General features: G+C 45.7%; 1 protein-coding gene across 3 annotated transcripts; it reads left to right on the forward strand.

The window, feature by feature from the left end:
• The first annotated feature begins 17438 nt into the window (after positions 1 to 17438).
• Positions 17439 to 33306, forward strand: SLITRK3 (SLIT and NTRK like family member 3). 3 transcript variants are annotated; one of them, XM_088061235.1, is made up of 4 exons: positions 17439 to 17540; positions 20753 to 23812; positions 31059 to 31116; positions 31738 to 33306. In XM_088061235.1, exon 2 carries the CDS (start codon positions 20771 to 20773, stop codon positions 23603 to 23605), a length of 2835 nt encoding a protein of 944 aa, XP_087917361.1. In that variant the 5' UTR covers positions 17439 to 17540; positions 20753 to 20770; the 3' UTR covers positions 23606 to 23812; positions 31059 to 31116; positions 31738 to 33306. The 3 variants fall into 3 exon arrangements, with proteins under 3 accessions (XP_087917361.1, XP_087917359.1, XP_087917360.1); XM_088061233.1 differs by lacking the exon at positions 17439 to 17540 and adding an exon at positions 27262 to 27284 and having other exon boundaries at positions 18982 to 23812; XM_088061234.1 differs by lacking the exon at positions 17439 to 17540 and adding an exon at positions 18982 to 19814.
• The last annotated feature ends 26259 nt before the right edge of the window (positions 33307 to 59565 follow it).

A 59565-nucleotide genomic window follows, 5' to 3' on the forward strand; every position in this document is an offset into this window, starting at 1 on the left:
TCAGAGAGCTGCTGCCTTTCACAGGATCCCTGGGAATGAAGGCCCTTCACTGAGGACAGAACATTCCAGCTCTGCAGCATCCCTGCTCCGGCTTTTTCTCCATTTGAAACTTCCCATGGTGTCATCTGATCTAATCATGGCTTGGTAATGCTGGCTCCAGAAGAAATCTGCCATAGAAAATGAGAGTTCCTACATCTGGCTCCTGCTGGAAATGCTCATGAATTACAGCCCCAGCCAGCACCGAGCAGCTCTGGCTCTGAGGAAAGGCTCTGAAAGGAGAGAAATTCCATTTTTATTTTCATTTCATATCAGGGGGGTCCTCAGGATTGTCCCAAGTGCTTGAAGGAGTATTAAAGATAGCAGGGGGTCACAAAGAAATCTTCTTTTTTATCTTCTCAGAGCCACAGTCAGGCAGCACTGACACCTTCTGTGGCACAGTGAGCACAGGGACAGCCTTTCTTTCCTTACCTAATTCTTGAGGTAAACCCACCCCTGAGGTCAATTCTTGCAGTGAGAGCCCTGAGCATCCCCTGGTGCAGCTCTCTTGTGCAGGACACTCCTATTTCCCACTGCCACTCCCTTCAACTGAGTGCCACTGCCATTTACTGCTGTCATAACTGGATGATTATTTATTTCAAGTTCAACATTTTGATGCTAAATCAGATCCCACCCTTCATTCCTTATAAATATCATCCCCAGCTTCCTCCTGAAGGCAGCTCTGCTCCTTGGGAAGCCCTGGCAGACCACCCTGGCCATGGACCCTCCTCAGGTGCTTCTACTTGATGAAACAACTAATTTTTCTGAAGCCTCTTATTGGCATTGTGATCCCAAGAGCATAGTGGGAGTTAAATATTTAAATATTTCCATTTAATAATTGCACATTTCACACGCTGGAAGCGAATTCTGGATTCTATCCCCGCTACCATATTCTGCACCAGGAACTTTGTGATGGAAATATTCAGTAAGCCTGAATTACAGATGATCCAAAAAAAAACCAAACAAAACAGTTTAAGTGTGGTATTTGGAGAAAAAAAAAAAGAAAAGTGGTGCTGTGATCTCTTTTGTAAAATAATTTCATGTCACCATAAAAGTTTGTTCGCTGCCTAAAAGTCCTGCATGGCAAAACCATGGCTAGAAAATGTGGCCTTTCAAAGCAATGTTACATGAGATGAAAAATATCACATCAGCTTTCAGAAGAGAAATCTGAAAAGAACTTGGAGAAAATAAAAGCATTTCCAAGTCAAATATTTGAGATGAAGCGTTACCCATGGGAGCTTTCTTCATAAATACATGAAAGCAGCTTTTGGGGAATGCCCATAATTGCTGCATTACACATTCCTGCACTTGGCAAACTGATGCTTGAGTTTGAAAATAAATCAATTTGGGCTTTTGCAAGAGAGAGGGAGAGGCAGAAAATCTGTTTGTGTTGGGCTGCAGTAATTATTGGAGCACATCAACAACTTTGGGGGCTTTAATAAGTCCAGCGGGAAGGGCTTTTGTCCCCAAGCACAGCTGCACCCCAAAAGCAGGACAGAGGGGACACGGGGAGGGCAATTCCATGGGATGTGGATGTGCTGCTGAGCTCTGCCTTGCCCAGGGGTATGTATAGATCCATAGGGGATGCTCACAAGGTGAGCCAGGAGGGGAACTGGAGCTGGACACAGCCCAGAGAGAGCCTAAAGGGAGGGGAAGGGAATAAAGGGATGTCAGAGACAGAGGTCAGTCCCGTGGCCCTGAGGAGGAGCAGCTGAGGGCTGGGCAGCCCTGGAAGAGCAGCTGAATAAAGGACAGGGAGCACAGCACGCACAGAGCAGGAGTTACTTCAAAGGAAAGTCTCTCCTCTCATCCTGACAAAAGGTTCGACGTGGAAGGTTCCTTCCCTGCCAAGGGAAGCGCTGGGAGCTGATGGATGGGGCCCGGAGCTGGGCAGGAGGTCCTGCCCTGCCCCACTCCCCCTGCACAGCTCCATCCTGCTCCTGGAGCATCCCCAGGGCTGCTCCTCACTCACCTCACCTGGGCTGCCCCAATTCCACACTGGGCTGCTGAGAAGGGTCAGGGTCGTGTCGAGCCTCAGCAGCTACAACTGATGTGAGTCAGGTTTTGGGGGTTGTGAGCTAGTCCTGGTACCCTGGAAACACCCACTGGATTTATCAGAGGGATTCTGGCCTGGCCTGTGGAAGGCTCCTGGCGTGCTCAGCGTTCTCCCCGTTAATTCTGCACATCCGAGGCGTGGGGCCCCCTTTAAACTGGTTTGCAGACACAATTAATTGATCTCGCTGCTGTTGCTTCAGTGAGTCACTCGGGAAAATTCCAAACAGAAAGAAAAAAAAACAGTTCCCTGTTTTCATTGTAAGAGTTTCAAATCCAGTGCAATAGGCATTTTTGTTTTGTTTTGTTTTTTTTTATTTAAATGATGTCCTGCCAAACTTTGTAATAATTCTGCCCTCCTCCTTCTAAATCTCCCCAGTTTTGCTGATTCCCTTCCAGGCTGGTGCAGATACCAGGAGTCTCTGATCATGTGAAATGTTAAGGTTTCTTATTAAATCTTCCAAAAATGACATGCAGGGTCATACCTTATTGAGAATTCTGGGAATCTTAAGAAGAAATTTTAAAAGCTGCTGATAACAATAACTATTGACAACCAACACAATTCCTTGTGTATTTCTTTACTGTTTTATACATATATATATATATATATGTGTGTGTGTGTGTGTGAACTTTCAAACTCCATTATTGGCTTTAGTGACATGAATGACGAAGGACATGATTTATAATGATTTGTCATCTGGTATTAGATTAGAAAAAGTTTAATTAATTTTTCATTAGTCACAATTAATGATGGGCTTGTTAAGCATCTTGAGGTGAAGCCAAGAGCTATTATCTGTATTAAGGACCAGTTTCAAGAAAATGACTCCTTTTATAATCCCCCAAATGAGTTAAAATATTATTTTTCCCTTTCAGAAAACTGGTTTAAGCTATATAGATATATTAAAATCTATACAAAAGACAAACTTTGAGGCAAACTGATCATATAATAACAATTATTGACCAATTTTTCCACCAATAAAAATGAGCTCAAACTTCTTGGGGATACTTAAAAATCAACACATTGGTTTATCATGTAGCAAAAAACTGAACTAGAATGAGTGACTATTTGCAGGAATTTGCTGCCACAAGACTTCTGCTTATTGTGTTTATCAAGGGTTTATCTAATGAAAAGATAAATTAGGGTTTGAGAATTCATTTCAAAATAGAATTTGATTGAAAAACTCCTTTTTCAATGTTCTGTTCTGGAGCCTGTGCTGGGTGGGAAGGCTGAGCATGGCAGTGGTTGTTGGGGAAGGATTCATGACTCAGAGAACTTGCAGAAGAATTAGAGATACCTGTGAGTAATCAACATGCAAAAATGTGGGGGGAAAAAAGGGAAATTTAAATTATTTTCCCAGCAAGCTTTTTTTTTTTTTTTTCATTTCCAGAAAGAGGGAATACATTAAAAATGAAATAAAAGATCTTAAAAATAAGTGTCTAAACATAGAGTGCTGCAAGATGAATAGTCTTAAAGCTTATTTTAAAGAGGTGGGAGGACCAGGCCTGTGGAAATCACTGGGAAACGTGCACAGAAACTCCAAACCCTGTGGGTTTGAACAGGAGCTCTGAAACCTCCATTTTAGCCTCAATTTTAGCAACCTTTGACCATAACCTACATTTGATAGAAATGTATTTAACTGCTGCAAACAGCTGGCTGAGGGCACTGGGGTACGGCTGTGGCTGCCCCAGCCCTGGAAATGCTCAAGGCCAGGGGGGACAGGGCTTGGAGCAGCCTGGGATGGTGAAAGGTGGGTGATGGGATGGTGCTTCCCAATCCAAACCATTCTCTGACCTTGTTCTATGATTCTGTGATATTTCCTGGGATTTGGAGTCTCCTCTGCACGCAGCTGCGCCAGTACCCGGCAATGGAATTATTTCTTGTGCCCGGGGGGTGGAATTCGATGGGCTTTAAGGTCCCTTCCAAGCCAGGCCATTGTGGGGCTCCGTGACACAAAGCAGCAATATTGGGATGCTCGCTGATCCTGCTGGCTCCCCGAATTTCCCTGGGTGAGGATGAGCACGGGCAGCCCCGGCAGGTGCGCCCGGACCACAGTGCATCCCGCCCGGCTCCATCCCGGAGAGCCGGTGTTCCACAGCGAGAACTGGCACTCTGAAAGCACCAACACAAGTGTAAGACCCTCTAAAGGTCTTGCCCGAGGCAATCTGTTTCCTTTCACAGCAGTGCTCAGGAAACTGGGCTGCTCTCAGCGCTCCCCGCTGGATGAGGGCACCGTTCTCAGCCCAGACCCGTGCAGGGATCCCAGGAACTCCGGTGGCGGCTCCAGAGCCATCCCAGCCCTGTCTCCTGCGTGTTCCAGCCTCTCTGCCCTTCCCATGGGACCGTGCAGGCACACACCATGGTGGGGATGCTAAATGCAAAAAGAAGGGAACAGAGCCTGTGTGAAACCAAGTCACAGGCTTCTCATTCTGGCTTGAGAATGGATGAGGAAGAATCCAAACAGTCCTTGGTAAAGGACAACAATCTTTGCAGGTGTTTAGGGAAACAGTCAAGGGGTGATGTTCCAATTAACCAGTGATGGTGATGTGTTCCTTTAGTGAGCAATGAGAGTTTTACCTCTCAGGCTTTCTCAAACATGTCTATAAAAGAAGATCAAGAATAGTAAACTTTGCTCTCCTGTTCAACACACAGGAGAGTCTGTGTCGTTCTCCTCTCCGTTCCCAATAGAGCGACACCATGGGATCTGCCAGCCCCACCCCGAGCCCTTCTCCATGCTCAGTGCAGATCCTGCACCTCTCCAGCACCTGCATGACCAAATCCCACCCCAAAACCCAGGGCAGGAGCCACACCTGAGTCCCTGCAGGGGTAGAACTCGAGCTTGCAGGACCTTGGTCCCCTCTGTGGCAGAGCATCCCTGTGCCTTGATGTTTCCAGAAGCCTCCCTGCCAGGACACACCCCGCTTAGATTTGCTTCTGGAATAAGCACCTTCAAATTATTCTGAAGTGATTAAACACATTTCTCCCTCCCCCTCTGATTTTTTTTTTTTTTGAGCTAATGAAATCGATATATCTATGTTTGGCCAATACAAACGTGTAATCAGTGTAAATTATAAGGCACAAAGCATAGGAGTGGAAAATACAGAGTTTGTTCCTCACAGCTCTTCAGCACAAGGGTACCTTGGCACACGTGAGTGGAAGGAGAAGAAGCTGAGGTGCACAAATTACCCTGACCCTGGCCTGTCCCAGCATCTCAGTGCTCCACGACACAGCCTCAATAACCCTCCTTTACCTCAGGACTTTGCAGGAGTGGAGGTGTTGCTGAAACTCTGCAGGATTAGAGGAAAGTCTTGGTGACCTGTCTCATGAAAATTACAGGGTTTTATTGCTCCTGTTAGCAACAGTGGGTGTCTATCATTTGTTAATCAGTCTTTACTGAATACTACGGTGGAAGGAAAGAAACTGCAGATTTCACAGCTAAAAATAGGGAGAAATGTAGATGGAGCCTCCTGGGTCTGTAGTGAGCTCCTGTGGACCTGGAAAGGGGATGATGATCACACCACCTCTGCAAAAGCAGCAGATCTTCACCCTCCACATATCCTCTCCAAATTCCCTGTACCTCCTCACCCCACAGCTTCCATGGCCCAGCACAGTTTTTCTGGTGCAGATGAGTAAATTCCAACAACTCTGGCTGCTGCAAAGAGAAATTGCTGAAGCTCTGGTGGAAACAAGTTCCAGCTGGTTCTAATGAAGTGGTGTTCTGTCCAGCAACTCTGGGCAGGAGCTGTGCCCATGTGGCCATTCAGGGAACAGAAGGATGCTACACGACAGCTTAGGACTTACTGGATTGCACAGATGTCAGACACAAACTAGTACAATGTCCTCGGGGAGGGGGAAATCATTTTATGACCTATAAACCACATAAGAGAGCAAAATCAGAGGCCATTGCAGATGAAGATGGAGAAATTGTGTGCTGCTAAACCCCCAGCCTAATGTGCTGTCTGCATATTCCCAAGTGGAGGACTAAATTTAGCAGCCCTGCCAAAACGACAGCGAGGAGATTGGAAACGTGTCCCCCAGTGCTGGGGATGTGTTTGGCACTGTCCCTCTGCACCACCCATCAGCTGCCGTGCCCAGAGCCCCTGCTGGGGACAGGGCCAGGGTGGGCCATGGCCAGAGCTTCCCAGAACACATCAGGGAAGAGAGGAATGGGAGGAAAAATCCCAGGAGCAGCACCAGCGCTGCTGTGGGAATCTGTCACGGTGACACCGGCGGTACGGAGAGTCCTGCATGGTAATGATTGGTTTACAATAAAAATTACTTCAAATGCTGGATCAGAGAAAGGATGGTTCAGTCCATCAAATTGCTGTCAGCTGCAAATTAGGCTGCCCATCCCTAGGCAATGGAGAACATAATTGGCTTTGTCCATGGCTGGGTTTATTTTTATCTGTTCTGTTAAAGTCAGGCTCTCGCTTCACTCGCACAAACAGAAAAAAGGCCTTGGTGCAGAAAGGTTTTTTCGCTCCTTCCACCTGCAATAAATGGGGCAAGTTACCCTTGGATTGCTAAAATTAGCCAAGGATTCTTTGAGGGACTACTTTGTGTCAGAGCCAGGTTACCTGCAAGGGAGACAGCGGGAACAAATGGTGTTTTGGTGAGAATGAATGGACTCCCAGGAGCCTTAGACTGAAACCACCTTCCAAGCCAAGCAGCCAGGGCTCTAATCCAGTCCTCAGGGTTACACAAGAGAGGCTGGAGGAGGTGGGAACCTTCCCCAGTCCTGTGAGAATCACAGTAACTCCAGAACCTGCTATGATTTCCTGCAGACAGGATGGAAACGCACACACCTCCCGCCTCCCTTCCCGGGACTGATCATCCCCACGCCGCCAGGTGCTAATGTGAGACGAGGTTGGGACTGAAATAACCACCAGCACACTTCCCTGGGACTGGATGAGGAGTCCAAAGCCCTCACTATTCCCAAAGTGCCAGGGATTATGGCTTTTGCTGCTGGGAGCGCCTGTGCCACAGGCTGGGAGTGGAAGGAATCTCCATCCCAAGCACGGCTGCCAGACAGTCGAGACTTTCCAACTCTCCCTCCAATTCCTGGCTCTGTCTATAAACCCCAAATATCCCTCTCTGCTCCCCTCCCTGTGCACAAACTGAAGAGCATGCCCTTCCCTGGGTGGAAGAGCTCTGTTAACACATTTCCCTGACACTGCAGGGTACAGAGAGACTCCGAAAGGGAGAAAATCCACTGAAAAAAAATAAATATAGCTGACTAAGTAGGAGGGGGAACAAAGTCTGTCATCTTAACCTGTCTGTCATCCTAACCCAGAGAATCCTCTGCTCTACTTGCTTGGCTCTGCCTTTATCCCCCTCCAACTTTAGGGCATTTGAGCAGCACCTGGGTACCTGGGAAATCCTCTGCTGTGCTAAAGGCTTGTGAGAAATGAGGGAATGCAGGCAGAGGGAAGGTTTAGCTCAATTTCATGTTGCACCAAGTACAAAAGGTCTGTCTATGAGTAACTCCTAGGATTGTGTTCTCCAGCAAAGGCCAGTAATTCAGAGTGTCAACAAACTGGAGACCTCTATAAGGTACAAATAGCTGGAAAGAATTAATAATTATTTACTGTCCACCTACTCTAGGTTTGTGTCCTAGTTTGACCACCCTTGCCTTGCTGTGTGTGCATGGATGGCAGAAATTATGGAGCTGCCAGGAGCTGCTGCAACTTGAAGTGTGAAGCAAAGGATATAAAAAAAAAAAAAAGCTTAATAAGATGCATAAAATAATGATCAAGGCTTATGAGGAGCTAGTGAAAGGTAATATTGTTGTTATTGTAATTATTGTTGTTGTAGTTGTTCTTGGTGGTGGTGATGATGATTGTTGTTTTTATCATTATTATTACTAAGTAGGTGAAGATCACACTGAGCAAGAGGTTTGCATCCCATCCTGGGCTGGGAGGCAGCTCTGTCACTAACCTGGAGCCTCAATTCCCTCTCAAAAAATTAGAAATAATTCTGACACATCAAAAATCCCTCTCTAACCTGAGTAAATCCAGCATCCTGAGGTAGCCCAGGCCGGGGAGCTCTGTGCTCAGGGCTGCTGCAGATGGGCTCGGGGTGGGTTTGCCCTGATGTGGCTCTCACTTGACACCGCCTTTGGGTTGTCAGCAAAAGTCCTGCAGATCAGTGTCCCCTGAAATCTCCCTAAGCAGCTCTAATGCCCTCCAGTGTGCTTGCTGTGGCTCACTGGGAAGGCTGCACGAGACAAAACATTAATTATTAGTGTAAAAATAGAATTTCTTTCCATGATTGCCATTACCGTGCGCCGCTCCGCGTGGGATGCGCCGGTGAGAACTCCACTCATTTTTCTAAAGTCTGGAAAGAAACTCAGAATGTGACCCTGCTCAAAACTGCAAAATGAAAATCAGAAGGAAAAGATTTTTACCTTTCTCTGTAATTGAATCCAGCTGGCCTCCTTCTACCCTGCCTTGCAGTCATTTACAGATATGCAAATGGAGGGAAAGAAATGGTGCTGTTTGCATCTGCATTGCACACCAAAAACCCAGACAATGCCTCCCTTCTCACAGGTTTGCAGCAGTTTGGCCATTCTGCTGCTTTATTTTGATCCAGCTCAGCAGTACAAGGCATTTTAGTTGTATATTTAAAAAAAAAACATAAAGGAATCACTCTCTACCTGGGAAATCCTGGTGTTCCTTTGATGACCTGAAAGCTTTAACATCTACAGGGTTTTCAGGATGCAGAAGAGCCAGGAGAGGTAGGAATGGAGCCCTGGCAGGGAGTTCCAGAGGGAACTGGAAAATTGTTCAAGTCTGAGGGACTCTTCAATGGCCTTTAAGTAAGGCCATTGCTGGATTGGATCCATTCAGGAATGGATTCTCCCAAAAAAAACCTCTGGTGTTTAAATGGCAAAATAAAAGATTACATTTTAAACAGAGCGATTCCACAACTTAACAAAGCTACCTTCAAATATTAAATAAGCAAGAAAAAAGATTTTGCACTAAATCCCACCTAAAGTCGTGAAGAAGCTGCTGAAGCAAGGAGCTGGTTTAGCAGATGGGGTACAACCCTAAAATCAGTCAGGGGATTATTTGGGGCAAATATCAAGCATCAAATATTGGATCTGCCTATATGGCTTCTTCAGAAAAATAATGATAATGGCCTGTTAAAACTGGTAACCTCTGGGAGAACTGCACTAAGAATTGAGCTGAATTTATTAGACCCTGGCATGGAGCTGTAGATATGAAAAGGGAAGATCACAGGTGGATTCACACATTCTGGTCACTGATTGGAAGCTTTTCTGTGTTAAGTTTTTGTTTCTCTAGTACCCTGCATAGAGAGAATAATAATAATAATAATAATAATAATAATAATAATAATAATAATAATAATAATAATAATTGTTGTTGTTGTTGTTATTATTGTTATTGTTACTATTATTATCATTATTCCTTATATTAGAATATTTCCACCTTCAGAGTAACCTCTGTGGGAAAGTGCAGAAGCTCGCTGGGAGGTGAAAACAGCTGCTATAATCCTATTTTCATTGATTTTTGGGTTGTTTTTTTTCTTAAAAGAGTTAACACAATAAAGCACAATTAGCCTTGAATTATCCTGGATTTGTTGGCTATTTAGCTTGAAACATTAACATCACCTTGGCTGCACCCTTTGCCGTGGTACCATTTCACTTCACCCCTCGATATCACCCAGCAAGGAGGGAAGGACAAATCAGACAGCACCAACTTGAAAATATGCTCAGAATTTAGCAGCCTGATTGCTGCTGACCACCCAGAGGACAGGTGTGACACGTATTTATGGGCTTGATTTTAAACCAACATCATTTCATTTATGAGCCCATTACATGTTTTATTTTGACAGTTCCACCGCGGTGTTCCCGCAGTCTTCTGGCCATAAACTGCTCACAGTGGGATGTGGAGCTTATTATTTGGTGTGTAGGCACTGAGCACCTCACCAGCTGATGAACTATGGACAATTTATTCATTGGATTTTAAGCCCAGTTAAATCAACAGCTAAAAGGCAGCCTGGCTCACACTCCCTGGAACTACAAACATTTGATACCACGAAAGAGGGGAGGAAATTGTTACAGGTTTTACATTCCAACATTTCCCCTGTGCCTAAGATTTTTATCCCCATTCAGGAACCCCAGTGCTCAGGGCTTGTTGGAAATCTGCTTATTTGAGATTTTTTTTCCCCAAAGTTCTGGTTTCTGGAAGGTGGCTTCCCAAGGAGCTGGTATTTCCCAGCTATCCCACCAGCCAGAGATGGATGGATGGATGGATGGATGGTGCAGAAAGTCAGAAAATGAATGGAAAATAAAATCCCTAAACACAAGAACCTTGCCAAATTGAAGATGTGCAAAAATCATCCAAGAATGCAGGTGTGCAGGTATGTGGGTGTTTGTGTATCCCTATATCCATGTATATACTTCCAAGATGATGATTTTAACCAATTCCACAAATTCAGGGCCTGGATATAAAATGCCCAGTACATGACTTAGCCATGTTGATCTAGAAACCTTCAATTCTTTCACATTATATTTATGTCATTGTTTCTTTTGGAATCTGGTTCCAAACCTGTGTTTTACTGGATTTTCCTCCTGTGTTTACTGACAATATATAATTATTTTAAGGAGTGTAGTAGATGGTCACAAACAATTTGTCCCTCAACAAGAACAGCCATAGGATTGTGGGTTTGTGACCTCCTTAGCCAGTCTCTGCCATCCTCTCCATCACAAACATCTTTCTAATATTTGATATCAATCTTTCTAGTTCCAAATTAAGACAAATTTCTTGTTCTCTCTCTGATGTTATTTGTAAAGAGCAAAGTGTTCCCTTTATGTTTCAACATACTTTTGTATAATTCAAAAGTAATGCCATGTTCCTTCCATTCTTCCATTCTTCCATTCAGAGTTATCCTAATTTAGTCTTTCCTGGATAGGTCTGACTTCCCAGACCTCTGATTCTCTTTGTGCATCCACATGTAATGATTCCCTGGATGCAGTGACCAAAAATGGCAGATCCCAAAGTTCCTGGTGAACGAAATTTGGTCTTTTTGCAAAATTGCCAAAAAACCTCTGAGTTTGAAAAAGAAAACCAGCAATTTTCCTCTTCAACAAAATTATATCAGACAAGGAAACATGGAGCTCCTGCGTGTAAAGCAGCCACAATATTTGATTTCTGATGGCAATTTCCAGAAGGATTCCTGGCTGGTGGAAAGAGGGAGGGCAGTTCTCTTCTGGAGGTCACTTTGAGCTGGAGGCTGAGGAGGACACTTGGGTACCTCAGCTCGTTCTGGCTCTCACCATTTCATAATTTTAGCATAAGAAAAATTATACCTTAAGTGCCTGCTAATGAGTTAATGCACCACACACTGGAAACCCAAGAACTGCAATATTTGGTGTCAGGAGAGACCCACAAGCTCAGACCCCAAATCCCTTTGGCTGTTTTTACAGAGGTGCATTAGTCTACAGCTTCCATTAGGGATAAGTGGAATGGGAGTGAGTCAGCTCATCTGGAACTCCCCAGCTGAGCCCATTTCTGATGAAAGATCACCTCTGGTTCCCAGCTTGGGGCTGCTGCAAAACTTCTGTCATGGGGAGCAAAAACAAAACTGGGGCAAGACTTGTAAGAGCAGAGCAGACATCACTGTCACCATCCCCTCCACGACTGGTGAACTCCTTTTTTTATGACATTAAAATGACTTTATCTCACTGCCTCTGAACAATCAGCTCTGTCTCCATGTCCTAACTCAAAGAGGAGTCAGGGAATCTCAGGATGGTTTAGCTTGGAATGACCTTAAAGATCATCCCATTCTACCCCTGCCATGGCAGGGACACCTCCCACTGTCCCTGGTGACTCCAATCCCAATGTCCAACCTGGCCTTGGGCACTTCCAGGGATCCAGGGGCAGCCCCAGCCCTGCCCACCCTCCCAGGGAACAATTCCTGCCCAATATCCCATCTAACCCTACTCTGTGTCAGTGGGAAGCCATTCCCTGTGTCCTGTCCCTCCATCCCTTGGGAATTGTCTCTCTCCATGTTTCCTGCAGCTCCTCCAGGCCCTGCAGGGCCACCCTGAGCTCAGCCCAAAGCTTCTTCTGTCCAGGTGAACAATCCCAGCTATGCCAGCTTTTCCTCCCAGCAGAGCTGCTCCATCCCTGGGATCATCCTGGAGCCTCCTCTGAGCCATGCTAAGAGTGCTGCTGCCAGGGGTCTGAGGAAAAGGAAGAGAGAGGGAAGTGGAGAAGCAACAGCAGCAAACAGAAAATTCTGGCACCACTGGACTGAACGGAAGTGGCACCATTGACATCACTAAAAGTGGGCTCAAGTCAGATCTGAAAAGCAATTTAGAATATGAGCTTTTCTTTCTTACAAATTCTTACAAATTTTTTGCTCATTTCTTACAAATGAGCAGTAAGTGCCTTCCTTCACCCAGAACTCGGTGCTTTCTATTACATTTTAAATTGATTGGCTTTATGGCCCAGTCCTGGGGAATTGCCCTAGCATGATCTCGTCTGGCTCATGTTTCTAATTCTGGCAACTCTAAATCCAGATGCCCTGAAAATCCAGGCTGTTGCTTACAGCACATACTGGAAGCTAATCTCCATTTTTGTGTACCAAGGCAAAATCCAGGAATTGGGATGTATGGAAGATTAGCCCACAAGGTGAAAAGGAAAGAAAACCAAAGGATAAATTGCAATAGAAAACGTCCACATGCAAAGTGCAGAGGTGTCAAAGCAAACCACAGCCATTACTCCACAACAAGAATCCAAACAGTATTTTTGCATGATCTAAGGTTTTTCCAATGGGAGCAATGAATTTGCCATCTGAAGGTGTGTCCTGCCACCAGGCTCAATGGATGGAGAGATTCAGGAGACACAATTCCAAGTCCATGCTCTTCCTTTGTGTGCTCCATGTTCAGCCTCACTTAGGACATTGAAACCTCCACTTGGGCTGCCAGGTGACAAGAAGGCTCTCAACTGAATAAAAAGGGTTAAAAAGGATGCAGTACGTTGTTGTGATGGAGGAAAGGAGGGTGTGGACAGACTCTTCTCCCACATGCCAGGTGACAGAACAAGAAGAAACAGATTTTAGTTGTGCCAGGAGAGATTTAGATCAGGCATTATGGAAAATTTCTTCACCAAAAGGGTTGTAGAGCACTGGAAGACGCTGCTCAGGGAAGCCATGGCATCACCATCCCTGGAACTGGATTTAAAATGTCTTGATGTGCATTAGGGACATGGTTGAGTGCTGGGTTAATGGGTGGGCTTGATGATCTTGGAGATCTTTTCCAAGCTAAGTGGTTCCATGATTCCGGGCTGTGGCTGCAGAACTGCCTCTGGGAAGGATGGGAAGGGCTGGAGGAGACCTCTCAGGGCAGGAGGTACACTCTCAGGGCAGGAGGAACACTCTCAGGGCTGGAGGAACACTCTCAGGGCTGGAGGAACACTCTCAGGGCTGGAGGAACACTCTCAGGGCTGGAGGAACACTCTCAGGGCTGGAGGAACACTCTCAGGGCTGGAGGAACACTCTCAGGGCTGGAGGAACACTCTCAGGGCAGGAGGAACACTCTCAGGGCAGGAGGAACACTCTCAGGGCAGGAGGAACACTCAGGGCTGGAGGAACACTCTCAGGGCAGGAGGAACACTCTCAGGGCTGGAGGAACACTCTCAGGGCAGGAGGAACACTCTCAGGGCAGGAGGAACACTCTCAGGGCTGGAGGAACACTCTCAGGGCTGGAGGAACACTCTCAGGGCAGGAGGAACACTCTCAGGGCAGGAGGAACACTCTCAGGGCTGGAGGGTGGCTCACAGCTCTCAGCTTGGCTGGGAACACATCACCCTGAGGGCGTTATTTTGCCTTGGATCCGTGCATGAAATTCCAGCTGCTGCCAGAGGAAGCTGTGCATGCCAACCCAGGGCTGTGAATCATCCCAGGAAAGGCCAAGGAGAAGCTCAGATAGAAGTGGAGTGTGGAGTTGGGTTGTTTTTTTTTTTTGACACTGGCTATAATAAATATCAGCATATTTAGAAAAAAGCTGCAGCTGAGTGTGGTTCACTAGAAGGAAATAATCAAGGCTGTTGAAACATTAGATAAAAAACTGATCTTGAAATGTCAGGAATCAGTGAGGGTAACAACTGTCAATTTTGTCCAATAAAACCTCCCTTTTATTTTGCCTACTTTTCTCTTTTATTTTTAATAGCTATCCATTAAAAATGCTTCACTCACAATTTGCTGGTATTTGCTGTTCTGTTTTAATGCTGTCTATTAATTCTTCCCTCCTTTCCTTTTAATATTTACACATATCAAATGCTGGGCAAAATTTCTCTGCTGGAAAAAAAAAATCCCATGAGTGTAAACCAATTACAAATAACTTGCTACTGAGGGCATGGCTGGGCTTTCTGTGCTGCTCCAGTGTCCCACCGAGTTTCAAGTAGCTGAAGACAGTTTTATATTAGAAATAATCCATGTTAATAGAATTTGATGCGTTTTTGTTTCTTAACTTCATCAAAAAATAGCTCAACTGTCCTGAAAAAAAATTCAATAGTTATGGCTTAATAAATAACTGATAATGAGGGGGCTAAGAAAAAATTGTGGCCAGGAGCATCAGCTTGGCATAAGCTTCTCCAGCCTGAAGGATTGCAGCTGGAAAAGCCCGGTTTAAAATTCTTACACTTCCTCCATTCCGTGTGATCTCACCAGTGCCCATGGAGCTCCAATAATCCGTGCCTGTACTGTATATATGGCGTGGCAAATGCCAGCAGTGTATGGAAAACAGGATCCAGCCTTCAGCCAGAACGGGATGAAGGGACCTCAGCAGCACCTGAGCCTTGGGCTGAGCTCTCCCAGCACAAACAGGACCCTCCAGCAGGCAGGGAAACCTCGGCAGTGGCTCGAGGGGGACAGGACAAGCCCCTGAATCCAATGTGGGACCCTCTGTAGAGAGGCTGAGCTGTTGATACAACAGCAAGAGCTCCCTACAACACCACTGAGACAATGTGGCAGAGGTTTAACAGAAATAGTCTCTTCCAGAGAAGGGCTAGATGTAAATTCCAGCTGATTATTATGTTTCTCTGTCTGTGTTTGATAAATTAATTAGGGAACAGAGAGGGAATAAGAGAAGTGAAGCCTCATAAACTGCTTCACTAACTGCTGCACAGAGAAGACTCTCAATTCTGATTTTCCTCTATCAACATTTTCAAAAACACTGACATTTCTTCTTCTTCTTCTTAAATAATTTCTAATATAGAATCCCAAGAATATTTGAAAGGCTCCCTAAAAATAAAAGGGGAGGGGAAGCTCAATATTGAATACAAAGACACGGTGGAATATAGAAATCTCATGGGGACAAGGAGAGGGGTCATCAGAGCAGGGAAGGAGGTTAAGCTGAGCTTTGAGCCCAGACTAATGGCATGAGCAGACAGCTGGGAGTGTTTCTGCCCAGGGCCACTCTGTGCGTGCTCAGAGTTCAGCTCTGCGTTCTGCACAGCCCAGCGCCCTGCCCTTCCCTAAATCCCAGCATTCCCAGGTTCCACTGAGGAGGCTCCCAAGGCAGGGAGAGCCACGGGATATTCCTTCTGAGCCCTGGGCTTGCCCTGCTCCTGGAGCATCTCTCCCTGGAGCACAGGGCTGGCAGCTCCTCCGGCCAGGAGATCCCATCAGGGATCAAGGAGTGGGGCTCCCCGCTCCCCCTGCCACCCTGGGCTTCCCACAGCTCCTCCTGCCCCCAGAGCTGGCATCCCTGAATTCCCAGGGCTTTTGGGCAGAAATGCAGCTGGAGCTGCGTCCAAACGCTCCCAACACCCGGACCCAGCACCTCCGAACTGCTCCCGACCTTAACAGAGCACAGTGAGCCGGGAAGCAGCTGCCATTTGTAACAATTACAGCAGTTTCCCTCGCCCTTACACTATTTATTGCTTCTGCCCTTGCCATGGATTGCTGGAGACAGAGAGGCTGTTAAAGCTTGGAGTATTTCTTTCTGGACAGTCAGGGCGAGCTTTAGGAGAAAACCCCCTCTTTTCTCTCCAGCATTGCCACTTCTGCTGGGAAAGGAAGGGAAGGGGATGGTTCCCACTGCAGGCTGCCTGGAGCACTCGGTGCCTGCTGAGCAGTGACTGCAGCGGGGGAACGCTCTCCTCTGGTGGAAACAGAACCTTGTAAGGTTATTTCTGCAAGGTACAATAACTACCCAAGTATCCACCTCTAAGTTGGCTCTCCCTCCCTTATTCTCTCAAGGCTGTCAGGGGGGAAAGGTGCGTTTCAGAGATGACAACTGAGGCTGGCAAGAGGCAGCCGAAGGGCACCTGCCAGCTCCCACCCTGCTGACAGCATCCCCGCAGCTCCGGGATGGGCTTCGGCAAGGAGATAGCTCGCTTGCCAATAATAATAATTACCATTAATAACCGAGTGACGTCCTAATCTTGGTTACATCAGCCGTACCCTTCGCTGGAGCTGCTGCCACTCACACTCACAGCGGTCCTGTCCCCAGCGTGCGGAGCAGGGACACAAAGGCCGGGAGCTGCTGGGGCTGGAGGGAGATGCAGGGGATGGGATGGCCCGCGGTGACTTCTGCCTCCTGGCTGAGGGGACAAGGGGACACGGCCTGGCCAAACCCCGGGAGAGCAGCCTCTCTGTCCATCTGAGTCTCCTCAGCCCCCTGGGAAACTGCGGGGGCATTAAGGATGGAAAGGGAGGTACGGGGCCATCCTCCTCCTCCTCCTCCTCCCCCGGGGCATCCCCGGGACAGTCCCGTGTCACAGCGGGGCAGGGGGCACAGGGGTGTCCATGTGTGGCGGGGCCGGCCCTGCCTGCGGGGGGACCCGCCGGGATGTCCGTCCATCCCCGCAGCGCTCCCCGCTCCCCATTCCAGGGCCATCCCCCCCTCCCTCCCCCTGCCAGCCCCCCTGCACGACCCGACGGCAGGAGCCCAGGCAAGGAAAACGAGCGATATTCGGGGGCATTTGGGAAAGTTGCAAGGTCAGGGCTCCCTCCGCGCACCCCGACCCTGCCCCACGGGCGGCATCCGTGGGGACGGGGGGGCTGCCCCCCAAACCCAGCGGGGTCTAGCTCGCTTTCCCGAGTCGCTGCCAAACCCGCCGTGCGAGCTTGTTGCGAGAACAAACTGTTGTGATTCCCCCTTTCTCCCTTTTTCCCCGCCTCCCCCCCCGTTCCGAACGGGGGGTGTCAGTGCACGGAGCCTGCCGTACCCCATGTCGCTCCCGCGTCAGAAAATGAATGATGCAGCAATTTAATTAGGAGGGAGCGGTGCGTCCATATTGCACCGGCGGAGGAGAGCTCGGCAGCCGGGGGAAGATGGTGCGTGTCCGCGGGCGCGGAGGCTGCGCCCCTGGCCGCGCAGAGCGGCCCCGGGGCGGCGGGACCCCGCGGAGCCCCCGGCACCTCCCGCCCGCTCCCGCGCCTCTGCCCCGCAACTTTCTGCTAGCGAGCCGCGGTTCCAGTTAAGTGTCTCCCGGCCGAGCCCCCGCGGGGTGCGGGAGGGGGATTCGGGCTCGGCGCCGAGCGAGGGGTGCGGGACGCCCCGGGAGTTCCGCGGAGATGCGCGCAGGGATGCGCGGGGAGGTGCGCGGGTGCGGACAGCGGGGATGCGCGAAGCGGCGCGGGGCTCCCCTCCTGCCCTGTCCGCAGCCCTTCCCTCCCGGCTGGCCGAGCCCCGGGGCAGGCAGAGCCCGCAGCCCCCGGAGCCCCCCGGCGCATCTCATCCACCAACTTTCCCCCGCAGCCCTCCCGCCGCGGCCCCTCCGCGGATCCCGTTACCTGCGGCGGCTCCGGGGCAAGGCGGGCGCGGCCCCTCCGCCTCCGCGCACACGCCGGGAGGATGCGGGAGGTGCCGGGTGTCTCCCCGAGGTGTTGGGCTCTGCGGGAAGCTGCGGGATCCCGGCGAGGCTCAGGGCGGGAGCGGCCGCGGGACGGGCGGGCACACCGAGCGGAGGAGCCGGTGGGTGCGGGGGCAGCGGGGCGGCCGGAGCGGGACCCCCGGGCTGCTCCTCGCCGCAGCCCTCGGCTGGCACTCGCAGTCAGAGCAGCTTTGATTTCCTCCAGACTTGGGCTTTTTGTTCCCTTTTTTTCCCTCCTTTTTTTCTTTCCTTTTTTTTTTTTTTTTTTTTTTTATTTAGGGGAGGGCGGGGTGGGTGCAAATTCTGCCCCATCCCGGCGGCTTTTTTCCTCTCTGATTCTTCTCAGGTTTTTTCCTCCCCCCATCTGCTCGTTTCCCACTTCCCTTCCTCTCCGCCAACCAGCCCCCTCCATCCCTCTTTAAAAAAAAAAAAAAAAAAAAAAAAAAGAAGAAAAAAAAAAAAAGGCAAGGGAAAAAAAAAAAATGTGTAGTCAGGGCTTCCCAAATGCGCGCCCCCGACCTGGAGCCGAGCGCGCCCCCTCCGTTTGTTCCCCTTCTTGAAGCTGATTTTCATGACGTGGAGGAGCCTGATCCAGGGCAGGAGCGGCAGCGCGCACACACACACACAGACACACACACACACAGACACACACAGCACACACAGTGCACACACACACACACACACACACACACACACACACACACACGCACACACCGCCCCGCACCCCGCGCACGCCGCGCACCCGCGCCCGCCGCGCCCCAGCGCCCGCTCCGCGCTGCCGCTGCTGCCCGGAGAAGGCGGCGGCGGCGCTGGAGCCTGCAGCAGCCCCTCTCCTCCCTCCTCCATTGAGTGTGCCAAACAGCAGCTCTGCATCCTAAAGAAGATCATTGAGGGGCTCATTGCATTCCCAGCACGTTTCAGGCTTGCTTCTTTTTTTTTTTTTTTTTTTCTTTTTTTTTTCCTCCTTTTTTTTTTTTTTTTTTCCTTTTGCCTCAGCTTCAGCAGGAGTAGAGAGAGAGGGAGAGAGAGCCACAGAGAGGGAGAGGCAGAGAGAAACCAGCAATCTTTAAACTCGAGCTTTCTTTTTTTTTACCCCCTTCCTTTCTTTCGCCTTTTTTTTTATAATTTTTTTTTTTTTTTTTTTGCTAAAGATGTGCTAAAATCTCTCCTGCAAACCGGTAAGTACAACCTTTCTGGATCCTTTTGTTTCCGCCTAGGGTCAAAGACACCCCCCTCTTCCAAAAAGAAGATATAATAATCCTCTTTATTTATTTTTTTATTTTTATTACAGCCCTTGCAGAAGAGAAAGAACTTAAGTGGCTAATATTTTGCAAAGGAGACAGAGAGATTGATACTGCAATATAGCTCTCGTCTCTCTCCCTTCTCCCCAATTAGATGCTGGTTTTAATTGCAGAGGGTATTTCTCTTTTCGTGCTTTCAACCATCTCCTCTTTCCCACAGGGGAGGGTTTCATTTGCAAGTTGATCCTAAGGATTCCTGTTCCTCCGGCATTTCTCTCCCCTAAATGCATCTTTCTGCTCTTAAGTTTGCGGATGGGGGGCAATTTTTTCTAGTTCTTACACGAGGAAGGCAAAAAGGACCTTTTTATTGGGAGATTGAGACTAAAAGCAATGATCGCTCCGAATCATTCTAATGGGCATTTCAGGGATTCAAGGAAGGCTGCATCACCACCGCTATTATTCCCATCCTTAGCGTTTCCCTGTGCCCATACATTTAAAATATCTGGTGAAAGGAAGGGTGAAACCATATGTTGAAGGAGCTGCATCTCATTAGGGCAGTATTATTTTCATCTGATTGGAGAAGAATGGTGTCTTCATTCGGAATCGTGTGTAGTAGGATAGAGAATTTATCGGCTGGTAAGTGTCAAGGTATTTTTTTTCTTCCACTTTCAGCTTTTTAACCGGGTCTCCTGCTTGGTCCAGGGGGCACAAAATGCCCTAATCCAAGGCAGGCTGAGCGTTTCAATCCTAGGTGCCTCTTCAGCTGTCACTTCCCTTTAGATCTGCTGATCGCATGGGCATGTGCTTTAGAAAGATTAATCATCTCTAAATGCTTTAATCAGCTAAAATGACTAATATGTGGTGTGTATTTATCTGATAATATACCAGTTGCATTAATTCACCGGTGCATTTGCGAAGGGAAGATTTCCTTCCCAGTCAGGGTCGTTAACCATTTGCTCCGGTAAAGACACTGTGGGGATTTCTGGGGGGAACCGTTCTGCCAGGGACATCAGCAAACCCCGCACATTCCCTGGAACTCGCGTGTGGAACGTATCGAGCCGGGAGGGAGGGAGATTCGAGGGTGGAGGTTCAATAACTTTGGGAGTTTGCATGGATGAAGGATGTGGTGCGACACCGGAGAAATCTGCCCACACTTGGTGTGTTTCCCCCCCACCCCGGAGTGGAGGCAGGCTGTGATGGCTCCTGGGCTAAAATCGCACCCGGGGATGAGATCCGGGCGGTTCCGACGCCTGGGAAACGTGGAGAGACGCAACACGTTCGGTGTGCTCGTGGTGCTGTGTGGGGCTGCATGTGCTGTCCCCTTTATAGGTGGCATTTACCATGGGGAGGGGAGCAAGGCAGGCTGCTATCGCGTGATGGAGCCGTCTAACATCTCTGGAGTATAAATCAGGGCAAGGCTCGCCCAGCCGACACCCCTGGAGTTGGTTGGGAACGTCTGCCCAACAATTGCTGAACTTTCCAGGAGCCCGACATGAGTCCAGCAGGTAGGGGCTTAGGAAAAGGAGAGGGACGGGGCAGAAATACTGAAATCTGTGTTTCTCTTCCCGTTGCAGTTTTGTAAACATCAACAAATGATGAAACCTTCCACGGCAGAGACGCTTCATAAAGGAAGGATGTTGTGGATAATTCTTCTAAGCACAATTGCTCTAGCATGGACTACACCTATTCCCTTGATAGAGGACTCGGAGGAACTGGATGAGCCCTGCTTTGATCCATGTTACTGTGAAGTGAAGGAGAGCCTTTTCCATATACATTGTGACAACAAGGGATTTATAAATATTAGTCAGATAACAGAGTCGTGGTCGAGACCTTTTAAACTTTATCTGCAGAGGAATTCCATGAGGAAATTGTACACCAACAGTTTTCTTCACTTGAACAACGCTGTATCTATTAACCTTGGGAACAATGCACTGCAGGACATTCAGACGGGGGCTTTTAACGGGCTCCGAGTTCTGAAGAGGTTGTATTTGCACGAAAACAAATTGGACATTTTCAGGAACGACACTTTCCTGGGTTTGGAAAGTCTGGAATATCTGCAGGCAGATTACAATGTCATTAAACGGATTGAAAGCGGGGCATTTCGAAACCTAAGTAAATTGAGGGTCCTGATCCTAAATGACAATCTTATCCCCATGCTTCCCACCAATTTATTTAAGTCCGTGTCCTTAACCCACTTGGACTTGCGGGGGAACCGCCTCAAAGTCCTGTCGTACCGCGGGATGTTGGACCACATTGGCAGGAGCCTGATGGAGATCCAGCTGGAGGAGAACCCGTGGAACTGTACGTGCGAGATCGTGCAGCTCAAGAGCTGGCTGGAGCGCATCCCCTACACTGCTCTGGTGGGGGACATCACCTGCGAGACGCCCTTCCACTTCCACGGGAAGGACCTGCGGGAAATCAAAAGAAGCAAGCTCTGCCCCATGCTGTCCGACTCCGAGGTGGAAGCCAGCCTGGGCATCCCTCAGCTGTCCTCCAGCAAGGAGAACGCGTGGCCTACGAAGCCTTCCTCCATGCTGTCCTCCTTCCATTTCACCGCTTCCTCTGTTGAGTACAAAACGTCCAACAAGCAGCCCAAGCCCACCAAGCAGCCCCGGGCACCCCGGCCTCCCCCGACCCCCCGTGGCCTGTACCCCGGGCCCAACCAACCGCCCGTGGCTGCCTACCAGACCCGGCCCCCCATCCCCATCATCTGCCCCACCGGCTGCTCTTGCAGTTTGCACATCAACGACCTGGGCCTGACCGTCAACTGCAAGGAGCGGGGGTTCCACAACATCTCCGAGCTCCTGCCCAGGCCCTTGAACGCCAAGAAGCTGTACCTGAGCGGGAATTTGATCCAGAAGATCTACCGCTCCGATTTCTGGAATTTTTCCTCCTTGGATCTCTTACACCTGGGGAACAATCGGATCTCCTACGTGCAGGACGGGGCGTTCATCAACCTGCCGAACCTCAAGAGCCTGTACCTGAACGGGAACGACATCGAGCGGCTCACCCCGGGCATGTTCCGGGGCCTGCAGAGTTTGCATTACCTGTACTTCGAGTACAACCTGATCAGGGAAATCCAGCCGGCGGCCTTCAGCCTCATGCCCAACCTGAAGCTCCTCTTCCTCAACGACAACCTGCTCCGCACGCTGCCCACCGACGCCTTCGCCGGCACCTCCCTGGCGCGCCTCAACCTGCGCAACAACCACTTCCTGGCGCTGCCGGTGGCCGGGGTGCTGGAGCACCTGCACGCCATCGTGCAGATCGACCTGAAGCTCAACCCCTGGGACTGCACCTGCGAGCTGGTGCCGCTGAAGCAGTGGCTGGAGGCGCTCAGCTCCGTCAGCGTGGTGGGCGAGGTGCTGTGCGCCAGCCCGGAGCCGCTGGCCCGCCGCGACCTGCGCTCGCTGGAGCTGGCCGCGCTGTGCCCCGCCGCCCTGCGCCCCGCCGCCGCCGCCGCCGCCGCCTCGCCCCCCGCCGCCGCCCCGCCGCCGCCCGCCGCCACCGGCGCGGCCGCCTACGAGCTGCCCCCGGCCGCCGCGGCCGCGGCCGTGCCGCTCTCCGTGCTCATCCTCAGCCTCCTCGTCCTCTTCTTCTCCGCCGTGCTGGTGGCCGCCGGGCTCTTCGCCTTCGTGCTGCGCCGCCGGCGGCGGAAGCTGCCGTTCCGCGGCCCGCGGGCGGAGGCGGCGGACCTGGGCTCGGTGCCGCTGCGCTGCCCCCGCCTCTTCCCCGAGGGCGGCGGCGGCGGCGGCGGAGGGGGCGGCGGCGGGGGGGGCCCCGGGGAGCGGTCCCCGGAGAAGGCGCCCCCGGCGGGCCACGTCTACGACTACATCCCGCACCCGGTGACCCAGATGTGCAACAACCCCATCTACAAGCCGCGGGAGGAGGAGGAGGCTGCGGGCGGCGGCGGCGAGGCGGCCGAGCTGCTGGGGGGCGGCGGCGAGCGCGGCTCCGCTCCCCCCGCCGCCCCCGCCGCCGCCCCGGAGCCGGGCAGCAGCTACCGCACCTTGCTGGAGAAGGAACAGGAGTGGAGCCTGGCCGTGTCCAGCTCGCAGCTCAACACCATCGTGGCCGTGCACCCCCAGCACCCCGCGGGCGGAGGGCTGGCGGCGGGCGCGCTCGGGGCGGCGGCGGCGGCGGGGGGAGCCCCGCGGGACCGCGACCGCCCGCCGCCCTGCGCCGTGGGCTTCGTGGACTGCCTGTACGGCACCGTGCCCAAGCTGAAGGAACTGCACGTCCACCCCCCCGGCATGCAATACCCGGACCTGCAGCAGGACGCCAGGCTGAAGGAGACCCTGCTCTTCGCGGCCGGCAAGGGCTTCCCGGACCACCAAACCCCCACAAGCGAATACCTCGAGTTAAGGGCCAAACTCCAAACCAAGCCGGATTACCTCGAAGTCCTGGAGAAGACCACGTACCGGTTCTGACCGCCGCCCCGCCGCCCGCCCGGCCCCGCTGCCCGCGAGCAGAGGATACAGCTGTGCGCTCTGCCCCGCCAGATGTGCGCGCTGCGGGGCAGGGCCCTTCTCAGATCAGTAATCGACGAAGTGCCTTCGCAGACTTTTGCCAGCAGATGTTAATCAATCATTATTTTTTATACTGAAACTGAGACTTTGACTGTGCCATGTCTAAAGGTATATTATTATTATTATATTATATTATTATTATTATTATTATTATATTATTATTATGGGGGATCTTTGTATTGATCCTGATTAAGTAAATTCTATGTGTGTCTCTTTCTCTCTTTTTTATTTCCCCTTTTATTTTCTTTATTCTTGTTGTTTGTTTTGTTCGTTGGCTGTTTTTGTTTTTGCTTTTTTCCTCTTTTTTTTTCTTTTTTGTTTTTTTTTTTCGTTGTCAGTAAACTTCCTTGATATTTTCCCTTGGAGGGGAGGGGGAGGGAAGATGGCATTTTCTGGCTTGCTTTCCTCTTGCCCATCATGGCACAGATTCTGTACATTTATTTAAAAGAGAAAAAAAAAAAATAATGCAAAGAAGCAAACGAGCGCAGTTTGCTGCATGCCTGGAAACTGCAAGAGGGAAGGGAGGGGAGGGTCTTGCTCGAATGTCTCACTCTTGTCTCTCTCCCTCCCTCGCACGCACACTCCTCACCCTCACCCTCCGCGCACCCCCCGCCAGCCCAGCCTCTCCAGGGGCGCTCGGGGGTCGCGGGGGGAATCCCGGGGGCCGGGGGGAGGCACCCGGAGCCGAGCAGCCCAAAGGATGTCACCACGTGGCGCACACACCTAGGGGATGCTCAGTGACACTTCGTCATGACGCCATGGTTTTTTGGAGGACATCCGCACTTTCCTAATAAAAGCGCCATGCAAATATACAGAGAAAAAGAAAAAAAAAAAGGAAAAAAAGCAAAAGCTAATGGGCACCTCTCACTAACAGCTTTGTAGGAAGCACTTTTAATGTTTTCTCTCTCATGCACCCATACACGCACACACGCACACACACACAAAGGTACAACAATGTGCATATATTTATTCTGTAATTTCAAGTGAATATAAATTGTAAAGGTAATGTTTAATCATTGTACAGTGATGCGTCTGGTATAGCTTTCCTAATAAAACGTTTTGAAAAAAAATGCAGATATATAGATAGATATATATATATATATAAATCCCCAAATATATATATATATATAGGAATACAAAGCTTGAACCTGAAACTTCAGCTTCCCCCACAGAGATTTCCTTCCCCCCATAACCTTGAACGCGATTTTATTAATAACAGTTCGATGCACTGTGATGTTAACAGAGAAAAAAAAAAAACCCTGTACAGCGTCTCTTGCCAAGATACCACCCGAGACCGTCACAAATCCGATTTGCGATCTGCATCCCTGCCGCACTGTCCTGACAGTTAAAAATATCGGGAAATTTGGGAGCGCATCCCTCCGGAGCGCTGGTTCCCGGCCTGCCGGCGGCACTGGCAGGCATCGCGGGGATGTTGCCGGTGCTGGCAGCGGGGTGAGCACTCAGAGAGCTCCGGAGCGGGGATTTAAACCGCATTCCCAGTTTGGAATGGGGGGATGCGATCGGGGAAAGCAAAGCAAAGCATCCCCGCGGCCGCTCCGCCCTTCTCCCGCTCCCGCTGCACCCGGAGCCAGACCAAAGACCCTGGGATTTCCCTGCCCGGGCGGGTCCCGGTTGGTATCTTGTCCACGTTGGTGTCTTGTCGCCGGCGGTGTCCCCTTGTCCCGGCGGTGTCCCCTTGTCCCCTCATTGTCCCCTTGTCCCCTCATTGTCCCCTTGTCCCCGCGCTGTCCCCGCCGCTGTTGTGTCCCCGCGGGTCCCAGGCCGGGCTCGGAGCGCGGCCCCGCGCGGCCGCCAGGTGGCGCCACAGCCCCAGCGCTGAGGCGGCGGCGGGGCCGGAGCGGCCGGGCCCGATCCCGGACCCTATCCAGGGATTGATCCCGATTGATCCCGGGATTGATCCCGAGCCCGATCCTGGACTCGATCCTGGATACGATCCCGGCCTGCAGCCGCTCCCGACGCCGCTCCCTGCCCCCGTCCGCCCCGCCGAATGTACCCGCGGGCGCCTTATCCCGGGCGGGTGGGGCCGCCAAGGGCAGCCCTCAGAGCCGGGCGCCTGCGTGCCCTAGGCGCTGCCCTGAGCTCCTTCAGACGGTGGGGCTGGTCCAGATACCCAAAGTATCCATTTGTCAGGGTGCTTTATGCAGGTGAATTGAGGTTATTCCCCCAGCAGAGCTCCAAAGGGGCTGCTCGGAGCGCTGCTGTCCCGAGGGGAGCGGGCTCTGTCACCTCCTGGCAAAGGGTGGCACTCCCAAGGTCGCCCTCCCCAGCACCTGCCCTCCTTCCTCGGGGAGCAGCTTGGCTTCACCCCGCACAATGTGTTTTAACAGAGATAAACCCATAAATACTTGTTCTCCCAACAATGTCGCTATTTCCAGCTCCAGCCAGGATCGGTGAGCTTTTTCTCTTGGAGAATCGTTCCCCCAGCCTTGGTGGCAGCTGCGTATGTCTGGAGATGGAGGGACAGCTCTGAACCTCTGTAAATCTGGCATCGCCCTCCATGCCATCAGTAAAAACATGACACATTGGAATTCCCATTTTTGAGGTTGTGTTTCCTCACTGCTGCCTTCAGCTCTGACCTGTTGGGGTTTGCTCATTTGTTTGTTTTGCTGGGTTTTTAATAGATAGTGGAAGAGCATGAACATGCTAAGAGTATTAAACATGCAAGTGCAAAGGCCAGATCCTTCTTATCATAATTGTAATAATTACATTGATAAGCCTACATGCAAGTGATGCGTGGAGCTGTATAAATCAGGTTATAGTACAACCCCCAGTGAGAGTGGTGCTGTATACATTTGGCAATGTCCTCAAAGCCCCAAGTGTTCATACTTGTATCCAATAGAGTAAAGCCGGTTGCAATTAATGTTTATATTTTAATCAAACTGCAGAAAGGCAAGAGAATTTCATCCTTACTATAGGCAGTAATCTCGCCTGTGGACGGTGAGCAGATCTATTTATTCAGTGGAAATAAATTTGTTCTATGAGAATGGAATTTTGTATTAAAAGAGATAATTTTTGGCTTACATTGAGTTATTTTTCTTTCCTTGCATAGGAAACTTCCTTTCCCTTGTGTACTGAGATAATTTGGGGATGGTTTGCTCTGTAGGTGTTGATAATGTCTTAAGTGTGATGTCTAAAGGGTGTTTTGATGACTTTCATTTTGCTTTTTCATTGTGTTGAGCTGAGGCTGAGTGGGTAGCAGCATTCCTTTCCACTTCAGGAACCAAAAGTGGATCCATCATCTCTGACCTGTACTGGGTGACTCCAGCCCGGGCTCCTCCTAATTAATAGGGAGTATTAATGATAATTTTGTCTTTATCAGCAGTAGCATTGGTAGCATTAATGTTACTGGAAAGGACTCAAAGTCAAATGATCTGCAGTTGCATTAGAGCTGCTTGATGGGATGCTATGTGAAATAAATATGTTTTTAGCTTGATTTCATGGTTGTACAAGTACCTGGTGCCACCAGCCTGTGGTAGTAAAACCTTCAGGAGGTGTTTGGTTTATTCCCTCACTGACCATTGAAATTCTTCCTACAGGTGGAAAAGAACAGCAAGGCCAGGTAAGCCCCAGTCACAGCCAACAACTGCACACAGGGAAATGGAAAGGATGATCCTGGTGCTCAATTTTTGGTGCTTTTTGTATTTTCTGGATGTTGTCATTGATGTCACCATCACATTGTACCCTAGGTTACAAAATTTGTTTGGAAATGGCTTCGTTGATCTCTTGAGTGTATCAACAGTGACAGAAAGATGTTAAATGTTATGGTATGAGTAATAATCTGAATTTTGAAAAGCCTGTTGCCTACTGCTCTGGTTAGAGTGTTATTGGAGAGTGAGAAACTAATTTCTTAGGAGATTCAGTGAACTTGATTTAAGCTGTGGCAGCTCTGGATTTTGTCAGAGACCTTTCCAGACAAAACCACCTTTGGGTGCGGCAGCACATTCTGATTTGGTTTTAAGCTAGAAATGTGTGGGTTTTTCCAACTTGTGTTCTCCCTGAGAACTTTGAGAGCACCAGGAGGGGAAGGTCTCTCCAAAATGTGAGGCTGTTCTTCTGAAGCGCTTGGGTGTGCCAGCAGCACTTGATGAGCTCTGCTCTGCTTCCACTTGCTTCAAGTACCCACTTCACACGAAAAAGATGTGATGGTTCGGGTTTAGGTTTAACAGGAGTGTTCACGTGAAGAACAGCGAGTAGAATTTGGCCTTAAGTGTGGGAGTTCATTGCTCAGGACATTATTCAACCACGGGTGTGACTCCTGGCAGCGCTCCAGCCACTCCGGAGTGAACTTGTTCCAGGATCGCCCTTCTTCCAAAGGCACTTGCTTTTACAACGTGGATTTATGGACACTCGGAAATCAGGCTGTGGTGTGCTGCATATTCCTATTTTCTGAGTTTTTCCAAGGCTTGGTTTTCAGTCTGTAGCTGAGTTTCTCAGTGAATTTATGTATGTATATATTTATGTGTACACAATTATGTATTTATGTTGTACACAGTACAACACAGTTTTTCTCCATGGAAGAAATGCAGATTGATCCAGGATGTAGCTCACAACAACTCTTTGTATAAAAATTCCTATTTTTTAATTCTGGTGTGAGTGGAAATGCATAATTTATTTTTTTTTCCCGTTCTTGAAATATTTCTGATTTGATTGAGCAGTGGAAAAATTGGAATGTGCTTGGAACACTGGAGTGGGAATGGAATGGAGGCCCAGTTCTGCTCCCTTGGAAGCCAATGTTGAAATACCACATTATGCTCAGTTCTAGTCAACAGACTTGAATGAAGAGCAAAATCTGATCTCAGAAAATTACATCTATTAAGTGGATTCAAGTATTTTGAGACAAGTACTCCATGGGACTGTTGCAGATTAAAATGAGTAATGGTACAGAGAAAATGGGTTTGCCATCAATTCAGTAATTCTCTGATTGACCTCACTCACAAGTTAACTGACCAGTCTTTAAGGCTTTTGATTTTAAAGACAAATTAGTTTTGTTCTAATGTAATTGGTGACCAACTAGCCAAGAAGATTATTCATGTAACAATTACAAATTATTTGGAAATACTTTATTAGTATTATATTTTTCTTTGAGACCAAGAATATGAAGGTCCCTTCCAACCCAGGGCATTCTGTATTTCTATGATTGGCAGTCACTGACAATTATGCTTTCTACAACTTCTTTAAAATGACTTTTCTTTGATCCTTGTGGTTTCCCAGTTGTAAAATTCTGTCATTATCTCATTTTTGTTCAGGTTGTTGGGGCAGTTTGGGGGATTTCTATGAGAACATTGATGCACACAGAGTTCCCCAGGAGACTGCTGGGGTGACACTTGTAGGTTATTTTGGATCCCCGTGGAAGCATTTGGAAACACTTCCCTGTGGTGGCATTTTCTCTGCTAAATTAGTCAGTATTGTGATGTTTTTCAGGATGGTGTCAGGTGGATAATTTTTGTGGGAAAATGAGAGGAAAAGGCTCAAAGAGCAGAGCTGTAGGAATGCCCTATCCCACATTCATGCTGGGAGGTCTCTGTAGGGTGGATGGTGCCTCAGTCCTGATATTTTTGAATGTTAAGAGTGTTGATCTGAAGTGTGGGGTTATTTTTAGGCATTATTTAGAGGTGTGGACGTGCAACACTCAGCTGTTGGGTGCCTTAAAAAGAGCAGATACTAACAGAGGGCAGAGCAAATACAAAATATTCATGACCAAGTCCTATGTCCTATCCTGAATCTTTAATGTTCATTTACTTTTTCTAATGCCTTTATTTTTCCACTGGAATTTTCTAAATCTCTCAAGAATATCATATATATTCTATGAATTCTGAAGAGATGTTTCAGGTTAGCCAAGGACTGACTCTCTCTGTACTTGGGAATTCCAACGAATGCCACTGCCTGTGGAGAAATATCCTGCCCATGGCACGTGGCACAGCAATTTGGCTTGTCCTTGGAGCACAGTGCCAGGGAGGGAGGTTCTCTGCAGTGATCAGATTTTGCAGTAGGGCTCAAATGATTCCAAGCAGGAATTCCTGAATTGTGATAAATCACTTTTGGAATGGGAAAGACTTTGTGCTGCTGCTTCTGGTGGCACTGCCATCGCTGCTGGTGGTGGTGGCACCTGGCACCATTCCTGAGGAGGGACTCCTGTAGCAGATACTCTAAAAACCAATTAAACAACCAAAACAAAAGCTGAAGAAAAGTTTGGGACTATTTCATCCTACAGGATACTTACAGAGATTTACTTACTTTTTATCCTACAGGACTTACAGGGACTTATTTTTATCCTACAGGATAACTACAGGGACCTTATCTGAAGTTAATGACATTCCCTAAATATTACAGTAGCATTAATATACTGCTTATGGAGGTTTTATGCATTTTTTCTTGCTTTCTCTTGCTTTTCCAGAGACAGTAGCTGGTTTACACCCTAAAGAATTACAGGAATGTATTTGTTGATCATTTTTTCAGGCTGTACTTGTTTAAAACTAAGTCAGTCCCAACAGTAACTGTCCTAAACTAAGTTTTATAGAAAGATACATAAAACTTTGGGTTTGTACTTTGTCTCTAAACCATTTTATGTGTTTAAATATATATATATATATATATATAATATAATATGTCCAGTATCTGAATAACCCTTGAACCAAAGTCTGTCATTGAACTTTGGAGGTTTTGACTTTGCAAATCAAAGTTAACTAATGGTTTGTGAGTTTTTTTGGTTTTTTTTTGCTCTGTGATTGTTCAGTTTGATTTTATCACTGGTATGACCAGAGAGAGGGAAACATTGCAGTGTGAAAATTCTCATCAAACTGTGCTTTTAATAGGACTTTAAATTGAATTCTTGTACTTATTTTCTTTGGAAAGTGAAGGAGCTCTGCTCCAGAGAGCGTAGGAATTGCCTCTCAGAGGTGAAATATCTTCACTCTGCTGTGTCCTGAGAGTGCCCAGCACGGTCTGACTCAAAGGGAGATGCTGGGAATTCCCATGAGTGAGATTTCAGGGTTGGATGGGACCAGCTAAGCTGCTCCACCTGAGAAATCCAGTCCTTGGGGTCCTGCACCACTGGAGGTACCTCCCTGCACTGGGAGCACTGAGAAAACTTGTGGTGCTTTGGTGAAACATGAGCTTTTACAAAAATTAGCCATTGGTAATGGATGTTGGTCAGTTAAGTTTGTCTTTTTTTAGGGAACACATCCAAGTCTCTCTGGTGCCGTTAAACTGCCTTGCAAAGGGCAGGACTGATCAGTTGTCCCCAAAGCACTGCTGCAATAAACCTGTAGCTAAATGCATTCTTCTTAATCAGAGACATTTCCTGTGGCATCACTTCTGTTATGTTTTCTTGCAGTGACCCAAAAACCTGGCTGCTTTGGAAAGTGGATAGTATTGGCAAGCAAAGAAATATGGCAAGTAAAAGTCTTTTTTAGATCCAGTTGATGTCAGTGTTTTCTTCAAAGAAAGGGCAAGTCACAGCCCTGAGGGGTCCTGAGGAGGAGTTAAGGCACTGATTAAAGCAGAGACTAATTGTTCAGTCCATGCTCAGTTCTCCCTTTCTGTTTTGAACCAATAAGACTTGTGGATGGATCTAATTTATGTAGGTAGATAAACATATATATATATATATATATTTCTATATATGTATTCCTGCTGTTAGCAGTGGGGGGCTGTGGCACTGCAGCCAGGGAGGCTGATGATGGAAGGAATGGCAATGGTTACGCTGTGACAAGTGGGAATTTTGCCAAGGCTGACAGTGAGAACAGCACCTGAAAGTCAAGTGCCTCTCACTGCCTTAGAGACAGCCAATAACTACAGGAAATTCTTGCTTCAGAGCAGGTCACAAGTAGCCCCCAGACCCTGTTTTTCTGCCTTTGGCCCAAGCTCTCTCAGGTCACTGGCATTCCCAAAACTGCTCTTTCCTGTCTGCATGCACAGATCCTCCTTGGGCTGAGGACACACCCTGACCCCTCTGTTTGTGTTTGGAGTGGAGACCAACTGCAAACACGGTTCTCTCTTGGGTTTTTCTGTAGAGTGGTGTATTGCACCTCGAGACTTCCCTCTGCCCCGCCTGGAGTGCCCTCAGCTTGCTGGCAGCCTCGCCAGGTTGGTGTTGACACACCTGTGGTGGTGTCACAGGCCTTTGCCAGCCCCTCCGAGCCAACCAGAGTCTGTCCAAGCCTTCAGAGCACAAAGTCCTGATAAGAAGGATCTCTAACAGGTACGCATCAGGGAGAAGGAGGAGATGCTCCTAAAATTAGTTGCTGTCAACTCCGAGCAGGAGTGAGTGCCTCGTGTGTCACGGAAACGCTGAGTATGTGCTGTATATACTGTGTGTATATCTAAGTCTGTACCTATAATTACACTATTGAAGTGTAAAATTCAATCTTTGCAAACTGCTGGGAGATTCAGGAATGTGGCTTGCTTTGGACTGTAATTAAAATGTGGGCATTTTGGTTAAAAATAGCTCCTTTCCGACCTACATTCCCGATGTAGGTCAGTGGAGGCACTTCTCAGACATATTAGCATTTTGGACACTTAATCTTAGCAGCATATTGCATCTCCTAGAATAGGTTAGGAGAGGCAAGGCAGGAGGAATTGCTGCATCTCGAGTCACCCAGAGAGGTTGCCAAGTTTCTCAGGCACCAGAGAGGCAGAATAATGAGGATTATATTTAATTCGGGCTGGAGAGGCAACCGTGGGGTGTTGAACAGAGGCAGCTCAGATCATCTTGGCTCTGTGGGGGAGGGAGAATTTATAACTCTAGCTGGCTCCAAAGCAAGCTGTGTGTGCATTTGTGTGTGTATATATATTTATATATATGTATATACAAATCTGGATGTGTATATAACACCCTGTGTATATATGTATGTATGTATATGCCTACAGTGTACAAAATGTGTATCTATAGAAATGTATACATTTATATGAATTTCTATTTCTCTATATAAATAGTCATGCAGCTAAGGGAAATCACATTTCCACAGCGTGTCCTTTTCTGTAACACCCCCCCAAAAAAGAAGCTGCTTTCATTAACGTCATATTGGCACAAATGTCTTAAATTTTCTCTTTAGAAAGGAGTGGTGCCTAGTGGCTGAGCACAAGCCTGGAAGGTTTTCACTCTTCCAGAGGACTTCCAGTAAATCATGAATTGCTCCAGAGCTGTTCCACATTTGTGTAATAAAGTGGTGGCCAAAATGACTCAGGGCTGGTTTTATAGGCAAAGGAGAGTGTTGTTAGCTGTGAATTGGAAACCTCTGCTATGCTCTCAGAGTTTTGATGGTGAAATATCTGCACTGATGATTACTCTGGTTGCTGTTAATTTCCCAGCTATTGGCTTGAAAAAATAATTTCCTGCTCTAAAGTAAGTTATCTGAAGTCTGATTATGTTGCCTCAGTGATGTATGGATTTCCATTTAGGGTCAGGATGTTGGGCTGTAAATCAAGAATCTGAGCTCAGTGAACATCTAGTTTGGGATGTGTCTTTTCTGTTCTAATTGATTTTAAATAATTTCAATTCATCATCAGAACAAGCTATACCTTAATTCATGAGAAGCTCAAAGAATTTCTCATTCATACCAGGGTGAACTTTGCACTTGACTTCGGTGGGGTTGAACGAGGTCAGAGCGTTTCATTCAGCACTGGCATAAAAACAATCTTGTAGTTGTGCAACTATTAATTCAAATTGTAATTTTGTAATAAAAGTAGCCTAAAAATGATTTACTAGTTATGTATTCTATGGTTATAGCACTTTTCTGTGGATGTGTTGGAGTTGGTGTTGGTTTTGATTTTTTGCTGCTGATCCTTACTCTGAGTTTGGCCCCGAGCGAAGCCAGAAGCTGCTCAGCCCCTGGAATACCAGACAGTAACACTCTGCATTTGAAAGGAAAAGCTGCAAAGTACTGATCCCTCAGCATTCCTTGAGCTGTGTGCCCGGAGTGCAGGCTGATTGCTGAATTGCCACATGCATTGTGCAAATATTCCAAGAAATGTAGGTCACGGGAGCTTGGATTTGTCACAGGGATTTTGGCTCCCTGTGGCAGAGTCAGGTCCTGCAGAAAAACCCCCTTGTGCCTCCTCCCTGACCATTCCAGGCTGTCCTGGTCTTTGGAGCAGGGTGGAGATGTCCTGCTGCCCTTCTCCCATCTCCCATGGAAGCTGGGATGTGATTAGGAAAGAAAAAAGGGAGAATGGATTATTCCTTCCTAAGCTCTTCCCTTCTTTTAGGGGAGAATACAGACAGACAAACACCAAATCATCATGGAAATCAAAACAAATACCCAGAACATATGACACTGAGTGAAATGTTTCTCTTGAGCTTCTGGATTGTGCTTTGCCTTATTATTTCATCTGGGGGAAATCAGCACTTTATGGGAAAGTGCTTCCCAATCTCTTTTGCATAAACGTTCCAGTGAAACTTCTGTGATGTATAGCTGCCTGTTCAAGAAAATGGGTCATTTCCATACAAATGTCATATTTCTATGCAGAAAATATGCTGAATTCATACCCTGTCTCCTAGTTAAAGCAATCCCTTTGCTGGTTTTGTGATTTCAGCATATTTGCCTGACTGGAGACAACCAGAAGAGGAGAAGAAAAAAAAGATTATTTTTTAATTAACTCATGCAGGCCTAATGTCAGCCTAAGCACTTGAGTGCAGCGTCTCTGGGGCACACACAGGAACATCGTCCTCCCATGGCTGTTTTCTTTTGAGCAGAGTGAACCACAAAGCTCAGAGAGCTTCTGCTTTGCTCAGAGTCTTGGGGAAAGCAGCTTTTCTGGTGTCACTGTTCAAGGTGCCTGGATGACCACGTCCTCAGGGGAGCAGCACAGGAACCCACAGGCTGAGGCCAGCAGGGCAGTGATGAGCTCTGCAAACCTCCTTGCACTCTGCAGAAATCTCCTCCTCGAAGAATGAATTTCATCTAAAATGAACTTGAGCTCCTACCACTGCTGCTCTAAAGAAACAAACCCCCCCTGCCTCTGGAAAGCTGACTTTTCCATGCCACTTTATATTTGGGAAGGGAACACTGGATTTTAGGATTGGAGTTACAAACCAAATGGATGCTTGAGATGGACAGCCAGCGAAATGCCGTGACCCAAAGCCTGTAGGTGCTTGGTGGAAATCCTTGGAGCTCCAGTGCTCCCAGCACAGCAGTGCTGCTGTCCCCGTGCTGATGTGCTGTCTCGTGACACCAGATGTTGCTGCTGGAGCTTTCTAAACAGCCATTAGCATTTCTTGAAATAATTCACATGAACCTGCCCAACCTCTCAGCTCGTGTGAGCTGGCTTCAGCCAGCAAAGTTCTTGGGCTGCCTCACTCTGTCAGAGGCATTTTTCTGCCTTTCACCCATGGGAATGTAAAGAAGTCACTGCTGTGGGATGGCTTTTGGTGGCAGAAGTGTCCCCAGGCCCCTGGACAGGCTGTTAATTCACAAGGGGTTTTCAGGCTCCTGTTCAACCTCTGCACGAGCTTCTACACCCACCTAAAAGCTGCTCCTGTCCTTGTGTGCTGGAAAAAAAAACTCTAAGGAAATCTCCCCTTACCAAAAATAAACCAAATAAAGATATTTCACAGTAACAATAAGGATAAAGCTATATAACACATTTTATTAATAAATAAGCAGGTATTGATAACCAAGATCCCATCTGGAGTATAAGACACAACTCTTAATTTTTTCTGTGACAAAATACTTCCCTCCTCTTCCCTCTGTGAATCTTTTTGGTGCAGACTCATCCAGCTTTGATGAGATACAATTTGTTCCCAAAGTAGCAAATGGGAAAGCAAAGGGATCTTAAGAGGTTTGTGTCTGGAGGAGAGCAAAACATTCCCAGGGGTTGGCCTCTCCCACACACTCACCCTACCTGGAGCTTCGGGGGATTGTGTTGTACCTAAGCACTGAGATATTTCAAATTAATTAGAGTTTAACTGGAATTAAACTCCTGTTCCAAATTTCCTTTTCTCATAAAAATATTATGAGTATAATGTGTGTTATTAAATGTCCAGATCCTCTATTTAATGAAACTTTGCATATATACAAAAAAATGGAAAGTTTGTTATTGGTATTTCTTTCCATAGGAAGGGATTTTAGGAATTAAGTTCAAATTAAATAAACAAGAAATTCCATTATTAATATCAAAATAATTATTAATACAGCAAAATACTGCTCTATGGTAATAAATCACTGACAGATCTGGCTAGAAATGTTTTAGGATTAACTTCTGAACACTTAAGGCCATGATTAAGTTGCTGAAGATTTTTCATCTTCAAAAATTCTCCATTGAAAAATGTCTGCTTTTAATTGGAAAACAAAATCCTCAGGCTGATTTTTTTATGATTATTTGGTAGCTGAAAAATATTTGACTCCTTGAATGTAACTTCAAACAAAAACCTTTTCAACATTGTTTTCATCTTAAGGAAAACTCCACATTTTTCATCTGAAGGAAACTCTCTTTTGAAGCATAGAGAAGCTTTCTGAAAATAATACTAATTTAGAAGAAAGTATCTTTTTAACAAACCTTTCTACTCATAGAAAGAGCAATTCACTTTTTTTTCTCTTTTATTACCAAACTTTTATGTGCTTTGGTTTGTGTCTGTAGGGAAAAAATGATACCGTGGAAAAAAACCAAACTTCTCAGGCACAAAAAGGTTTTGGGTTTTGGACTCAAAAATGTTTTTTAACAAGATATTACACATCTTAAACTTCAGTAATTGATTGCTTTAAGGGATAAATAAATGTTGTATCCCTGGCAGTGTCCAAGGCCAGGCTGGACAGGGCTGGGAGCAGCCTGGGACAGCGGGAGGTGTCCCTGCCATGGCAGGGGTGGCACTGGATGGGCTTGAAGGTCCCTCCAAACCCAAACCATCCTGGGATTCTCTGATCTTAAGGATAAATAAAGGAATGAAGTATTGAAGGGAAGAATAATTCAAATATTGGTGACAAAGGGCTTAAAATTCAAAAAAAAAACCTCTGGGTTTTGTTTCCACTGCCAGAAATGTGGGTGTAATCAACAGGGACTTGGGAATGCTTAATCCTTTGGAATTAATATCCAATAATTTTCTCACTTCTGGTATTGCATTAATCCAAATGCAAACTATGACTGAGTTCATGATCTTTGTTGCTGCCACCTTGTCATTACTAAAAGCAATATTTGTAGCAGATGAGTAACTGAGAACAGGAGAACCCAGAGATAAATTGCAATTCCTTTTTTTTTTTCAGTGACAGGCAACACCACACCCAAAAGTTGTTCTATGTATAATCAAATTAATGAAGTAACTGTAAAATTGAATTATTAATTATGGAGAGAATGGAGAAAGAGGCCAAATGTGTGTTTTTAGCTGTCGCTGTAGCATTCAGCTGTGTATGGGCAGGTCCTTGACACCAGAAATAAGATTTCTTTTCTGAAGTTTGACCCTTTTACACATCCTCTTTTTTTTCCACAGAAAAATGTCACTGCAATATGAGGAGAATGGTCTCAATGGCCTAATTTATATTTATTTTAGCTTCTGTGCCACAACCCTCGTCCTGAATAACCCAATGGACCTTGAAGAAGGACAAGCAAACAGGTTTTCATCTGTTTATTTGTGCGTGAAACAAAAAATGTGCAGAGAGGCTGCAACTCTGTGTGTGCCTGGGACAGGGCTGGCAGCACGATGTTCATGGATAAAGGAATTCTCACTGGCAATGTCAGAATGCTCAAATTAGCCCCCGGGATGACAAAGGCTGTGCTGTACACACCTGCAGCTGTGGGTAAACCAGAGAACAATGGCCATTGTTCGGTTGTTAATGCACTGAATTTCTGTCTTACCTTCATTATTGGCTGACTTTCAGTCCCTGTAATTAATGTGCCTGGAGTGGGTGGATCTCTTTACATATGCCTGTTTCTTTTCACAGCTTAATCAGAGCAGGAGAAAAAATTTAAATTAAGATTCTCTGTGTTTTCCAAGTTTCCCGGAGCCTTGGTGAGTTGGTTGGAGACAGCCCAAACAGGGAGATGAACTTCTGGAGATGAATTGATGTTTGATTCTGAAACTGCTTGTGTTTTGGGCTGGTTTCCAATTCTTAACTTTGCAGCACCCTGTGAGGAAGAAGGAGAACTCCAGCATTCAGGAAGTCCCAAACTGTGGAGCCATGTAGCTGATAGCCAGTGCATTTCCTAGGAAACTGTGCCAGGGCCTCAGCACCCTCTGAATAAAGAATTTCTTCCTAATATCAGAAACTGCAAGATCAGCCCTTGAGTTTCTATAGGTTCAGGTGAGTGTAATTTAAAGCAGATTTTACCTACAATGGTTTCCTGAAATTAAAAAGCAGCATTTTAGTTCAGCTTTAAGAGTGAAAATTGATCACGGTCAGCAGTACAAGAAGGGAAATAACAAAAGCTGTTTCTCCAGTGGTTTCTCCAGTTCAGAAACCTACAGTGGCTGGTACCCCACAGATTTTCATCCACAAGAACACCCTACCATAAAAAAAATCAGGCTGTTTTTTAGTGCTCCTGTTTGGCTTTAAGCAGACAGGGAGGATGCTGAGACCAGTCTCAGAACCTGGTGAAAGACTGCCATGGATAGAGACATTGAATTCCTATTTAGCAGTGCATGAGAAACATCCACATCCCATTGGATCCATTTCCTCGGAGCACCTGGAGCTGCCTCAATGGACTGAAGACCAGATATTCTTTTATCCAGACAGAGCTTTTGGAATTTGTTGTAACAGAAGTATCAAAACAGATTTCTTGTAGTGTTTTAGGGAGGAGTCTGCAAAGAACCTGTGGACCCTGTCCTTGATGCAGCTCCTTCCCTTCCTTGCCAACATCCTCAGCAGAAGCAACCTTAGCCACTGTCATATTTATTATGGCTCTACATATTTCACATTAAGTGTTATTTACTGTAACTCTGCCCATAAAGGACTAACAGCATTATTGGGAGCTGTCCTTTGCATGCCTGATGTCAGCTGCAGCTGCAGATCACATTTACAACTCCAAACACATGCAATGGAGAGTCATAAATTATCCAGGAAACAACACGGAGTAACGAGAGACGTGTCAGCTCGAGTTTCTCACTGCGGAGGCAGCACTGTGGCAGGCAAGATTTATTTACTATTCCAGCCACTGGCTTTTTTGCAGTCAATAGCTCGTCACTTTTAGTCTGCAAATAGGAATAAAGATGTTTTGCAAGAAGGAAAACAAAAGACAGCAGAGCTGCTCGGCCTCTGGGGTGAGTTACTGGAATTTTGGAGCTCCAGGTCTCACTCTGCACCAGCCAGCTGGGAAAACTGTACTTTTTCATGTCTCCATCTCTGTATCTATTAGCACAAAAAAGCACCAATTAATATATGGAAAGCATAATGTGAAAGCTGGGAACTCGAACAGGGAGCGGGAGGAACTTGAGCAGGGACCACTGACACAAGGGCTCTGCAGAAATGCTGGGAAGTGTCCCCCAGCAGAGGTGGTGAGAAAGAGGGTGGGGGTTTCTATTCGAACCAGCTGGACTGGGAAATAAACAGGGAACAAGCTTTTGGATCTAAGTTTTTGCCTGCCTTTAGGGGTTTGCATTTTGTTGAGGTGCAATGGTCAGACATGTACAATCCCTGTTTTCCAGCCTAAAATTAAATCAAGGTGAAAAAAAATTACCTCCCACCTCAGGTGCAGGTTTTATTTGGGCCAATATTTCTGCATCAGCTTTCCCACCTTTTCCCATCCTGTGGGATTTATCTGTGCAGCAGCTGGGTGGTTTTCAGCTGCTAAAGAGAAGGGCACAGGCACCTGCAGAGCTACAGCACGGGGACAAGGCTGGACACAGGGATGTGCCCCAAGGCTGGACACAGGGATGTGCCCCATGGCCTGGGGACAAGGCTGGACACAGGGATGTGCCCCATGGCCTGGGGGTGCTGCCACGGAGGATCTGCTTTGCTCCAGCATGGTGGAAGCCGCTGCTCGTCTGGGAGCGAGCAGATTCCATCCCTGAGAGTCAGGGCAGATCCGTGTCTGCAGGGAATGCTGCTCAAGCTGAGTGCAACATGCATGTTTGGAGGCTAAACTTAGTCCTCAGTTACTGAGAATGTCAGCTTGCATCATCAGTAAACTTGGAATGGAATTAGGCCAGAAGGGATTATGGATAATGTGTTTTATTTTGAATATTTTATCCAGGCAAATCTGAACTGAAAAATCACAAGAATAGCCTTTAACAAGAGGAACAAAACCATAATGCATTGCCTCTTTTTGTGTTTATTTGGGGAAAAATAACCACCTAAGGTTGGGAAAGAATTCTTCTGATTGCTTTTCCAGGGCATGCTTCCTCCCATGACTTTGTGTGGGCACATCCCTGTGGACACACAGAGCCCAGAAAAGGGAGCTGGCTGCTGCATAGAAATTCATGGAAACAGAAAGATCCTTTCAATAAAAGAAGTTTCTTTCCAGCCAGTAAAGCAGTTTGCAACACTCAGAAAAAGCACTGAAATGATTTCCTGGTGGACTCCCTCACCATTTTATCATGTTGTGTCACATTGTGCATGTTGCTGATGAAAAGCAAAAAAAGCTGCCAAAAGTTATGTAGGCAAAAAATCCTCCAAATTCCTCACTGTCTTTTAAAGGCTAAAAGTCCAAAAAGTCGGGTTCCAATTGGGTTTGTCTCTTTTGTAAGAAAATGTAGTGTTCTTCAATAGACTTTCCCATCTGCTGGGCTGGGAAATCTCTGTAGAGGAGGTGGATTTGGGTGTGATCAGAAATTCCAATGAGGGTAATTACAGTCAGAGGAAGGCCTGATGCTGCATCCATCATGAAGGTTTTATTTTAGCTGATAGAATAGACAATATGCTGTGATTCAAGGCATGTATTCAACAGAAAAATGCATAAACATTTACAAAATAAGGAAGAAAAATAAAATTTTAGTAAATGCAAAATCCCCACATTTGTTAATATTTTTATCTGAGTTCAAACAATAAATTGAGACAACTTGATTGACTTGACCTTGACTTGAAAATCCAGACTATAAAAGCTTCCAAGAAAACAATATCAAATGTAAAATCTATGCAGTCCTTTGGAGCATCTGGATGCTCTAACTGTGTACAAGTTGTTGGATGTCACGAGTTTGTGCATTATTAATAAAAGTTGGAGCTTTGCATCTTCCCAGTTATAATTACTTCTCTAAATATCTCCAGGAAACAGAAGCATAAACTAGTGAGTATTTAAAAACCCTGGGTAAGCATCTTTTGGAGAAAGTGCCTATAAAATGACTCATGCTTCTGTTTACAGTTTGAAATTGGTTTTCAAATCATAAAATAAGCACAAGGTTCCAAAAATGGCCAAACCAAGGCTGTGACTCGGAGGTCAGAAATCTGAGTTGAGAGAATCTTGCTGACCTCAGGGTAAGAATCTCCACCAGGATTTATGGATAACTCTTGGTTATTGATGAAACTCAACAAAAAAATATGTAAGAATCACCTAATTCAGGAAAAGAAACCACATAAACTCCAGACCATACCAGCAGCAGTTTTTAAACAAGGTCACCTCTTCAAAGTCACTCATTTTTACATGTGAGCCCTGTAGAAAAACCCCAGTAATTTCATTTATATACACATGACTATTAGTAGATGTAAAACAGACACATTGCAATCATTTGTGAGATGTCCTCAGGACTTCCAGAGATCTGTGGGTCTTGAACTCCTCTCCAGAATGATCAAAATCTGTTAAAAATATCGTCTGGCTCGTCATAACCAGAGAGACACAAATTCTGCTCGTTGGCCTCTGATGAGATTTGTCATTGTAACATGAACTCCCTGACTGAGAGTTTTGTCTCCCTAAATAAAATCCTGTCTAGGGCTGATCATGTCTTATTTTATTGCCTTCAGAACCACACTGTGCACCCTGTATTTTCTTTAAAGGAAAATACTTATGCTGGTTTTACTCTTTCTTAAATATCACAATAGGAAAGTCAAACCAACCTAATTTATTTTAAAAATGGATTTATTTTTAATCCCTTCAACACTTCTCTCCATTGGGTTGCATCCTATACATCAGAAGGGTGATACAGTCAATATAAAGTCGATAACAGTAATTCCATTTGAATTTCTAGAGATGTTGCAGACTTTGCTGAAACACCACCCTAACAAACTGAGTTACTTTGATGTTCATTTTCAGGAGATGTGACTTTGATGCAGAGCTCTGAACTGTCAGGAGAAAATTCCCAATGTGCAGGTCTGGGTTATAAACAAGAATTAGTTCCATCAGGTGCTCACTCCATTTACAACCTTGTGTTGTTGTTTAACATTTTTCCTGGGAAATAAACAGATGTTCAGCTGTGGTTAGCCAGAAATAGAAAGGAGTTGGGAGGAAATCTGATCCCCCACTTGAAAATGACACTGAGGAAACCCCCCCAAAAGCTCCACCTTTTGTGCAAGATAAGCATGACTAGAACATACCAGAAAAAAAACAAAACAAAACAAAACAGATTTTTAATTAAAAATTGGTTTTAACATGGACTTAAAACGTGGCAGGGATTTAGCCTTGAATTTGGGCACATGGATTTCAGTGCACTCGGTGGAGTTTAATTATATGTTTAAAAAGCATATTCTGTATTTAAGTACCAACATCATTTGCTTGAGAACTCTCTGAATTTGGTGTAAGTGCCACACAAGCACAAAAGTGAATGTAAATGAGGTTCTAAAGCACAAAGATGGGATATTTCATTCGACAAAGGCAGAATTTGTGCAAGTACAGATGGATGAGACAGGGGTCTGTGTGGGGCTTTTCCTGCTGCAGTGATGACTTTCGGGGAACCCCAGAAACACACAAAAGCTAAGCCTAAAAGATTTCTGCAGTTTCCAGTTTCAAAGTGAAGATGTGGATCTGGACAGGGAACTGTAAAATGTCAGGGCAGAGAGTGAAATTCTCCTGGAGTTGAACCTCCAGTGTGTGAGTCAGGGCTGGCTGTGCAGGAAGGACATGGGGAGCGCTCCTGGTGGAACAATAACTGAACCATACTCCCCTACTGCAAACATTCCTTCTTCTTCCTGTTTAATCAGAAGATATAATAAGTTTTTTGAAGAGACATCAGCTTAATCCTTTTTGAAATGACAATATTTATTTTTTTTTACTGACATAAGGCCCAACCATTTGCATTTTTACCAATTATTTTATTCGTTCTGGCAGGGGCAAACATCCCTAATAGACACCCAGGAGTTATGGCAATTTACAGAGTAGATCTCCAGCAATGTTCCAGCTAAACTGCAGATGATTTTCTGAACATTTTAACAGTGCTCACCTGAGAAATGGAGCTGGCTCCTCATTTAGAGCAGGAGCTGACCGAGCAGCCACTTATTAAATCAACAGAAATAACTCTCCCACCCCGGGCTACAGACTGTGCTGCTCTGTTTGCATCTGCTGTTTTCCCTGGTTTCCAAACGCCTCAAATGCCAGCTGAGGAGCAGATTTGATCCTGCTCCAAGCCTCCAAGAAAGGCTGGGCTCCTCATCTTGCTCCCAGCAGGGATTCCTGCGGGGGAAGAGCCAGATCCTGTCCCAAACCACGCGCACCAGGAAACTCTTCCTTCCCCAGGAGCTGCTGCTGTGCCCCCAGAGCTGGGGGAGCCAGCACAGGCTGCTCCTGAGTGTTGTGACAGCCAGCACCCTCGGGGAGGTCCTGGCATGTTCCTGGTGAAGGAGAACAGGAGAAAAGACACAATTTAAAGAGACGGGATTGGCAGGTGAAGATCTCAAAGATAAAAATCCCATCCCACCCTGCGTGGGTGACCCTGTGGAAGTCAGGTGGTGGAAACATTCAGAGCAAGGTGAAGGAATGATTTCAGGTATCTCCAAGGCTCTTTTCAGTATTATTTGAGCTTTAAACAAAGTATTTGTGGTCACACCATCCTGGTTAAGTGTGGATAAAAGACAAAACCCCACCAAGAGATTACCCCTGCTCAAACTGAAACTATCAGAGAATCCCAGGATGGTTTGGGTTGGAAAGACCTTAAAACTCATCCAGAGCCACTCCTGCCATGGCAGGGACACTTTCCACTGTCCCAGGCTGCTTCAATCCCAATCCAGCCTGGCCTTGGGCACTGCCAGAGATCGAGGGACAGCCACAGCTGCTCTGGGCACCCTGTGCCAGCTCTCCCCACCCTCCCAGCCAGGAATTCCTGCCCAAAATTGAGCTGGGCCAAGGGGAATGCCAAGAAAAAAAAAGCAGCTAAAATGGGAGTAGCTGAAGAAGTTTTGTGTTGTCTCCTGGATGTCACATGAGAAAAAGTTTTTTTCTCATCATCCCAATGATTCTCCACCTGGGCTCTTGGAACATGAAGGGTAAATGAAATTAATTTAAATGAATCAGGCATATTCCCTCTCCTCTCTGACAGTGCACTTAACCAGCTTTGACTTTCACTCTTGGGGTGGGATTTATTTTAGAAAACTAGAAAATATTGTGTGTTATTCTTCAGACAGGAAAAATTATGTGCTAAGAACCAACAGTTCATTGTCTAAAAATAATTTACAATTACATAATGCTTTCTTCTTTCAGTGCAAGATTCATGTTAATTAGGCTTGTTAGCACTTTTTTATTTTAGTTTAAATTTAGTTTAGTGCTGGTCAAAGAGTTGTTCTGGTTCTTTGTGTGATTTGAAGAGGTGGCCTGGATCAAATTCCTTCTATCCCAGTCTCTGGAATGCCATCGTCCCTTGGAGGTAACTGATGTCTCTGGGGAGGGATTGCCCAGGCTGGAGGTGGAAACAACACCTGAACTTTCCCCACATTTCCAAGCCATCCTTGCCAAGGCAGGGGTCAGGCACCTGGTCCCTCTGCTGTGCTTTCTGTCACCTGTAGATTCATTTGTTTCATTAAAGTAGTTTTGGGATGAACTAGTGAATATTCAGATGTTTTAAAATGTTTGTAATTCCCCTTGGAAGGGATGAGGTTGTGCAGATCCCCCAGCAGCCAGAGTGTTCAGGGAGGAGCTCAGGACAGGCTACAAATGCTGTTAGCCCCAGGGCTAGACACAGTCTGGGGACTGAGCTGAGCAAACCACCAGGAATTCCATGTGCTGATTTCCCCACACCCCGAGGAAGCCGATTTTTCACTTGTTCCCTTCGCAGTGGATGGAAGAAAGGGAAGAGAAGCAAACTCCAGCAAAAGGAGAGATCCATCAATGTCACCATGGCAGGGCCAGGTCACTGCACTCCAGAGTGTGCCACTACAAACTGGGGCTGCTCCCTGGGGAGAGAAAAGCAGCTTTGTGAGAGCTGCCAGACAGCTGGGAGCTCCTACACAGAGAGATCAAAGTGTGAGGAATATCTGAATCCTTACCTGCAGCAAATGGGACATGTGGGGACAAGGCTGAGCCCTGTGTGTGACAGGCAGGACGGGCACAGGCAGAGGTTGGTGACATCTCTCATTTAGCCTCAGGCACAGCAGGAGTTTCTGACACTGGGCTGAGACTCAGCAGCAGCAGAAAGGCCACAGAAAGCTGTGACAGTGGAAATGAAGAAATTGAGACTGCATGGAGCAAGGGCAGCGTGGCCGAGTGGCAGCGTGGGTGACAGGAACCACTTGACTTATCACCTTCCTGGGAAGAGGGGAGATACAAGCACAGGAGCCCAAGAAATCTCATTTGTGATGAGGCTTCCAGCCCAGGGGGCTGCAGCTCCTGGTTGCAGCCTTGAATGGAGTATTTTAAACTCCCAATCGTCTTGTTCCAGCAACAAACAAAATATTAAATATTTCCTTCTCCTTTCTCCTGTTTCTTGTTTAAGATCATGAAGCAGTTTGGGTTGGAAGGGACCTTAAAACTCATCTTTTTCTGTCCCAAACACTTTCCCAGGTTGCTCCAAGCCCCATCAAACCTGGCCTTGGACACTTCCAGGGCTCGAGGGGCAGCCACAGCTTCTCTGGGCACAGATATTCCCACACTTCCTTAACTAAAAAGAACCAATTTCTCTGCATTTAACTCTGTTTTATGAGGTTAAATGCCCTTAACCAAAAGCTAAAGGCGGTGATAGAAGCCAGTGTGTATTGATTTGGCTGCTGAGATCAGTTTTAATTAGTTTTAATTAATCAGTTTGATTGCTGGTGCAGAGTTCAGTGTTGATGGGTCTGGGCTGTTCTCTGAGCCAGCACAGCCCCCTTGACTCAGCTCTCCCTGTTCCACTCTGCCTCACTAAAAAAAGAGGAATTTGGGAAAAGCCATGGGATTTTACAGCAGTTTAAGGCTGGAATCCATCTAAACATGCTCCCATATTTCAGCTGGGATTTCAGCAGCCACCAGTGGAGCTCCTGGGATGGTTCCTGCTGCTCTCGCTGAGCTGCACCTGGGGCTGGAGCTCAGGGCTCGTGCACAGGATCTGTTCTCCCACTGGAAAAACAAGAAATTTTCCCTGTTACCTCTGTCTTGCCTTTTCACACATCCTGAGCATGTTGGAGAGCTCCTCAGAGGTTGTGGGAATTTCATTTTCAACAAATCAACATCCTCAGTTGGACATCACTTCTAAAAGAGGGGAAAAAACGCAAAAAAAAGCGCCCACAACATCATTTTGGTTTTTCTCCTTTTCAGGAATTTTACTAACCTGTAAGAAACTCTGTAGTTCATCTCAGGAGAAAATTGTTCTCTCTGTGCAAGGAATAAAATACATTTCTCAGTGCTTGCCCACTGGTGTAATAGTTCCATCTGTGCTGGGTGAATTGTCCTGAACTGGAGATTTATTTCACAGAGTCCTTAAAGAGTGCTTGATTTAAACACTGAGATTAGGGGGCACAATTTAGAACTTGAATTATTTATTTGATTGATTAATTTATAATAAATAAAGAAAATTAAAATAATGATTTATTATAATAATTTATTATGTATAATAAATTAGTGATGAAATTTATAGAGCTTTCAAAGCTTTTTTTTTTTTGTGTTTTCCTTTTGTCAGTGGGGTTTCCCTGGGTGTGGATGGGCAAGAGGAACTCAGAGGGCTGGAGATCACCCTGATCATCCTCTTCTGCCTGGTGACAGCCACAGGATGTGTCCTCATGCTTGGCACTGGGATCCTGATCTTGATCAAGGATCAGGAGACTCAGGAGCAGAAAAACTGTGTGGAAAAACTCCTATAACCATAAAAAACATTTACTGGTACCTCAGACACCACTGCCTTCCAGGGATGTGATGCAGAGCACCTGCTTCACTTCCAGTCCCATTTTCTGTAATTCCATTCCCACACAGGGACTGAAGCAAAAAGCTCGGAGGTGAAAAGGGCAGAAAAATAAAAATTATTGTTTTTACAAGGCAAACACCTCGGTGCTTTAGCAAAACTGCCCATCCAGACTAATATCTGCATATCTTTTTCCTGTTTCTGTCAAGAGCAGGTGTTTCCCTGAGCAAAAAGCACAAGTGCAGATGATGCAAAGAGGCAAATCTGGGGGAGTGTGTCCATCTCAGCCCAGGGCAGCTCCCTGCACTCCACAGTTCCACACATAAACAGCTCCCAGATACATAAAGTGACTTGCCCTGTAAGTGACTCTGTATGTAAAATATTAAATAGACATATTCACTGAATTCTTTCACCACATTTAGGGTCTAAAAACAAACGAGTAAAACCAAACCCACCAACCCAGAGGTGTCCAGGTGGCCTCAGAGAGGGGAAGTGCCAGGGTGAAGGTGTTCATTAAATCAGCCAGGAATGATTACCTGTCACAGGGCTGGGCCACTTGGATTAGCAAGGCTTCCAGCTTAATTAATTAAGGGTTGCTTTTGGCTCTTATTGGTATTGTTTTTTTGCTTGGAATCCTCTGTAATGATTGATTTGCAATTACAGAGGGCACAGACCTGGCAGCCAGCAGTGCCTGACTGATTAAACAGGTCCAGGGAGGGGCACGAGACACCTGTGGGATCACATGGAAACAGTTCTCTGGAATATTGTCTCTGGAAAATTTTCCTTAGGCTTTCGTTTCATTTCTTAAAAGTACATTGCTGTCTCTAGAGAAAAAATTACAATGGTTCACCAAACCTCTTAATTATCCAGGTAATTAGAAAGCTTTCCATCATTATTTGTCACACTTGGGCCCTCAAAAAAGTCAGTGGAATTCTTTGTGTTTATTTGTCTAAGGACTTCTAAAAATAGAAGTGATGAGTTAGTAGTGATGAGATGATGTAGTGATTAATATTTATATATAACGAGCAAATAATTAGATATGACATAATAATATATAATATATCATTAATATATATAATATAATATATAATATGTAATATGTAATATATAATATATAATATATAACATAATACATTATATATTATGTATTATATATTATAAAATATATTTTATATATTATATTCTATATATATTATATTGTGTATTATAGAATGTGTAATATATTATATATAATACATGATATTTAGTATATTATATAGTATATAGTATATATTAATAGTTATATCACCTAATATTATATATAGTATATTATACATTATACATTACATATTGTATATTATATATTATACATTATACATTATATATTTTATATATATTAACAGTTATATCACCTGAAGTGATAAAGACCCTTGAAATTAATGTCTCTTTGTGTAAAGCTGAGTAAAAGTTGTGCTGCTCTCCCAGTGTGAGTGTCATGTCTGTTAAATGTCACAAATACCACACAAAAATATGGCAAAAAAAGAGTTTCTACTTAAAACTCGGTGGAGTGAGCGGATAAAAGGATATTCCTTCGAAACTGGGTGTGATGTTTATAAACATTTTGGTATTTTGGCATCTCAGAGTAAGCAATTCTCTGCTTTCAGGGCCAGGCTGCGTTCCTGCAGATCCCTGGAAGCTCTGGGTTTAATGAAGCTGAAAATAACCTTCAAATCTGAGGATCAGCCTCATTGCAGTTGCTCCCTGCTTTAAATCTGCTTTAACTCACAATTGCATCCTATTTAAGAGTGTTCCATTTTAAAAGCGATGGCTGAGGGAAACTCAAGCCACTTCCAAGCCTGGTGCATTTGCCAAGTAGAAACATTCTGAATCGAGGAGGAAAACGAACATTTTTAACCACAAAAGGAATGAAATGTCATATTTTGATTGGTCCCATGAGGTGTGGGACACCCTTTCCCAGGATATTTGGTGCTGCTCAGGAAATACAAAGTGCTTCAACCCTTCAGGGGCAGTTGGTTTCCTTGGGGGTTTATTCTCACTGCTAAAGAAAACATGAGAATCCCATGATTTTGGACAGGTGAGAGAAAACACCACATTTGGATGATGGTGTGGGCACTCAACTGGAAAACATTCCTGTGGATGTTCCCACCATCCTTCAGGAGGAGATTCCCACTGAAACATTTTTGGCATCATCAGGGACCACAGGAGGAGTCACAGCTCAAACTTTGCTGGCCAGGCGAGTCCAGAGCCTGCTTCTCTGTCACAGCTCTCCCAAGGAAAAAAAGAAGTGAAATCAAACTTAAATATTTAAAACCCTCATAATCTTTATTTGGAAGAGGATTTATTTTTTGTCTCTAATGAACAGGAAAGGTAAAAAGTGCAAAATTAACAGGAGGCATGTTAATAATGGAATTGACTTTTGCTGGGTGTTTTGCTAGCAGCTGGAGAGAGGAATATCGATCTGTTCTGTTTATACAGATAAATACACTCATCCCTGAATCTATTTGCAACTCCAACTTCCCATTCCTTAAAATTTAGCTGTTGCTTTATGCAGAATTTTCCACTGGACTTGTGGCAGCCTTCAAATGGAATCTGAACTATGCTGAGGATCACATTATTGCTTAAATCTGAGCTCACCTAAGCTTGGTTTACTCCAGAGCTGGCCCTCAGCCACAGCTTCTCTCCTCCTGAGGTGATGCCAGCAAAAGGCTCAAAGCAGGTCTCGTTCCTTTTCCCCAGCAGGCAAAAGCAGCCCCTGATTTGCAAAAATCTGATGGAACAAATTATTTCTGGATTGTCTCAGCCTGCTCAAGGCTCTGGGTGTAATCAATAATTTGGAATTTGTGCCTCTCACCCCCAGACACCTTTTCTGGGATTTGATTTTTTCTGAGAGGAGGTTTTACCACTGGGTTGATGTGGGCTGAGGTGTGTCTGGCTGAGCTCCCTGGCCAGAGCTCTGGTTATAAATGGAGTCAACATCATTAGGAGATAAATTGTTATTTAATTAAGCATGAAACATGTGGGTAGACTCTTCTGCTGGTGAGCCTTGGGGATTTATGGCTCTTTAAGGGTTTTGTTATCTCTTTGTCCCCCCAGAGCTGGCAAGGAGGGCTCACAGAGGAAGGTCCGTGCTGGAAGAACAGGAATAGGATAAAAATTGCTGTGCTCAGCCTCCTCCTCTGGAAAATGGATATTCCTGGCTCTGCTGGAGGACTCTCCACAGGATCTGAGCCTCCTGGTTCTTGTCTAGATCCAGCTGGAGTCAGGAAAATTGTGGTTCTAAATTAGCCCCGTGTGTGACTGCGCTAAACACACACATCCCACACACCGCACTCCAGCTCCTCGTGTCTCCTGAGCCTTCTACCTGCGCCTTGTTTTATTTTTATTTTCTTTGCAAATTTGATGGCTGTGGGGGAATTCGACTTGAGACACTAATTATGCACTGTCATACAGGATATAATTACTAAAGAAGGCAATGCAGAGCATGATTTGGCCCAGTGAAACATCATGAAGTTAATTTGGTTTTCAGAACTAAAATCTGAATTAGCTCACATTTTTCTCACGATCAACAAGATCTGTTATAGAAATAATCACATTTATTTCCTGGCTTTACTAAATATTCCTCCTATAAACTCCCTCACCTTAACAATTAGCACACTGAGCTCTGAAGACTTTTAAAATGCAGAGTGTGAGCACAAAGCTTTACTTTGAAGCATTTCTTTTCCCAGTTCCCAGGCCAATGTCATTATCTGTCCCTCTGAATTGTCCCCAGCCTGCTTTAGACAACTCCCAATCCAGTGGTGGCAGGGCTGGGCTGTTCCATTTGCATTTCAGCCAGGGAGCAAGGCACAGATTTTCTGTGCACGTCTCAACGACCTTAAAGCCCTGGGTAACTTTGATATTCCTGTAAAGAGGGAAAATATCAGGGCTGTTTGGATTTGGGAGAGGATGCTCCACTGGCAGCGTGCCAGTGCAGCCCTGCCAGCCAAGGCAAGGCTGAAACTGCTGACAGGAGAGGAGGGAATGTCTGATCCTTGTGCTGCCAGCCCAGCCTGATGGGATTTGGGGCATTCCAAGTGGGAAATAATGTGACACTAAGAGGAATATTACCGTCTCTGCTGCGCGCTGCGTGTGAACCGAAATGCGGTGAAAAACCTCCTCCTGTTCACAGAGCTACCCACCCTAGCAGAGATCACTGTGATAAATTACACAGCCTCTACAGGTATCCTTGCACTTAAATTCTCTAGAAAAATGTGAGTTTTTAAAAATGTCTCTAAGTCAGCTCCCAAGTTATTCTTTGCTGCACTTGTGCAAACGAAGGCACGTTGTAATAATAATTTATTCTGGTAATAAACCTTCCAAGCAGGAAGACCTTTTGCATGCAAAACACATAAAACCCTGTAACTGAAAAGTGAGCATCAATATTTTATGTAACCTGGTGTCCCTTCATTCCTCCACCCGTCAGGCACAGGAACTTTGGGATATCACCTTGATGCTGTTCTTTTGTAATGAGGTTTTTGCAGAACTCTGAATACAGAAACCATTTGGAGGTAAATTCAAGCTTTTTAGCACGGATAATTGCATTCCCTGGATATTTTGGTCAGGCCCTAGAGCAGAGAGCTGCCACCTCAACAGCAAAACACTTGAGCCATGCTCATCTCCCAGCAGTTCTGCACGTGACACTCGCTGTCTTCGCTTTTGGAATTTTAGCTGCCACTTCCAAAGCATTATTGACACAGGGAAAGCAAGCAGAGGCTGGAGATGTTGGATGGCATCTTACAAAGGAATAAAATATCCTAGAAAAGTTACTGTTTGTCCCGGAGGAAATAATTGTGGCACATTAGTCTGGTTTAATTGCTGGGGTAATTTAAGTGACTTGTGTGTCTTTGCTGTAATTATGGTGTCACTAAAGCTGCAAATCCTATAGAAAAATAAGTAAATAGTGCCTTATTGAAGCAGCAGTTTAGGCAATTATGGAGCTCTCGTTGTAGAGCAGTGGGATTTAATCAGGGCACGTTTCTGACACGTTTTGTGTTTGGTTTTTGCTGCAGTGACTCAGGGTGCAAAGGGATTGTTCCAAGGCAGTGGAGCAGAAGTGCATCCACACCAGTCAGAGAAAGGTGTTTGTATCCCTGGTGGAGCAACTAGGAAGCAAAAATTCCCATGGATTGAGAGAGATATATTTAATAATTTGAGAAATGGAGTTAATTATGAATTAACTGAATTTAATTATGAATTAAATGAATTGAATGTGCAGTATCCAGGTGACCATCAGCACGCCAAAGGGACAGAAAACATAAGGAATTATTTTTCCTTCTAGGTGTGAGGGAGTTCAGTCTCTCTGGAATATCTTAGAAGATAATGAGTTACTTCCTTCCAGTGATTTACCTTGATTCTGTACATGATTTTATTCCAACCAGATAATTTTTAAACTTTCAGACAGGAACTGACACCTGTGGCTTCTTCAAAGACTCAAGAATGAGCTGTGTCTTCCCTGGATGTGTTTTACCCATATTCCAGGAATCACAACCACAAAGGAACAAGGGTGAGTTCCAGTTATGGTTTTATGCCTCTGGGATTTGGACACTTGAAGGAAGTTCCAACTTTGCTTTCACTGAATCAAACCCTACACATTTCCTCCTCTGTGCCATTTGGATTTCAATGAGCTACAGCAAGGCTAAAATGGAGATTTTATGGCAAACACACTTCAAGAAACAGAACTGACCTCGGTGCTCTCAGCCCTAATTGCCCATAATTATACAACAAATGAGAAAATGGGGCAGTGTAATAAGATGCTGGAGTGAGACTCGGGAATTTCTGTGCTTTGCACGTTTGCCACCATCAGCTATTGTATTTCTGCTAAAAGGAGAGGGGAATAATTGCCTAAATGCAGGCTAAGGACTGGAGTGGAGAAAGCTGTAAAACAAGATAACTGGGAAAATGAAAAAAAAGGGAAACAGCACTTGTGTTCCAGGGAAAGCTTCAGGTCTAGCAGAGTGGAGCTATTTAGATGGCAAATATCTAATGGATTAAAGTCTCCTTTTCAAAGCTGGCTGCTTTATCTGGCAGCACACACCTTCCACAGGCCTGTGAAAGCCTTCAAAATGCAGATTTGGGGTTATCGTGGTGCTCCCAGCATCACCCAATTTGCCAAGGTATTGTTCCATACATTTAATAAAGATTTGAGGCTCTCCTGGCACCAGTCCTTGTTGCCTCGGAGTCCTGCTGCGAGTGTGGGAGCAGAGGGCTGATGGATGATGGACCCTGGGACGTGTCACACCTTGGGGACACTTTGCAGTCAACATTTTTACTGTTTCCCCTGAGCTTTTATCAACTTTTCCCTTTTCAGTCCCCTTCTCATTGTTTTTAGTGTTGCTCGTTCCATGACCAAAGAATAAATAAATGGAGGTGTTTAATTAATTTGTTAATTTCGGTAGTTTCAGTTCTAAATCTCTGCATGGGTTTCCATCCTCATGGTTCGAGCCTGAGCAGGGCATCTCCACGACCAAGGACACCTAAAGGCAGCTGAAATAAATGTATATAAATGTATCAGTATAAATAAATGTGTGGAGATATTGAGGAGGTGTCACTCCTATGGAGATTCTCCCAGTTAGGAGCAGAAATTCCAGGGTGTGGTGAACAGCACCCACAGCCTTGCTGACCCCCAAGGCTTTGTTCAAAGCCTGGCAATGTTTGATGCTTTCATTCCCATTTTAATTACAAAAGAATGTAAAAATATCATTAAAAGCCCCCCAAACAAATAACATCTTCCAGCTGTTGTGTTTGAAGAAAAGCTTGGGATGATCAGAATCTGTGAGGATTTGTGTAAAACAGAGGAATCTAATGGCATGGTTGAACATTTTTTCATGAAGAAAAAATGGAATCCTTCATCCCAGAGATACAAAAATTTCCCCTGGGTGCAAGTTTAGAGGTCACTAGAAGTTGAAATCCCGTGGAGGTGACAGCTTGAAGGTCAAAGCTGTGAACTTGGAGTTTTCCCACATCTTGGGTGGTGTTGGGATGAGCTGCTGGATTCTGCCTCAGGAGCATCCCTTGGCCAGACCAGCCCTCCTGGGCAGCTCTCCCTGAATTTCCACACAAAAACAGGTGTAAGGAAATCACTCTCTTGGCACTGATGTTGTTTGCATCTCTCAGTTGCTATTACAAATATCTGAATATTAAACACGCACCCACAGCTCCTAAGCCTTTAATCCTTTTGTTTCCCTACAATAGCCCTTCTATTATTTTTTTTTACTGGTAAGAAATGCAAAGCTGAATAATATCCAGCAGTATCATGTCTAAATAAGCAAAAAGCTGGCGAGGAATCAAGAGATTGTAAGGGTGGCTTTGCTTTGTTTCCTGCTCAGGAGCAGCAAGGAACACAGGAATTGGCTGTTGGACCATCTGCAGCAAGGACAGGGAAAGTCATGGGAGCAGCTGAAAAGCTCTGACAAAAAAACCTGCAAAGGGTCAAAGCCCTGCTTTCATTAAGCAGCTCCTTTCAGCATTATCTTTTTCCTCCCTCCAAAAGCTGGGGCATAATCTGTCATTTCAGCTTTTGTTCAGTAAAAAACAGTGAAAAGACATCAATGGAATAGGGTGGGAATGGTGGATAATGAAGTTAGGACTTAATAAGGTGCATTTTGAGTGTCATTTACCAACTGGAGGTTTTTATTCCTTTTAGGTTGTTGTCATTATTGCAGATCTGTAATTTCACCGTAAAATGCTTTCTTTTAATTATTATTATTTCTGTAATTATTGACCTAGATATTAACCTTCATTAAAAAAAAACAAAAAACAAAAAACAGAAAACAAAACCTAAATTTTCTGGTCTTTTTGGTCATAAAAATATGCATATTTACAGGCCAAGAAATTGAGTCCCCAATTTATTGGAGTTTTTTTCTTAACTTGCATTTCAAAATCCATCCAAGGCTATTTTGGACCTGCCTGATGTATGACTCAAGGATCTTTGGAGCTGCCAGACTCCCAGGTGTCCTGGTGGTCTGTGCATATGTGTCTCCAAACTGGCACCAAGAGGTGCTTGTGTCAATATTTATTTTATATTAGTGAGGGTTTGGCCAGCCTAAATACAGAGGGCTGATTTGGGCTCTTAAATCCAAGACTCTCATTTGTCCATATTTGAATTATTGAAGAGTATCTGCTTTGCTTAAGCACATCACATTTGAATTTATCCATTTCTAGAAGGCACAAAATTAATGATGTGCCTGGGGAGGTTTAAGAATTTTCTCTGTTTTTAAGGAATCAAAGGAGAAGGAAGGACAGTTTTAAAATGGATTTATAAACCTGATATATCCTTTCTTAACCAGTTCTTCAGCTTTTCACCAACTAGGTTCCTTAAGAAGCAATATCCATTTTTTTATTCAAAACTTTATTCAAATTTAACTTGAATATTAATCTTGATATGTCCCTGTGCAGAAAACATCTCTGATGTTTCTAGGTCTGCCAGCAGGAGTGAAAATTTCTTTCTGCTTGTACATTCCAGGTAGGAAGGAACATGGTAATAAAAAAATCACATCAAGCTGAAGAAGTTGAGAAAAGAAAGATTTGAGAGTAAAACCTGACGGTTGTTCCCAGGAAAAGGACCCCAAACCCAGCACCCACAGCAGCCTTGGTCTGAAAAATCAACAAATTGTGAATTCAGATATTTGAGGGGGAAGGATAATTGCTAATGAATTAAACTTCTTTCAGCTTGTTTTGGGATTTTTTTCAGCTTCTCTGTGTTTCCATCCAACTACAAATGAAGAATTCCTTTCTCTCCATTTTGCCCAAAGCAGAGCTGGAGGGATGCAGCAGAGAGTCACTTTCAACTTGGTGCATTATCTGGAGCCAGCAATTAGCTGGAAGCAAATATTAATCATCCTTTTCCCCTTCATTTACAGGCAGTGAACTCCATCCTGGAGTGAACATTGTCAGCTACAAATGCCAGTTTCAGATCTCTTGCTTGTAGGGCATTTCCATTTTGGAATATCCCTGATGTTCCCTTATTACAGCTTAAAAAAAATAAATCAAAAAGCAGATGATAGATTTCGATGGAGTAATAACGTCAGGCACATTTTGATATTTCCACATATTTATGCATGAATGGCCAAAGGAGAAATATTCTCTTTCCTCCTGCAATCTTGTAATTTCTTTGTCAGTTGAGAAGGTAGATAATAAATACTGGCAATACATAAGACTTGGCTCTACTAAGAGCTACCCTTTGCTATCTTGAGCAGCAGCAGTTATTAATTTTCAGCCATAATCAAGTGATTTATATTCATGATTATGGTTCAAACCATCCTGACACTTGTTCCTTCTACATCAGACGCCTTCTCGCTTCGTGCTTTTTGTGTTCAGCAGTGATTAAAATAAGAATGAGAGGGTTTGGGGTTTTTTAGGAGTATTGTTATAACATTTCTCCTCTGATTTCAGGTCTTAACCACTGAGTCATCACCTGAGCACCGTGTTCTGCACTGACTTCCAGTAATTATTTTTGTGTTTTAGAGATTCCCAGCAAGTCATTTCCTCATTTGCACTGAGAACTGCAAAATTTATTCCTCTTTCTGTACGCCATAGATCCATTGGAATTCTTATCTTTGTCGTCATTATCACCACCACTGATCTCTAATTATCACTGGTCTCTAATTTGACCTAATAAAAATTCATAAATAACACTGGCATTAAATTTTAATGTTCATCACCTCTGCCATACTTTTTTTTGGATCAAAAGTGGTACTGGAATGAGGATAAGGATCCATTATTTAGATGTAAAGAAATATATTTATCTAAAAACTGGTTTCCATACAATGTCTATTTGCATTTCTTTGAGAAGAACTGCACATACTTCGAAAATGAACTTCAAATATGTTCTGCTTTTCCACTGCAATGAAATGACTCAGTTGATATTATTTCTCTGTCTGTTTGGTAAACAAAATCAAAATATTTTGGTTGTCAATTACTGTAAAATGAAAACTGCTTTTGTCTGAGACGGAGCTCACAGCATCTGATCTTGAATTGTGATGTGCTTTGGGAAAATGACACAACATGGGATGAATCCAAATTCATTCTCTCCAGAGTCTCTTTGGGGGAAAATCTGTTTTTAATGCATTGGTGAGGCTTCACAGCTCCTTGCCTTGCTCAGTTGAGTGTCTGGAGTCCTCTAAAAACAGCTCAGCCTTTTTCCTTGCTTGGATGTGGCCAGAGCTGCCCTGGAGAGCTCCCACTTTGGAGAGCTGGGATTGCAGGGTGGGCTGAGCCATGCCAAGGAGGAATGTGGGGATTACAGGAGAGTGTTCCCACTGGACCTGTGCCAGATGTCCTTCCAGAACAGCAATCATGTTCCTGGCTGGACTGGTAACGTGCCAACAGATTCTTACAGAAATTAAGAGCTCTAACTCTCACTTATATTAAATATTTGACACCAAAACCGTGAAAAAAACCAAATCTTATTAAAGTGTAGACAAAGCATAAGCCATTCCTATTTCCTAGGCTGGTCCTGTAGCTGAAACCCACATTTTTAGCTCAGCTGGCTGAAGGAGTGCCAGGGAGCTCATTCTGCCCAGCTAATGAGCTTTGCAAGTTCTGTGTGATTTAATTAAAAATGGACCTGTTCAAAGCAAAGAGATAAATGTCTCTTCTTAAATTACTGCATTTTTAACCGTGCCTCATTTCCTAGATTGCTTTGCTGTGCCATTCTCTCCAGACTAGCCTGTACCCCTGGGCTTGTACCAGTTCTTCTTCCCACCTTTTTGTCAGAAAAGAATGAGCTCTGAATTCCTGGAAACCAGAGCAGGAGCCAGCAGAGACCACGCTGCTCCAGCTCTTCACTCCATGGAGTTCTCCTGGTTTTTATGGCCTCTCAGTGTCCCTGGCTGAGGAGCCTTCATCACTCCTCCTCCTTGGAGTTTGATCTCACAGCTTGTCCTGGATGCCCTGATCCCCTTTGTGGAGTGATGAGAGCACACCCAGCTGGGAAACCTGCTGGGAAAGCCTCCCTGGAGAGAGCTGTGTTCCCTGGGTCTGTGCTCTGGAGCGGCAGGGAAAGCGTTCCCTGGGTGATGGATAACAGAGGTTTGTGGCACCACCAAGTCAGGGAAGCACTTAAGCAAATGGTTTTATTGATGGCAGGGAGATTGTTAAATGGAGCCCATGGAATCTGCTGCGCTGGGCCTGGTGCTTTCCCGGAGCAGTCAAATGAAATAAATATACTTTGGAAAACAAATATCCATCAAACAAAGCCCTCAGGCTTCCCCAGCCATTATCATCCCGATAATCCACACTAAGACATTTTGTTTCTTTAATAGACACTCATAAAGCAGCGGATTTAGTGATTTTTAGCAATGTTTCCAGAATTCTCTTGGACATGGGCATTGTTCCCATGGAAAGGAGGGGTGAGGTTTGTTGGGAAACTGCCTGTTGTTTCAGGGAAGGGAAGGGAAGGGAAGGGAAGGGAAGGGAAGGGAAGGGAAGGGAAGGGAAGGGAAGGGAAGGGAAGGGAAGGGAAGGGAAGGGAAGGGAAGGGAAGGGAAGGGAAGGGAGGGGAGGGGAAGGGAAGGGAAGGGAAGGGAAGGGAAGGGAAGGGAAGGGAAGGGAAGGGAAGGGAAGGGAAGGGAAGGGAAGGGAAGGGAAGGGAAGGGAAGGGAAGGGAAGGGAAGGGAAGGGAAGGGAAGGGAAGGGAAGGGAAGGGAAGGGAAGGGAAGGGAAGGGAAGGGAAGGGAAGGGAAGGGAAGGGAAGGGAAGGGAAGGGAAGGGAAGGGAAGGGAAGGGAAGGGAAGGGAAGGGAAGGGAAGGTGCGGGGAGGAGAGGAGAGGAGACTCGAGGAGAGGAGAGGAGACTCGAGGAGACTCGAGGAGAGGAGACTCGAGGAGACTCGAGGAGAGGAGACTCGAGGAGAGGAGAGGAGACTCGAGGAGAGGAGAGGAGACTCGAGGAGAGGAGACTCGAGGAGAGGAGAGGAGAGGAGAGGAGAGGAGAGGAGAGGAGAGGAGAGGAGAGGAGAGGAGAGGAGAGGAGAGGAGACACAAGGAGAGGAGAGGAGAGGAGAGGAGAGGAGAGGAGAGGAGAGGAGAGGAGAGGAGAGGAGAGGAGAGGAGAGGAGAGGAGAGGAGAGGAGAGGAGAGGAGAGGAGAGGAGAGGAGAGGAGAGGAGAGGAGAGGAGAGGAGAGGAGAGGAGAGGAGAGGAAGAAGGGAGGGAGGGATTCATCAGGAAATATTCCAAATTTCTCATTCCTGGGGCTCCCCAAGCAGAACTGAGGGATGGAGGAATTGGAGTAAATTCACGAGCAGTGCAAAAAATAGAAGTGGCACTTCTCAGTCATTTCATTATTATTGAAAAATTACCTTTAAATGCTTTAATAGTATGAATTGAAAGCCTTCCTTTGGAAAATACAGATTTAATGTTAGAATCCCACCTATCATTTGCAAAAAAAAGACAAAAACCAGTTAAGTGTGAAAGATTCATGTTAAGGTTATGATTAATGCCTCTTTGCTATAAAATCTTAGCATTTCTATGTTATTCTTTCCTCTTTCTAATCTGCTTTTGACATTTATTGGCAGTATCCCCTGAAATCTGTTTATATTGATTTATGATTAATATTTTATAGTTAATTCCAATAAAAATTTTAATGGTCATAAATTTGATTCTCCCCTGCAATGTGTTCAACAGCTCTTTCCCTCCTTTGGGAATGTTTAATTATTTCTTGTGGTGATTAAGCAGAAATAATACCTGAGGAACATGAGAGTTCCATGAAGGTTA

Source organism: Pseudopodoces humilis, chromosome 11 (genome assembly GCF_049639895.1).
Source record: "Pseudopodoces humilis isolate 2021_Gansu_Grassland_sample_001 chromosome 11, ASM4963989v1, whole genome shotgun sequence".
NCBI classification, from domain to species: Eukaryota; Metazoa; Chordata; class Aves; order Passeriformes; family Paridae; genus Pseudopodoces; species Pseudopodoces humilis.

What these genes read in the sequence shown, in the direction of transcription:
- SLITRK3 (XM_088061235.1), top strand. Translation starts at nt 20,771, where the DNA reads ATGATGAAACCTTCCACGGCAGAGACGCTTCATAAAGGAAGGATGTTG.